Source organism: Dermochelys coriacea, chromosome 19 (assembly GCF_009764565.3).
Source record: "Dermochelys coriacea isolate rDerCor1 chromosome 19, rDerCor1.pri.v4, whole genome shotgun sequence".
NCBI classification, from domain to species: Eukaryota; Metazoa; Chordata; order Testudines; family Dermochelyidae; genus Dermochelys; species Dermochelys coriacea.
The window spans coordinates 14,645,893-14,717,981 of record NC_050086.2 but is presented as its reverse complement, the minus strand read 5'-3'; the positions used below and the strand labels follow the sequence as shown (position 1 = coordinate 14,717,981).

The 72,089-nt window shown below is 43.7% G+C and overlaps 1 protein-coding gene across 1 annotated transcript; it reads left to right on the top strand.

The window, feature by feature from the left end:
• The first annotated feature begins 15,200 nt into the window (after positions 1 to 15,200).
• On the top strand, positions 15,201 to 52,520 carry MATN1 (matrilin 1). The gene is given in 9 exon segments (XM_038377721.2): positions 15,201 to 17,122; positions 17,125 to 17,142; positions 21,751 to 22,097; positions 35,517 to 35,739; positions 39,965 to 40,090; positions 42,406 to 42,813; positions 48,028 to 48,180; positions 49,252 to 49,332; positions 51,172 to 52,520. Coding segments are annotated over 9 exon segments (1,473 nt in total). The 5' UTR covers positions 15,201 to 17,055; the 3' UTR covers positions 51,222 to 52,520.
• Positions 52,521 to 72,089: the final 19,569 nt, after the last annotated feature.

The window sequence follows — 72,089 nt, the reverse complement described above, 5'->3', positions numbered from 1 at the left end:
CTGGATGTCCCTTTCATTTCTTGCTGGGGAACAGCCTACTCGTTGCCTGTCACTGAGTATAACATATAATTGATCCTGTAATAATCGTCTACAGTATATGGGCTGCATCTTGAAATCCATGCACACATTTTATTCTGGCCTTGCACAGGCATAAACTCCCATTGTCTGCACTGGAGCTCTGCCAAAGTAAAAATGGAGTAAAGCTAGTAAGTTTTGGTCCTCTATGTTTTCACCAGTGCAATACTTATGAGGAAGGATGGGCTTACAGTTAAAACCCTGGCCTGGGCCAGAAGCTAGAAATTGGAGTACAATTCCCAGCGCTAGTATAGACTGAGGTGAAACTATCTCCCTATGCATCATTCCAATCTGTCCAATGGAGATAATAATACTTCTATGGCCAGTTTAGATTGTAAGTGCTTTAGGCCAGGAATTGTCTTCTACCATATGTTTGTACATCACTAAGCTCAATGGCGCCCTCGTCTGAGGTCGGGAATCTAGTGGTTAAAGTAAAACAAATAATAGAATTCCCCATCTAAATGTATGTTCCTCTCAATGCCAGCTAATCTTAGCCCTTTTGCGATTAGCAGGTCCTCTTACACTCACACCCTGTGGCTAAAGCCAGCAAGAAACATCAGGTTTCCCAGTTTAATCATTTGTTTTTCCTGCAATCTTAAAGACAAACCAGCACAATAACAGCAAAACTGGCAGCCACTCCCATGCCAGGAAGGTAAATAATCACCAAGAAGGTAAACAGTTCCCCAGTCTGGAGCCAACATCAGGGCAGCTGAGAAATAAAACACTATTCTGTAGCAGCCGGGGCTCAAGGGGTCTTTGTGCAATGGACTGATATGGAATCAGGGATGGGACATGCTCAAAATTTGTTAGTCTCTAAGGTGCCACAAGTACTCCTTTTCTTTTTGCTCAAAACACTGAGACTCAGTGAATACTTTGGGAAGGGGGCCCTGGTTGGGACTTCTGACTAGCTAAACGGAGGCTATTAGGAGTTGAAGGTCTTACAGTCTAGCTAATAATATGTCAAGCTAATCTCTAAGGGCTAGAGTATAACTTGGCATATATGCTAAGAACCTTCCCCCTTGTGGACCCCATGCATGTGCAATCTTTGTGCCTTAACTGTGCAATGTGCCTTCCTAACATGCTGAGCCAGTGTGGGGTGAGTAGTCGTTTACTGCTGATATAGGCCTCGGTGGAGGAGCTGTGACCAGAGCGGTGTCTCTGAAGCACAATGCCTCCAGGACTACTCTGAGGGTGATGCAGCTTATACGCTGTCCTGGGCTCCGTGCTGCACCTAAAGGCGCAATCTAGCCCTAAAGCAACCACCCATCACTGTACCCCAGCACTGAGTACAGGGTTAGAAGATGCATCACAGCAGTCCAAGCGTGGAGCATCTTCACCACTGGATGTTTTTCTAAAAGATGTGCCCTGCTAGGAATTATTCTGGAGGAGGTCTCTGGCCTGTGCTATTCAGGGGGGTCAGACCAGATGATCATGATAGTCCCTTCTGGCCTTGGAATCTATTAATCATCCTTCCATAGGAGCATATTCCCATGGATCCAAAATTTAAATGGTGCAATATCCTACCTTAAATTAAATCACCACTAACTGTGCTCCCGACTATTCATTTACTGAAAGAAGGTTCAGAGTTCCTAAACCTCTTGGCTTAATTATCTGCCACAAAAAAGCTGTTAAAATCTGTTGGCTATATCACACACGCAGAGATGGATGCATAGCCTAAGAGGATTCAAATGTTCCAACACAGACCAGAGCACCTGACTTTATAAATGGACCTGATGTTTGGTGGGTTTTAGGAAGCCAGACGGTGGCTCTGCTTTGAATAGTAATTTATATCCAGAACTGAAAATAGTCCCTCAGAAGAGCCATGAAATCTGATAAAATGCATAGATTTCTTGTGCATTTCCAGTCAGGGCAGAGGCTGGGTGCTAGACAGGAAATGATTTTGGTTTTGGTGAAATGTTAGATAATTTGGCCAACACAAACTAAATGTGAGCTGCCGTGAGGCTGTTAATGAGTCAAACTATGGTGCCCTCAGTGCTGTATGTGAGTCTGATCAAAGAGTCTTTTTAATGTGCTACTGTTGTTCTGTTGTTCACTACTGATCTATTTCTGAACTGAACATCTTCAACAGGCAGTGAGAATACAGCTCACAGAGAAAAGCACATAGCTCTTAACCTGGTACCTTCACACATTTTGCTTCTGAAAGAAAGAAGAATGCACCGCAGTTCTTCAGTGCAGAGGGTGGTTTAGCGGATGGGGCACTGAGATTCTTTTGTTAAACAAAGGAAAATCAATCAATTTCATAAGCAGGAGGATCTCCTGGCTAAGGCACTAGTTTGGAGCTCGGGAGATCTAAGTTCAGTGCCTGACTCTCCCATAGTCTCTTTGTATGACTTGCAGCAATGTAATCACCCTGGGTCTCAGTTCTCCACCTGCAAAATGGGGATTTTTGTAAAGAGATGGCTTAGTTCCAGAAAAGCAACACTTTGCTCACAGGACTGCAGGCTGGGAATCTGCTGCTTTATCAGAACGGAGTGTGTGTGTCAGGAGGAATTCCCACTTCCAAAACAGGAAAGAAGAAAGGTGTGGAGCTTGGCTCCATACCATAGGACTGTCTGTATAATAACCTCATTGGAGCAGAGGCTTTCTCTTATATAAAGAAAGAGAGATGAGAGAGATGAAGCCTGGGTAAAATGAAGTATCATTATCCCTCCCGAGCCAACAGGAGATGCTGATGACAGGAGTGCATGAGAAGCCTCTCGTCTCTCACAGAGTTCAGCACCAAAATCCAGGCTGCAGGCAAGCACCTATCTTTGTGTGAGAGCTGCAAATGGGAACCCCACTCTTAGAGAGTCAGGTGGCTTAGGCACCTAAGTCTTGCCAAATAGAGCTAGGCACTTGCCCATCTTCACACATAGTGATGAGGAAGCAGCCAAGGTAACTTTTAGCCCTGGGGTCAGGGCAATCACCTGGGGTGAGGAGGACCCCCCCCCCCAGTTCTAGCCCCCTGTCTGTTTGAGAGGGTTTGTAGGATTTGAAGAAATCTCTACTACCTCTCAGGTGAGCGTGCTAACCCCTGAGCTATGAGACATTCCGACCCAGCTCTCCCACAGTCTCTTGGATTGAAGCTATTACACTTTAATTGAATGCTAATTAGGCCAGAGAAAAAGTGAGAGACACTCTATGGCCCAGTGGCACTCTCTTGAGAAGGGGCAGATCTCCACTGAAATCCTTTCTTCCCCTCAGAAAGAGAGGTGACTTGCATACATGCTGGAGCAAGGGGTGCTGGGGGTGCTGCCTCACCCCCTGGCTTGAAGTGGATTCCATTATAAACAGGGTTTACAGTTTGGTTCAATGGCTCTCAGCACCCCCACTATAAAAACTGTTCCAGCACACCCGGACTGACTTGAACTAGGGGGGGGGGTCTTTCATAGCTTGCATGGGTACCCCAAGCGCTGGGCTAAAGATTGTAAGGCAAGCTACTGCATCCTTCCCTGCTGCTCAGTTTTGTGTGGAGTTAGGCATCCTCTGAGCACGCCTCCCAGATCAGGCCCGACACATGAGACGGGGCTCCTCTGCCCATCTTCCCCTGATTGCTGGATCATTCTGGGGCTGGGGTGAGAGACAGACCTCCAGGCGCCTAGAGGGCGGCACCAGTGCACATGCCCAGGAGCAGAAACGTGGGGAAATTTTACCCTGAAAATTGAGGGACCAAGTGAGTTGAGACACCTACATGGTTTAACAGCAGCTGAGTGGGAGTTTTGTGAATCACAGAGGTGTCTAAAACTGGGCCTTGGACATCAAAGCATCTTTGGGAACCCAGCGCTGAGTGTGGCAAGACCATGAGTGACTCTGGGAGGTGCAGTGCAGTCTCAGTTCCCAACAAGGAGCTCAGCACCTTACAGGATCAGGCTCCTAGACCTTTACCCTGTTCATCTTAAGCTACCCCCGCAGGCATGGAGGGCCCAGATGACAGTGGAAGTCTGTCGTTCATCTATAACAGATGGGGAGGAGAGGAGAAAACACGGGTTTGTAAATGCCACGGAGCACTGGCCTACCAGGATTTGAGGGATAGGATGCACGGCCAGTGGATTGAGAACTGCCTCACAATAGAATTGACATAACCATGGCAATAATAATAATAATAATAATAAATAACATAGGAAATCAAGAATTTTTTAAAATTCCTCGCAATAGCATCTGCTCTGTGATAAGGGCTGAGTTGTCATAAATCCATCTGTTCACCTGGCCTTCGAAGAAGGCTGATGGTGTGTTTCCTGGATGATGAAAGGGTGGTGTTTCTGGCTTCTGATTCCTGCTGACATAATGAGTTAATGCTGCTGGGGTTTTAGTGAGTTATTAATGATGTGTCAGGGCACTTAGAGCCTTTATTATTAGTTATACCAAAATCAATACAAATAAGGGTTCTACCTTCACCCTGCAACCAGCCCCAATAGTTAGGGTGACCATATTTCCCTATGCTGAACACGGGACACCGAGTAAAATTACTCATATTCAAGTGAGTCCAATGGCAATCAATCAGAACTATGCAGTACAAACATTCAAATTTACATCAAGTTGACTGAGCCCCTGTTAAAAAGAAAGACTGCGTAGTTGGATTATTTTAATTTATCTTCTTATCTTTAAGGCTTTAGGGTTCACACAGGGAGGAGTGACACACATACACCCCTACCCACCCACCTCCACCAGGAGAGGTGACACACACACACTCCCTTACACCTCTCTCTCAAAGGAGGAGTGTGTGACCGACTGACCGGACCCTCCCTGCCCGGCGCTCTCTTCCCTCTATGCCTGGCTGGGCCCCCAGGATGGACCCACCTCTCCTGGTACCTGGCATCATGTCTTTCCAAGGCAACACATGGCATGTGGGGGACAAAGGATCACATACCCTCCCTCCCGTATTTCTGCAAGGGTTCACACCGGAAGGTGGCCAGCAACATCCTTTCAGCACTGTGGGAGGGAAGGGACAGGAGCTGCTTCCAGTCTCAGGGGAGGAGGGGTGGGGAAAGGATGACCTGGCTCCTGTCTTTGCAGAGCTCATCTCTCCACCCCCTCCTCCTCTTGCCCCCCCCCACTCTCCCACCTCCTGCTGGAAGCAGCTTGTCCATTTCTGCCCACACAGTGTCCAAGTTGCTGCTGGCTGCCAACATAACCCAGCCTCTTCCGGCTACAGTATGGGCAGGAAGGGGTTAAGCCCTACGGATGTGTTGTGCACCAGGACCCAGGGAACCTGACTGTAGGGGCTTCAGCAAACATGGCCAGAGAGGTGTCTCAGCAGGGAGGGACAGGTTCCTACAGAAAGGAGCAGCCCTGCGCTTCCTGGGGGCAGGACCCAGGATAGGCGGGAGGGGCAGGTGAAGAGGGTGCTAAGCCCCTGCCCAGGGGCTGCTGTGGAGCCTGTAGGCTTGGGGCATGAACAGGCTGCAAATCACTTTCCCACCACCACTCCACGCTTAGTTGAGGGGCAGAGATTCTTCCCCATGCCAGCACTGTGCGGGGTCTTTGGCACACGGAGGGCTTGGCGCCTCCTGGCCAGCACCCCAGGCTGGAGGATCTTGGGCTTTCCTGGGGCGTCAGCCCAGCCAGAGGCAGTGGGGGAAGGAAGGAACCTGCCGGGCAGGCTGTTGGGGAGTTGAGTGCTCTGACCAGGGGCTGGTTCTCTGCACAGTGCTGGGAGCAGGATATCCTCCGCTGTGGTGGGGGGGGCGGTGGGATACGGAGGAGCAGCAGAGCTGGGGCTAGAGGTGAAGGGGCAAGGCAGGAAGAAGATTGCAAGAGGGGGAGCACATAAAGTGCCGATGGGTGGACAGTAGAGGTGACATGTAACCAGCCGCCACCTGGCGCCTGCCCACACTCACCAAACTCGCAGCGCACAGCTAGTGCTGGCCAGAAATAGGATGGGAGTGGGGTCCTGTTGGCCAACAGTTGGCATGTAGCGGGGGCTGCACTGGTGGACCAGGAGGAGGAGCAGCTGGCCCAACGTGCTGAATCTTTGCCCCACCACCAGCCTTACACACCCACCCCCATCGTTGGTCACTGGACCCCCCACTCACAGCTGGTGAGGGGTCGGCTGGCAAGCAGGGATCCAGCCAGCAGCAGGACCCACCAATAATAATGGGGGAGAGACAGAAAATATGGGACAATTTGCGCATTTTAAAGAAAAAATTGAGACATCTGCAGGAGAGCTTAAATACGAGACTGTCCCTTTAAAAACGGGATGTCTCGTCACCCTAGCAATATTACAGTGGCTGCCTGAAGAGTTGAGATACATTGATCCATGAAGTTAGAACTGCCGCAGCCTGCACTATGTCCGTTAATGCTAGAAATTGACAACTGCAATATTGCATCAAGCAAACCCCTTTTTATGTAACCATCTATGATATTTCTATGGTCCCCATTGCCAGAATGTGTCTGGACACAAATGTTGCAACCATTTCTGCTAGCATAAGTTGCTCCATAATGCTTCTTCTGTGCTTTTGTGACCCTGAGCCCATTTAGTATTGCATCTTCCTTCCAGAACATCATTCTTCTCATGATGCTCCCGTCCGCCTGGATTTAGCTGGTATGGTGTCTCATGCACCTTGCAGAAGTAGAAGGGCTGCTCGAATAGGGAGTATCGATTTTAAAAAGAAAGTTCTTTAATTGTTGTTGTATTAAAAATAAATTTAGAAAAATCCAAAGTGTGAGACTGTAACTCAGCCTTCTACATTTCTTTTCATAACCTCACTAAAAGATTACATGAAAATTCAAACTCTCTACGGCAGTATGAAGGGGTGGAACAAAGGCAAGATGGTCTCACAGAGAGAACTGGAGTACTCCTCAGCAAAAAGGCAACACAAGAGCTACAAGAATGGGAACCCATGCTAAAGTAAGTGTCATCAGATGTTCGGCTGCATGTGTGTGTTCTCCCCGTGTGCTGTCCCACCTCTGCACAGACAGCCGAAACAGCAGACCTCGAATGAACCGCCCAATGACTACAAGATCTGTTAAAGGTATGAAGACAGCCAGCCAGGTTTATTGTTAACAAAGCACAATCCTAACTCCCCGGATCAATGTCTACAGTTACACTAGCACATGGATGCCTGTGACAATGGACGCAACTCAGTGAATGGCGGGATTTTCCATTCCACCTATACATCTTCCAATGAACATGCAGAACAAGTAAAAGATGTTCTACAGCAAATTGCAAGATGTATTAAACCAGGCCTATGCTTGTGATATCATTCTGGTTATGGGTGAATTGAATTGCCAAGTTGGTAACAATAACCTTGGATATGAGCATTGCTTGGGTAAACGTGGAATTGAGGGGTACACAGATAACAGTGAAAGATTTACTAAGCTGTATAGTATGTATAACCTGTGCACTGAAGGAGACACTTTTCCCTCAACACGGGAAACACAAACTAACATGGAAGTCAGATGATGGAATTACTGAGAAACAACTGGGTCACATTGCCATCAGCAGATGATGGTGAAGATCACTGCTGATACATGATCGCTTACAAGGGCTGATGTAGGACATGACTGTCATTGGAACAGTTAGAATAAAGCTCAAAAGGCAAACTAATAAGAAAAGAGAGCTGGAATTTGATGTGACAAAACCATCTAACCCAGGAATCGAGAGGGACTTTAAAATCCAACTCTCAAATGGATTCCAAGTGCAGTGGATAATGAATGATGACATAGAGAAACAATGGACTCACTTTAGCAATGTCTGCTGAGAAACTGCCACATCTTCACTAGAACCAACAAGATCAAGGAAACAAGAGCGGATATAGCCACACACATGGACATTGATTGAAGAAAGAAAAGCCTTAAAAAGGAGGCAAACACAGGTGAGACAAGAAGAGCAATGCATTCTGCTACAGTAGTATACAGAGGAAGACAAAAAGATAAAGAAGTTGTGTTGGAAAAATAACAGCTCCTGGCTTGACAAAAAATGTGAGAGAAGCCAAAGAAGTGAGGAGTGACTCGAAGAAGCTGTTCCAGCGTGAGTAAGCATTTGTCATCGCAGTTCCAGAGTCAAGGTGATATCATAAAAGCTAAAGATGGAAGATTGTTAACAATGGAAGCAAAACAAAAGGAGAGAGGGCCTGAACATGTTAATGACATACACAACCAACCAGAGCCAACAGTTCCAGTCGATGGATGTGAAGAATAAGGTGAAGAGGGACATATCTCACTGATCGGCATTTCAGAAGCAGAAGTTGAGGAAGCAATTAAACAGTTAAAAATGGCAAAGTGCCTGATCAAGATAAGATCACTGCTGAAAGGCTTAATGCTGGGGAAGAGGTGGTAGTACATGAAATATGTAAACTTTATAATATAGTCTGGGAGAAATAATGCTGCCCAGAGGAGTGGGAGAAAGATGTGATCTGTAAATTACCAAAGTAAGGAAATCAGCTTGTGTGTGATAACATCAAGGCATAACTTCACTTCTCCATACCCAGACAAGTGTTCTGCGGTGTACTACTGAACAGAATCAAACTGGTTCTAGATGAAAAGCTACATACCAAGCAAGCAGCCTGTAGTTTGAAAAGACTGTGTATAGATGACCTCTTTACCCTGAGATGAATGACTGAGAAATAGCTTGCTTACCAGAGAAGATTTGTCTTGAACTTTATAGATTTTAACAAAACTTTCGACTGCATTTACAGAGAGGCTCTATGGAAGATCTTGTGACAACAAGGCCTTCCTAAAACCAAATTGTCACTAGCAAAGATGCTGTATGAAGATTCAAAATGCTGTGTAACAACAGAAAGTGGAGAGACTGACAGATCTGATATTGTCACTGGAGTGCGACAAGGGTGCATTTTATCACCTCTTCTTTTCAGAATTGTGATAGATTATATGATGCAAAATGCAACACCAAAGGAAGATAAAGGAGTTAGAAGAAAATATCAAGTGATCGACTGTGCAGATGACATTGTTCTGTTGGACACAGATGATCAAGCTATGAAAAAGACCATTATCAATGTCAAACATGAGGGCGCAAACTAGAGTTAAGAATCAGCCAGAAGAAAATGAAGGTCATGACTGTTGAAAGAGGAGTCAGCAATGAAGGTGCATATGTGATTGCCAGTGAAGAATATGGCATGGCTAAAGAGTTTGTGTATTATAGAAGCACAATTAGCGCCAATGACCAACTCAAAAGAAGGTGGAAGCAAGAATTGGGAGGCAAGTGGAATCTTCTTGAGACTGTCAAATATCTGAAAAACTAGGATGTTCACACAAGAACCAAGATAAAGTTAAACAATACCATTGTGATACTCACATTGTTATATGCTTCTGAGTCTCGGCAAATACTAGGAGCCCACTGAAGGAAACAATAGATTTCATAGGAGATGCTTGTGAAGAAAACTTTGTGTCCGCTGGTGGGATAAAGTACCCAGTGCTGATGTGTTACAAAGGACTGGTCAGCAGACTGTAGAGACAAAGATTTGATAAAGAAGGCTGGTGTGTTTGGACATGTTGTACAGATGTCAAAAAACTGTCTTTCTAGACAAGCCCTGGATGGGATACCAGCTGGTGGAAACAGAAGAGAGGGACAACAGATGACATATAAGAAAACCACTGAGACGAATGCTGCTGTCCTGGAAACAGACTCTAATGGAGCAAGAAATATGGCATATTAGACAGATAGAGGTGGACCTCGGCTGCCACATGTGTCATAAGGAATGAGAGCATATACTTAATTAATTAATTAAAATAATAATAATAATAATATCCCAATGCAGGTTAAAGGGCATAAATACAATGGGGCATTCTCCTGCACTCAGTTTAGAGGTGAGCTACCATGTCCGTGGCATCCTATTAATTCTTATGAATTATGTCAACTCCTTTGTCCTTATATAGCTCCTGTCTTCCAAGCTTCTTGGGAGCTAAGGAGGCAGCATCCTTAACACAGGCTACCCAGCAACACCAGAGCCTCTCTGTGGCAGTACCACATGCAGACCATCCCCTCCATTGGTGGGGGGGAGGTGACCTATGGATCTGTATAGTCATGGACCCACCCCAGAAGCCAGCCTTATTCCTCCCCAGACCCCGTCTGGGCCGTCGTGCTCCATAGTGCAGAGAGGATATGACTATCCAGCACAGCTGTCCTAAATCCTGCCTTCTCTGTGCAATGGACCTGTACCGAGTTCACAAAATCCAAGGTCGTCTGTGCACCTACAGAGCAGGTGGTGGCCTTAATTTACCTCTTAAGATAGACAGGCAAGTGTTGCCATTGCTAATTCACAGATGGGGAAATTGAGGCCCAAAGAGAGGCAGTGACCTCCCAAGGTCATACAGTAGGTCAATGGCACTGCCAGGAATAGAACCCAGGTGTCTTGTTGATTCCTAATCCCCTAGAGGGGATGTGGCTAAACTGAGTATATACGGCAATTTTGGTAATTAAAAATTGATCCCTTTGAAATGAACGTGACCTATAAAATACATAAACAGTGGTTAGTTGTAAAAAGCATTTCCCATTTCTAGCATCAGAGCTAAGTAATATTTACCAGCTATTTAAAGCATAAAGGATAAACATTCACTCGCTGTTTTGATCATAAAAGTTATTCAAAAGGTCTATATTTAAGGCCATACATTTCTCCCCAGCTTCCCACCTTTCCCGTTGTTTGTTTAAGCCTTACAGATCCCACCCTGCCAAAAACAGTATTAATTTCCTGAGGAAAGTGGTTTGACAATAAAAATTCTCCCTGATAAAAAACGGACTAAAAGTGGCTGCTCCACTCCCTTTAAACCAGCAGTGAAACAGAATCATTGTGGGAAGAAAACATTGGAATTTGACTTTGGGTAAATGGAAGCATCAGAAACAAAATTTCCCCATGTATTTTTGAGGCTGAGTCAAGCTCAGTAACACTGAAATGGGAACATCAAAGGAAGCCTTTTTTTAAATTTAACTGTTAAAAGAGTGCAAAGGTATTTTGCTAAAACCGTCACGTTTTTCTGGTGGCTTGAGGGGAAGAAAGTTATGTTTACCAGAGGAACCATATTTATTTTGACTAAAATAAAAATCAACAGTAAACTACTCAGTGTTTGGCTGGCTTTCCCAACCGGAGCCTTCTCCTTTACTCCACGACTTAGGTGGCCAATTAACATGACTTTAGCCACATCTCCCTATTCCTTCTAGAAAATATTTATGTTAGAGGACTCAGAACACAGGCAGCCATGTATAAAATCTAGCTCTGAGGGGACAGTTCCCTAAACATTGGGAAAGTTTGGATCCAAAAACCTACAGCTTAAGCCAGTGCTTCTCAACTTTTTCAGCTTGATGGTGACCCCTTATTTGAAGTAAAAAAAAATTCATGGTGCTTTTACATTTACTGCAAAAGAAAAATAACATAAATGATAACAGTGCTAAACCTACATCATGTATTTGTGTGCATTTCAAAAAGGTGACCGAGAAGTCTTAATCTTGAAGAGTCAGGGTCAGTGGAGAATGGGAAAGCAAGATTTTCTTTGCCTAAAGCTGGATGGAAATCAGAAATGTCCATTTTATGGAAAATTCCAGCTTTTTGAAAACAGATATTTGGTCTGAACCAGAATGAAAAACTAAATTTTCTTAATTTCCTGCTAAATAGAAATTGAAAAAATAAATTGATTCAAGACCATCAAAACATTGTCTTTCAGCAATGTCAAGATGTTTCACGTCAATGATGTCAAATCATGTTACTGCAGTAATGTCTAAATGTTTCATTTCAATAAGGTAAAAATGTTTTGTTTTGACTTTATCATCTTCAAATCAGCGGGGCCTGGTGCTATTCACCTGAGGGTACAGAAAGAATTCGCTGAAGAAATTTCAGAGCCACTGGCAATAGTATAGGCAAACTCATCGATGACGGGACAGGTCCTGGAAGACTGGAGAAGGGCTAACATAGTGCCCATCCTTAAAATGGATAAAAAGGAGGAACCAGGGAACTATATACTAGTCAGGCAGACTTTGATATCTGGGAAGCTACTAGATCAATGTATAAAATATTCCATTTGCAAATACCTGAAGGATGAGTGGGTGATCACTAGCAACCAGCATGGATTTACCAAGAACAAATCATGCCAAAACAGCTTGATTTCCTTCTTTGACAGGGTAACTGGTTTGATGGATGGGGGAATGCTGTGGACATAATATATCTGGACTTCAGCAATGCTTTTGACACAGTCTTACATGATATTCTGATAAGTAAACTGGAGAAATGCGGGCTCAGCAGAACTGCCATTAATGGATACACAATTGGTTAAACAACTACAAATGAAGAGTAACTATTAATAGAATGATGTCAAACTGGAGGGAGGTCTCAAGAGGGGTTCCACAGGAATTTGTAATGGGTCTGGTGTCATTTAACATCTTTATTAGTGACCTGGATGTAGGTCTAGAGAGCATACTGATCAAGTTTGCAGATGACACAAAGCTGTGTGGGAGTGGGGGTTGCCAACACTTTGGAGTATAGAGCTAAAATTCAGATGGATCTTGATAAATTGGAGAACTGGGCTATAGACAACAAAATGAAATTCAGCAAAGACAAATGTAAGGTGCTACACTTAGGGAAGAAAATCCAAATGCACAAATACAGAATGGGGCGGGGGGGAACTGGCTTGGCAGCAGCACCGCTGAGAAGGATTTGGGAGTTGTGGATTACAACCTCAGCATGAGTCAGCAATGCAATGCTGCTGCTACAAAAAAGCAAAGGCATTGCATGAAAATCAGAGGAAGTGATAGTACCACTCGGCGCTGGTTAGGCCTCAGCTGGAGTACTGTGTCCAGTTTTGGTCACCAATGTGTAGAAAGGATATAGAGAAACTGGAAAAGATCCAGAGGCAAGCGACAAAGATGATCAAAAAGGTGGAATGCAAGTCAGATATGAGCAAAGGCTGAAGGAACTGGGTATGTTTAATTTGGAATAGAGGAGATTGAAAGGGGACATGATAGCAGTCTTCAAATACTTGAAAGGCTTTCATAAAAAAGATGGAGAAAAGTTGTCCTCTCTTGCCACAGAGGGCAGGACAAGAGGCAGTTGGTTCAAACTACAGCCTGGCAGATTTAGATGACTGGAGAAACTGGATTCATTGGCACGTCTCAAGGGAACTTGATGACTGAAGGAAACGGGAGCAAATCAGAAAAAGAACTGTGTAAATGAACTAATAATGATCATACTTACAAAGCTCTTGTGCAGCGTTTTCCATCCACAAATCTCCATGTGCTTTACAAAGGAAGGGGAAGTATTGTTATTCCCATGGCACAGATGGGGAAACTGAGGCAATGAATGACTGAATAAAATCCAGGTTTCTCGACCTCTCCCTCCCCCCCCCCCCGCAGCTAATGCCCTATGCTTTAAGCCATGCTGCCCCTGTGAAGTTCATTCTAATTCAGTCTCCCATTCACTTGTGAGAAGAAATCATGACAATGATTATGCAGAGGGTGGGATTGCTAGCTATGGACATGCCTGGGTTCCACAGCCTTAGTAGGAACTTTTCATGATTATTATTATTTTTATTACCACAGCACCTAGGAGTCTTAGCCATGGACCAGGACCACTCTGCACTAGGCGCTGTTTAAGCACAGAACAAAAAGACAGTCCCTGCTCAAGAGAGCTGACTATCTAAGTATAAGGGAAGAAACAACAGATGGAAACAGGCAGTGAAGTAGAAGGAAACAATGAGAGTCCGCATGATAAGCTGTTGTTTCAGCACACCACAGGCCTAACCGTTGACAAGATTTTTACAGGCATCGCAGCATCGGAGAGTTTTAGGGAGGGACTGGAAGGTGGAGAATGAGGTGGCTTTGCAGATGTTTACAGGGAGCTCCCCCCCAAGCGTGAGGGACAGCAGGGGAGAAAGCACGAATATGCTTGTTGCAAAATTTAACAAGTGGACAATGGGGGCTGATGTCACAGGTAAATTGTGTGATGTGACCATGATTTCCCATGGGTCAGCTGCAACGTTAGTGTCTTTAGGCAAATACAGCTTGAGATCTCTTTGGAACAGAGATATTGGCCCCTCTGTAGACAACTTTATGCAGGAGATGTAAAGGGGCCATGTCACCATGTGCCCAGCTCATTGCTTCTGCTTTCGTTTCTTCTCCAAGGAGCCCAGGGTAGAGGTTAGAAACATGTATCAAAGTTGCTGATCCCCTCTTGCCTGGTTGCTTGAAGAACTTGACACTGAACTTTGCTCCTGAACTGAACTCTTGAGTAAGATCTACAGGGACCCCTAAGACTGAGACACTGGGCAATGTATTTCTCTTTGCCATTTCACACAACCTTCACACTCTGCTTTCCTTGGTAAAGAGGGGCTAACACATATGAACTTTGCCATTACCTCTAAACAGTTGACTTCAAAGAGGGTAGTGTTGGTCCTGATGTAGTACCTTGATTCAAAGCTTCTTGGACATAGAAGGAATGAGCCGAATCTAGTATTTGAAACAAGTGCTTCTTTAGTAAATAGGAGTGTTTGTGTGTATGTGTGGGAGAGAGAGAGAACAATCTTCTATGCTTCTGGAAACATGAAACCTACAATAGCTGCCCTACAGAATGGGACCAGCTTAATCCTTTAATGGTTTATCTATTTGTGTTGTGAGTGGCCTTGGGAAGAGCCCTAAATGCATATTTTCCTCTTGAAATATTGGATCCAGTGTTTTAGTTTTCTGAGGCCTGGGTAAAAAATATTGTTCATATTTTAAAAATAAACATTTCTTTTAAAGATCTATAAATGCAGACGCATGGTATCCAAAATGCCTCTGCCCTTACCCTGTTTTCAAAGCTTTAATGTTGTGTGTGTGCTCCCACCTCCATAGTGAAAAATTTCACCTGAAATGTATTTATCTTTCTTTGCTAATTAGCAGAAAAATGACACAGAGAAACCTTATATTTTCTTCGGCAAGAACGGCCATAGAGACTTCATTTATGGAGGGATCTGAATGATCCCCATTCATGGCCAGCAATACTGTCTGCACCAATAGTTCTTTGTGTGCCAAGCAGAGCGAAAGGAAAAAAAACATATTATATATATATATAAATGGGGGTGGAAGCAAAAACACATGTATTTTAATTCCATTTTGTTCCCTGATACTATCTGTAGTTCTGTGGGGGTGGGGGTATATGTGTGTGTCTACAAGTGTGTGTATATGTGTTTGTGTGTAGTGTGTGAATGTATATATGAGTGTATAAATGCATTTGTGTGGATGTATATTGTGTGTGTGTGCCAATGTAGATATTATAATAATACCTAGCTCTTATATATAGCTTTGTGTGTGCATGCATATGTATATGTGTGTGTGTTTTCCCATGGTAATCTGCAGCCAAATTCTCCCAATCTTGCTCACCTTAAATAGCAATTCCTCTGTGAGTCAGCCTCATTTATCTCAATGGAGCTACCTGTGAAATAAGATGCTACTCACCATGAGCAAGAGCAGTAGATTTGGGGCCCCAGGATATGGCTACACTGAAAATAAAAAGCCCACAGCAGCAAGTCTCGGAGCATGGGCCACTGACTCGGGCTCACGGGGATTTGTGCTATGTGGCTAAAAATAGCAGTGTAGATGTTCAGGGCGGGGGCTAAAACCTGTTGAGATGGAGGATCTCGGAGCCCGGGCTCCCGCCTGCAAAATTTTCTGGTGTAGTTATCCCTTTCTCATCAAGATGTTGATGGCTTTGAAATGTTCTGGAACAGCTCTTCTAAGGCCAGCTTGTGCTTTCCTTACTCACGACTCACTGAGTAGCGCCTTGTTTCTGTGTGATGTCCCATGATTTCAGTGTGTGGGGGGACTTTGGAGTAAAGTGTCTACTCAGCATAAGAATGGGGAATTGGCCTCTCTGGATCTGAAGTGGTTTGCGAGGCTCGGGGATCATACAGTGCAGGTGAAATGAATGAATGCTTAAGGTGGTGAATGGATGGCTGGATAGATGAGATTGGCAGATCACTTGCAGCCTAAAGGCATTTATCAACTAACATGGAAGTATTGTTATGTTACTTTGTGATGAATGCATCTACTTACTATTAATGTATTACGTAGCCTGCTAAATCTGTATAGTGCTTTATGGATATTGAAGACATCTGATTCCTCTTCACCCAGCGCATCATGGTTTTATTTGTCTATTTAGATTGCCAGATGCTTGTGGCAGTCACTGTATCTTCTTCTAGGTTTTGGGCAGAACCTGCTAAAACAATAAATCATACAATATTCTAATCTATTGATTTATCTGGGTTTACTAATCTATCTATTCTTATCTTTGCGGTTGATATCTCCTGGTTTACTTCTCTCACTCTCTCTTTTCAGTATCCTAAGAGTACAATTTTTTTAATGGATGCTAACAATTTACCCCTGAGTTAACTCATTCTGTTTCACATTACTTTGACTGTGTCTCACTATGATTCCAGTCCTTTCATTCCCCTCTGCTCCCTCACTCCTACCTTAGCAGATTTGATATTTTTGCCTGCAGATTAGTAAAAAGAAGTGGTTGGAAGGAGGGGCCTACCACAAGGCAGATGTTCCTAAATCCTGAGGTCTGCATTTCATGTGCGGAGCTGGATATCTAAGGGTTGTGTGACCTTGCTCTTGTCCCACTCTTCCACCCCCTCCAGTCTCAGGAAGGATGCTAGCCTCATACACCGCAGACCATTTACTTAGTGTAGCAACATCAGGCTGTGCAGATTAAAGCCGTGAATGACAGGTTAACCCCTTTCCCAACCTGTTTCACTGGCCCACTGTCACGGTCTCAGGTTCTCCACATTCCAGGCAGTAGCGGGTCCCCTTTATTACTTCCCATCCCTAGCCAAGCAATGAACCCCTTGTGGAAAGCCCCAGGGGCTGGGCAAAGCCAGGAGACCCTTCATGTAATTCAAGTTTTCTTTCTTCTTTTTCTCCCTCCCCACCTCCAACCTTGCCCTCCCCCCAGGTATTCACAAGTGTCAGAGGCTGCCTGCTGCCTCTCTGAGGAGTGGCATGTTAATACCTCTGGCCCAAGACTCTTGCCTGCCACTCTGCCTCCAGTCTTCTGAGCAATCATGGACAGGATTTTCTCTGGCTTCTTGCTCTCTGCATTTCTTCTCTTCCAGCATCACGGCATTTACGGGCTCCCCCTCAGCCCAGAGGTAAGTGAAGAGGTTCAGTTTGTTGTGGTACCTTCTCATCACCAAAGCCATTCAACCGGGCAGATGTGAGCACGGGGGGATAAAGGGAGAAAAACGACACCAAAAAGATTGCAGGGCTGTGCAAAGAATCTTTGCAAATAGTTGACCGAGGCAGCAAAATCCTGATGTCTGTGCTGCATTCTCCTGCTTGCTTCGTTACTTAGGAATAATAGCCGTGTGCATGGCACAGACACCGTTCACAAAAAGTTGCTTCAGTGTGTCTTCAGCATAGTATGAGGTCCAGTTCCTTTTAGCTGGAGGAGGCACTGCCATTAAAGGAGATGTCCTGTGCCTTTTTATCTCCTGAATAGACTTGCTTCTTCTCTCAAAGCGTTCCTCAAGAGCTGGTTTTGTTTGGGAAATTCAAGGAGCGAATTAGCCTGGATTGATAAGACATTCCTAGCTCTGGTTCACCTTTCCGAGTAAAGTGGAATGGATGGTTTTGAGGTTGGTCCTTATTAAGGGTTTTAACATAGACCTTTTCAAGCAATTTCCATGTGAATTCCCTTCAGTTTGTTGAAGTCAATGGTAGATTTTGCCTGAATTGGATGACAGGATTTGCCTTAGACACAAGCTGCCCAAGAGATAACCTGTGAGCATCCTTAAAGAAGGATGGTTAATTTTAATGTCTGCAAATCCCCATTTCCCAGCTACAAAATACTTGACAATGGTAGGCAGCCAGTGTGCTGAGTGGCTATCATGCTGAACAATACTGTCAGATTGTTTCCTTGTACTCCCAGTCTGTCTGTCTGCACCTTTTGTCTCTGGCCTTTGGGGAAGGGGCTGTCAGCTTGTTGGTGTTTTTTAAAGCACCTAGAACAGTGAGGTTCTGGTCCACGTTGGGGGCTCTTTGGAACTGTGGTATTACAATAATATATAATAAATAAACAGGTGTTGAATTCAAAAGGAAAAGCTAATAGTGAAAAATTGTACAATGGTAAATAAATCAGTCCATTAACTGATCCAGTAGGACTGGATGAAGTTACAGATAACAATTAATGTTCAGCCAACCTGTGGAACTCATGGCTGCAGGAGGGTGGTCAAGACAAATATTGGGGCTGGATTTGTAAAAGGGTTTGAGTGATTTTAGAACGTTTTTAAAACATTATACCTGTGCAGATCACAAAATGATCAGGGTAATGTGACAACATGCTGCAGAGCATAAGGTAGCCACGCAGAGAAAGGAAAAGTCTTCCAGACTGTCCAACTGATCAGCTTTGTGAAGAGATGGTATCTCTATACCTGAACCATCCAGTACTAGATATTACCAGAGTCAGGAAATGACAGATGGATCATTCGTCCAATCCACTATATTTCTAGTATGATTGAATGCTGCTTGCAATATAAACATGTTTTAATTCTGAGTTACCAACAGTTTTCTGTTTCTTCTAATTAATCCAGCACCATGGTGCTTCTGCAAACTCTGTTTCATTGCATAAGGGCTTGACTATTATAAAAGTTATTACAGAATAAGGTAGACAATGGATTTGAAGTGGAGTATCTACTCTAGAATAAGTCCACATGTGGCCATTCTTATTCCAGAATAAAAGTGTTGGTTTTGGTTTAATTTAATTCACTTTCAAAATCAATGAAGCTATTTTGGAAAAAAGGCATTTATGCCAGAATGAAAGTGTCCATATGTGGAGTTATTCAGGACTAATTGTTCTGGAATAGCTCTTCCTGAATAGCTCCATGTGTAGACAAGCCCTAAGACTAGGGAGCCTTCTGGGGCTGGACACAATTAGCTAGATTTGCTTTTGATTTTCCAATACTCTCTCTTTATTTCCCCATAAATACATTTTAATTTCATAAGAAGAGATACAAAAAAAAAAAAGGTTATTTGGGACAAAAATACAAAAGTGCTTTGTGAAAAGTTGATTCTAAATCTTTTATTGGCTCAGTCAGTCCTTATCCCACACTTCAATGCTTTCGTACCACACTTCTTTCTTGGCAGCAGTTAACAATTAAAAAAAAATGGTGGTTAGGGCCCTGGAGTGGGAATCAGGAGACTTATTGTCCATTCCTTGATCCACCAAGGATGGACTGCATGACCTTGGGCAAAGCTCCTGGCATCAGTTTCCCTACCTGTAAAATGGGTATAATGACACTTCATAAAGTTCTTTTTGGTCTAAGGATTAGAGCACTATGTAAACTTGATTATAAGCTAGTTTTCTATTTCCTGCAATGAATATGGCAGTGAAGTGAAACCAACCCCTGAAGGTAAATGATTACTTTTCAGTGGAATTGCCGGCCAAAAAGCTTGTCTGACAGAACTTTTCCCCTGTATCGCAGAATTTGTATCCTCCTCCTATGTGAAAATGAATATTAACAGAGCACATGAGAACAGAACTTCACAGAGGCAGGCTAAATGGGTAATTGGGAAAATGTTCATAAACATATCAACCCTTTTTATTTATTTTTTGGTCCCATTTTGAAATTTTGATGAAAAATGTCATCAAAATGGTCAATTTTGAGAAATTCCATCCAGCTGCAGTACAGGGCATCTTGACCACCAATAGTTTTCTCCACATTTTTATTATTGATCTTACCAAGGGAACGTAGAAGTTACATGGGGAATATGTCGTCTTAGGTCAATCTATTTTACATTTTCACACCGTTCTCTTGTCTAGTGCAGCCTTATTCTTTACAGTATGATCACCAGTGCTTTGTGATGTGATGCCAATAAGAAAAGTTCATAGATTCATAGATACTAACATCAGAAGGGACCATTATGATCATCTAGTCTGACCTCCTGCACAATGCAGGCCACAGAATCTCACCCACCCACTCCTGTGAAAAACCTCACCTATGTCTGAGCTATTGAAGTCCTCAAATCATGGTTTAAAGATTTCAAGGAGCAGAGAATCCTGCAGCAAGTGACCCGTGCCCCATGCTACAGAGGAAGGCGAAAAACCTCCAGGGCCTCTCCAATCTGCCCGGGAGGAAAATTCCTTCCCGACCCCAAATATGGCAATCAGCTAAACCCTGAGCATATGGGCAAGATTCACCAGCCAGATACCCAAGAAAGAATTCTCTGTAGTAACTCAGATCCCACCCCATCTAACATCCCATCACAGGTCATTGGGCCTCTTTACCATGAATATTTAAAGATCAATTAATTACCAAAATCATGTTATCCCATCTACCATCTCCTCCATAAACTTATCGAGTTTAATCTTAAAGCCAGATAGGTCTTTTGCCCCCACTGCTTCCTTTGGAAGGCTATTCCAAATCTTCACTCCTCTGATGGTTAGAAACCTTCATCTAATTTCAAGTCTAAACTTCCCAATGACCAGTTTATATCCATTTGTTCTTGTATCCACATTGGTACTGAGCTTAAATAATTCCTCTCCCTCTCCGGTATTTATCCCTCTGTTATATTTATAGAGAGCAAGCAGATCTCCCCTCAACCTTCTTTTAGTTAGGCTAAACAAGCCAAGCTCCTTGAGTCTCCTTTCATAAGACAAGTTTTCCATTGTGCTTTAATGCAGCGGCTCTCAACCTTTCCAGATTACTGTACCCTTTTCACGAGTCTGATTTGTCTTGCGTACCCCCCAAGTTACACCTCACTAAAAACTACTTACTTACACAATCAGACATAAACATACAAAAGTGTCACAGCACAATGTTATTGAAAAATTGCTGACTTTCTCATTTTTACAATATAATTATAAAATAAATCAACTGGACTATAAACATTGTACTTACATTTCTGTATATAGTATATAGAGCAGTAGAACCAAATCATTGGCTGTATGAAATTTTAGTTTGTACTGACTTTGATAGGGCTTTTACTGTAGCCTGTTGTAAAACTAGGCAAATCTCTAGATGAGTTGATCTCCCCCTTGGAAGACCTCAGTGTACCCCCAGGGATACAGGTACCCCTAGTTGAGAACCATTGCTTTAAGGGTTAAACCAGGGGGTTATATGAGTCAGGACTCATGGGTTCTATTTCCACCTCTACTGACCCCCTGGAGCTTTGAGGTAGTTATTTTATGGCTAGGTGTGCCACTGTTTATCTGTCTCTGAAGTGGCAATAACAATACCTATTGCACAGACTTGTTGTAGTAATTTATATATTAATTTTTGCAAAGCGTTGGAAGGGCATCTGATCAAGGTGCTTCAGACAGTTGGTTTGCCCCACTGCTGTTTTACTCCAGTGTGACTGCACTGAGTTTCATCAGCATAACAGCATAAACCTGGAGTGGTGAATCCAGCTCCACAAATGCCAAATATTATTATCTCATCACCTCTGTGCATTATAAGTACACATATTTGTACACAGTGTTATGTTTTTAACCAATACAAATACTTTTCTAAAAAGTATAAACTTTATAAACTTTGATTAATTAGTTCCCACTTTGCCCCTATGAGATAAGTAAGTATTTATCATCATCCCATTGGTTTTACAAATGACACCCAGTTCTCTGCCATAACCCAGTAGAACCCTATCTCCCCACAAGGACCAGGAAGTCTTGAGTCCCCAGCATCCTGCTCTGACCCCTGAACCTCGCTAGTTTTTCTGTAGCCTTATTTCTTCATCTTTCTCTTCCCACTTTTCTCGTGCAGGTGCTCTGTGTAGGACGAGACCCTCCGACCTGGTGTTCATCATAGACAGCTCCCGGAGCGTGCGCCCCAATGAATTTGAGCAGGTCAAAGTTTTCTTGTCCCAGGTCATCGAGTCCCTAGATGTGGGCCCCAATGCCACTCGGGTGGGGGTGATCAATTATGCCAGCACAGTCAAGAACGAGTTCTCCCTCAAAACCCACTGGACCAAAGCCAGCCTGCTGCAAGCAGTCCGCAAGATCAAGCCGCTCTCCACGGGCACCATGACGGGCTTGGCAATCCAGTTTGCCATCAATAGGGCATTCAGCGACTCAGAAGGGGCCCGTGTGAGGTCGCCTGAGATTAATAAGGTAAGTGAATTATCTGCTGAGTTGCTGCACTGGGAGAAGTCAGTGTTGCTCTCCCTGATGGTATCACCCATCCCACCCATTCCCCTTCCTTCTGTCTAATCAGAGACTGGAAACATTGAAGAAAATGGCCAAAGTCTCCCACAAAATATTAGGGATGGGGAAAAAGTGATTGTTATCTCTGTGGCAATGGCCGTCTTTACTATATCCCATCCAAGAAAAATACACTAAAGGACCTTTAATTTTGCAATGGCAAGGAGGTTGGTTTTCTAAGACAGACAGAGCAACTGGGGACTCAATTCTCACAGAAAGTCAGTGGGATCTTTGCCTCGGATCCTCAAAGGTATGTAGGTGCCTAATTCCCATTTATTTCAATGGGAGTTAGGTGCCTAATTCACTTTGATGATCTCGGCCTTGGTGCCTCACTCTTCTTTGTGCTTTTGAAACCCTCCACCTCGAACTCACAAGGTAGGAAATGTCAGAATTGTCTGGAAATGTCCTGGAAACCTTAATTCCCCCATACCTCCAACCCACTCTTTGTCTGTCTTGACTATTGAGATGGTGAGACCACCTCTTTCTATATGCATGTAGTGAGTGTGGGGCAGTGAGATCATGGTCTAGGTTGGTATTTAACATAAGAATGGCCACACTGGGTCAGACCAAAGGTCCCTTTAGCCCAGCATCCTGTCTTCTGACAGTGGCCAATGCCAGGTGCTTCAAAGGGAATGAACAGAACAGGTAATCATCAAGTGATCCATTCATCCCCAGTTGCCCATTTCCAGCTTCTGGCAAACAGAGGCTAGGGACACCATCCCATCCCCAGCTTGCATTTTAACTAAACATTAGTCATGACGCAACCTAGGCCCACATGCCTAAAGCTGGCTCCCCAGGCTCTCTGCTAGCAAGACAGGAGCAGAAAAATAAGCAAGGACTTAACATGGGCAACCAGAGCTTCCATCCCAACCAATCAGGAAACCAGCTGTTTGAAGAAGGTTTTTTTTCCCCCAACTCTAAAATTTCTGGAATGTCACTTTCTTTCCTTTCCCCTCTGCTGCTAGCAGAGGAATGGGGAAACCAGTAATGTGGAATTGTGTGCAAAACAGAGAGGGTAAAGAAACCAAAGGCAGCAAAAACCAACAACCAAAAAAACCAACAACCAACAAAGCCTAAATGCAAGAAATGCACTCTGGTAAAAATGTGACCACACCTGAAAAAACAAACAAACAACCCGACGTTAGTATTTTAAAGGCTGTGGTAGCCAGAAATTAATTAGACACTACTGAACAATGGTGCCAATGGATGGGGATCAGATCTCTTCATGTACCTGCCTTCTATGCCCCCTGTCACTCTAGCATCAGCGCACCTAACAAATATGATTGGATTTACCTCATGTCACTCTTTTATCCCCAAGTTCACAGAGGGGAAACTAAGGCTCAGACATTGAAGGCAGGATTTTCAAAAACACTCAGTATTTTGGTCTAAGTCTTACTGACTTAGTGGGAGCACATTTGGGCCAAAACTGAGCACTTTTGAAAATCTAACTTTCCCAAGGTCACACAGTAAATCTGTGGCTGAGAACCTATATCTTCTGAAGCTCAGTCCGGTGCCATAATCACAAAAACATCCTTCCTGTAGAAGTGAGTGCGGGGGCCTGGAAGGCAGGATTCCTGGCTTCTGTTTTCACTTTTGCCACTGACTGAGTGTGTGACTTTGGGTAAGGCACTTAAGGACGAAGTGTGGGCAGGTGTAAAATGGTGTAAAGTGTAATAACCTTTTCTCCCACACAGGGCTGTTGCGAAACCTAATTTTAATGATGCTTCATGCCTAACGTAATGACACTCAACTCACCAATGGATATAGGGCAGTGCATAATAGCTTGGCATTATTATTATTATTAATAATAATAATTAATAATAATTAATGTTTGTAAAGTGCTTTGAGATCCTTGGATGATCCTGGTTATAATTCTGGCCAAGTTAGTACAAATAGAATAAGAATGGATTCAACTTTAATCTTTTTTTGGAGATTCAAAATTGTTCATTCTGTCCCACAGGTATATTTTGTCTTTCACTGCTTTCAGGTGTTACTCATGGAAACAGAAATGGTAAAATTACCCAAGAGAGGCAGCCTGGGATGATGTATTTATCCCCGTTAGAAACAGGACAGCTATCTAAAGTATTGTGTTTATACCGTCCCGCTCACTGAAGCATGGTATCTAGGTGAAAAGAAAAGGAGTACTTGTGGCACCTTAGCTAATTCAATGGTATTTGCAAAAAAGAAAAGGAGTACTTGTGGCACCTTAGAGACTAACAATTTTATTTGAGCATAAGCTTTCGTGAGCTACAGCTCACTTCATCGGATGCATCCGATGAAGTGAGCTGTAGCTCACGAAAGCTTATGCTCAAATAAATTTGTTAGTCTCTAAGGTGCCACAAGTACTCCTTTTCTTTTTTGCGAATACAGACTAACACGGCTGCTACTCTGAAACCTGTTATTATCAATGGTATTTGCAGCCCAAGTCCCAAATAGCTTCAAACTCATCTGGGCTCATTCAGATCTAAACTGTCCTTCAGGCCTTTTGGAGTTTGTTCACCACTGGGGTAAAAGAGGAGATTTTAGAGTCTTCCTTCCTTGTCCCCAGGGCTGGATTAAAATGAAATAAGGCACAGATCCACCAGCAGTCTGGAGATGCACAAAACCCATCGCTTTCATCTCCCACCTCATCATCTCTGCTTTTCCTCCATGTATGGAATTTTCTACCCTATGAGCTTTTAGAAGCCCATCACTTCTTGAGTCTTCATCCCTGTGGACACTTTTGACAAAAATGATTTTTTTCCCGATTGGCCAACATTTTTCACATTTTCATCCAAACAATCGAAACCCCCAAATTCTTCAGTTTAAAAATGTAAAATTTGATTTTCAGTGATCAAAAATGGCCCTGTTTTGTCTAAGGAAATCCATGTAAAATGCTCAATCCACATTCCATGCCTGCGGCTGGGGCATGCGGGCCCTTATCATTGAATGCAGTGCTGTGCACACACATTGTCTGACTCGCCACTACATGTCTAGCATTGCCAGCTTCCAGGCCAACAGTGGTGATAAAGAAACTCCTGCATCGCAGAGAGCAGCTCCTTGGAGCACCACCGCTCCTTCATCCCACACTTGAAGGCTCCTTCTGAATGCAGATCCTGGGGCATCAAAATTCCTGCTTTAATCTGCTAGGGAACTCTCCTCCCCTCCTCCAGAGCTTTATTCCCTGAAGCCAAACAGCATGAATGAATTGGCAGTGGTCTTGTGGAACTGGGAATAGCTTCAGGGAACTTTTTCCCTCCTCTTTGAACCTGACTTATGGCTTACCTCCTAAAGAGCAGTTCCATGCTCGCATAAGAAACTTTATCCCCAGCAAGACCTTTCCAGGTAGAGACAGTAGTAGCAGCAGTGGTAGCAGGGGACAATGAAGGAAGGATATTAATGTTTCTAGAAAAGCCCTCCTGTCAGTTAGCTAGTAGCCCAGCGCAGCTTGGAGGTGGTAAATTAGATTGAAAACTCAATCAAATAGGGACAAAGACAGGGCCTCCTTACAGCTGGGTCTCCCAAGCTCTCTAGCAAACACAGTTGTTACTTCACTGAGAGATGGCTGGGCATGTTCCAAAATCTTAGGTAGCTTTGTGCTCAGTGTAATATGATTTTACTTTATTATGTGCTAAAGAACAGTGCACTCTATTGTCTGATACTGGCCTTTGGGAAGAGAATGCCAGACAGATACTCACATTCCTCCTAGCCTGTCTACAATGGATAATTCACAGTGTAAAAATAAAAAAAAACAAAAAACAAACCAAAAAAAACCCTGAAAATCCAGCAATCACATACTACAATATTTTTGTCTGGTCTTAGGAACGGCCATTGCAAAAACCCAAAGCAGAGCAGAAAACAATGGACTAGATTCCCTCCTGGTGTAACTCAATGGGAGATGCTCTGTGATCCTTTACACTAGGGATGGATTTGGTCCAATTTTTGTGATAAGGAAAAAAGTTAGCAACTACCTATTTGTTAAAAAGAAAAGGAGTTCTTGTGGCACCGTAGAGACTAACGAATGTATTTGAGCATAAGCTTTCGTGAGCTACAAATACTCCTTTTCTTTTTGCAGATATAGACTAACACTGCTGCTCCTCTGATATGTATTTATTGACTCTATCACAAATGATTTCCCCCCTTTTTTCTGAGATGCCATTCTGTAATAATGATGATGCAGGACTAAAATGGGGTCAAAATAGTTTTATCTAAATATGTTTTTAAAAAGACAAATTGTTTTGCTGTCCAAAGAAACATTTTTATGGAAAATTTTCATTTTAGCCAAAATGTGCCTCTTTAAAATGTGCCTCTTTATTCTTCAATGTGCCCACTAAAAGAGTAAGCAAATTTTTAACTGAAAAATTTTACATTTTTGGAAAATAAATGAATTTGTGTTTTTTTAAAAAAATATTAAATTTTCATTTGGTTGAAAGTTTTCAGTCTGGTCATCTTAAAGAGGGAATGTAAACCAAACATTTTTAAAATATTTTTTTGTCTTCTGGGAGAAAAAAAAATCAAATGTTCAGATTTCAAAGCTCCCACACAAAATTTCAGTTTTTGGATTTGGTTATTCATTGAAAAAGATATGAACAAAAAAGTTTGGGAAATATCTTTAGAAAAACCAACTGTTAAAGAACATCACACAAAACATTAGCATTTCTTTCTCTGCTGTATGGAGGACCAAGTCTCACTCAATGAATCCACATCACAAGTGCCCTGATTCAATACCAAAAACTCTACAAACCCCACTGAGTTGAACAATCCAGCTTGACTTGTCTTGCTTCTTACATCTCTATTGATAACCAGGAAGCTGCAGCTGGAACCGAATGTGCAGAGTGAGGTAGAACAGAACCCAGCTCCCAGAGCTTCCCAGAGCTGTATCAACTCCTGCTGGACTACTAGGAGTAACACTTGCTTTTGCAAATGAGACCAGCAGTTGTGACTCACAGGATGGAGAGCAGATTCATCTCTGGTTTCACTCTGCTGAAGTTAAAGGTGCTATACCAGAGATCAATTTGGTCCATGACATGCAAGAAGGTCCTGTTTTACAGTCACTTTTCCAACCATAATCAAAGTTCAGTTGAAGGATCTGAGTGTGTGTTGTATAAGTGTGTACACACACACACACACACACACACACACACACACACACACATAATATGGACTGATATCTAGGAGTCAGTGACTCATATTTTCTTCCCCAGTTCTTGTCTTTGAAACAGAAACCGGGACTTAGATTTGTGCTATTGTTGCATCATTGCTGGTGGGCAGAAACTTCAGCTGCCTTGCAATTCACGTGTGAGTGTCCTCTGCAAGTAAACCATTCAAGCCAACGTCAGTGCAAACCATCTCTTCCCCAGTACTGTCTTTCTGCAGACAATGTAGGACAGTACTAGCCAAAAGGAACTATTCCCACAGACCGATTTCAGTGGCACTGACTAAGCTGAACCCACTTTCAGTTTTCAAGTGCTACTGAATTAATTTAATCTCTGCTATGTTCTGAGGTCAGGTTCTGAGTTAGAGGGTGACAGAGGGAGTTGGCAATCTGCCACAAGGAATAGGGTGACAAAGGAACACAGTGGGATTTCATAGAATCATAGAAATGTTGGGTTGGAAGGGACCTTGAGAGGTCATCAAGTCCAGCACCCTGCGCTGAGGCAGGACCAAGTAAACCTAGGTCAGCTCCAACAGGTGTTTGTCCAACCTGGTCTTAAAAACCTTCAGTGATGGGGATTCCACAATCAGTAGCCTATTCCAGAGCTTAACTACCCTTCTAGTTAGAAAGTTTTTCCTAACACTAAATCTCTCTGGCTGCAGATTAAGCCCATTACTTCTTGTCCTGCCTTCAGTGGCTCACAGTTCAATTGCTTGTAACAGCCTTTAACGTATTTGAAGACTTAACAGGTCCCTCCTCAGTTTTATTTCTAAACACTAATCATGTCCAGTTTTTTAAATCTTTTCTCATAGGTCAGGTTGTCTAAACCATTGATGGTTTTTGTTGCTGTCTTCTGGACTCTCTCCAATTTATCACCATCTTGACTAAAGGGCGGCACCCAGAATTAGACACAGAACTCCAGCTGAGGCCACACCAGTGCTGAGAAGAGAGGAACAATTACCCTTGTGTCTTCCATATAACACTCCTGTTAATACACCCCAGAGTGATATTAGCCTTTTTTGCAACTGCATCACATTATAGGCTCACATTGAATTTGTGCTCCACTAACACTCCCAGATCCTTTTCAGCGGTGCTACCACCTCGCCAGTCATTCCCCATTTTGTAGTTGCATTTGATTTTTCCTTCCTAAGTCTGGCTGTTCTTACCACGAATGCCATGGAGAAAATGAATAAGGAAATATTTACTCCTTTACATAACATAAGAACCACGGGTCACCCAATAGGTGAAGTACTTTGCACTTGTCTTGGTTGAATTTCATCTTGAGGATTTCAGACCAATTCTCTAATTAGTCAAGATTGTTTTGAAATCTAATCTGGACTTTGTATTTCTCTGGCACCTTCCATCTAGGAATCCCTGCACCCTTTGCAAATATTTATAAATTCAGCCTCACAGCCAAAGTCAACCCTAGCACAACTCCACCAACCTCCACAGAGTTACCTCAGTGATTATTATGGACCATTTCCCTCATTTAAAAGATGAAGGGAGCTGAAAAACAGAATAAGTAAGGCCAACTCGTTCAAACTAGACTGCCTAAAATTAGACACCTAAAGTCATATTTAGGGACCTTGGAAAGTGACTGGATTTTCATTCCTCATGTTTCCAGAGCTAACCGAGAATCACAGCCACTGGGAGCTGCGGGCGGCCGTGCCTGTGGACGGTCAATGTAAACAAACTGTCTCACGGCCTGCCAGCGGATTACCCCGATGGGCCGCATGTGGCCCGCGGGACACAGGTTGCCCACCACTGATGTAGACCATCCCTGACATGTGTCTGTCTAACCTGCGTGACAGTGGAAATAACCATAGCAGGGGTGAGAACCCACTATTTGATAGACGCTGGCTCAGAAGTCACCACTATTTCTGAATCATATTTCCGAAACTACTTAAAAGAGAGAGATCTGACCAAGCATAAGATCTGATTTGTACAGCTAACCGCAGCGAATGGACTTGCGATCTCTGTCTTGGGGTGCCAGGTGCCTTGAAGCTGATGTAGGGTACATGGGTCAAACTGGGGGAGGGATAGCTCAGTGGTTTGAGCATTGGCCTGCTAAACCCAGGGTTGTGAGTTCAATCCTTGAGGGGGCCATTTAGGGATCTGGGGCAAAAATTGGGGATTGGTCCTGCTTTGAGCAGGGGGTTGGACTAGATGACCTCCTGAGGTCCTTTCCAACCCTGATATTCTATGATTCTATGATCCCTAGGGGAAAAAAAAGGAAGGGGACTGTTGTCCCTTCACTAACACTCAATGGGGGTGTTTTGGTTGCTCGTTCCCAGTATTAAAAGAAAGGGGAAGGGTGGATGGGAAATCAGGACCCTGAGACTGACAGTCCCCAGGAACAATGGGGAGAGGCCAACGCCTAAAAAATGTCACCCCATCAGCAAATCAGGCTAACACACAGTTCATCCCATTGAGCTACAGCAATTTACATCAACTGAGGACCCACCCCATAAAATCAACTACCCAATTCTTAGTCCTGATTCCTGAGCACACTGCTAGGTAGAGAACTGGCCATTTTCCCCTTGCTTTATCTTCCTATCTCTCAACCAGCTCTTTATTCACTGCAGGTCTTTCCATTTCTTTTTCATTCTCCATGGTTACTGAGTTTCCTAGCCTGTCATGGGAGGGACTTTATAGACAACAGACATTTTGCAGTTTTTACTTCCTTTTTTAAATGCTTTGTTCTTGTTAACATCATCTTTCAAGACTGAAGGTCTTGTTTTCCCATCTTGTGAGCCAAATTCCATCCTGGCTACATCCACTGTAGTCAGTGGGGCTGACCGGTTAGAATTCTAAACAATGCAGGCTCCTTCTGAATGCAGATCCTGGGGCATCAAAATGCCTGTTTTAATGCAAGTGCTGGGCTATTTCTGCTTCTGTTAAAGTCAACAGAAAAAACTGCTATTGACTGCAGCAGGAGCAGAGCAAGGCCAAAACCTCATGCTTTTGAAAATCCACACCACTGTTTCCAGATGTCTAGGACATGTGCTAGGAGGACCCCAAGAGCATTGGCCCAGCTGTGCTCCCAGAGGGAAGAGGCATAAAAGGACGATGGTAAATATATTTGTTTTACATCTCTCCTGTAGCCCAAAGCAAAGGTATGGCTACTCCACCACCAAAGGCTGCAGGGACTTTGGCCTATTACTGTCTTCCTTTAGGAACAGCAAGAACTGGATCATCATATTGCAAAGAACATTACAAAAGTGAGGAGGGTATTCACATATTCACTCACCTGACAAGGTGTGGGGTCTGCATTCATTGCTATAGTGAGAACTCTTGAAAACATCCAGTTATGCCTTCAGTAATTAGATATGCCTGCCTCAGAATCCACAGGATTGCCTCCATGTCCCTATACTAATGTGAGAAATACCTTGGATTTGCTGCAAATAGGGATTTATCCTAGTTCGCTAAGGGCTAGATCATGTCACTAAAGCACAGGCCTTGGTAAGGGGCAGTGGACTGCTGCCCACCCCTGGAGCAGTGAAGGGAGGAGTCTGGAGTTGGGAAAATCAGAGACTTGTAGAGAAAGTGAACCATAATGGTGAAAATTTTTGAACCTCAAAAAATGTAAGGTTCAGTTCTGAGTCAGTTGGGGGCTAGGGTGGCGATTCAGCTCAGCTATTTTATCAACCAGTTTATCCATCCCTAATACTTCTCTGACTATGAACCTCTGCACTTGTCATAGGCTCCCCCTACTACAGACCCTCTTCTCGGTCCACTTAGCAAGGCTGCCATGTTCACTATTAGCACTGCATCACCTAGTGGCCCTGGTGTGTCTTTGGCTCTTTACCCAAGAAAAACACTACAAAGAAACTACACAGGCTCTGTGTTTCATGTACCGCATGCTGGGCAAGAACATGAGCGACTCCCCATTTGTAAAACAAAACTGTCTCTTTATTAAGAGAACTAATGACAAAGACGCTGCAACTCCAGCCAGTGTCCCAGCCATGTGCACACAGACTGACTTCCTGGTGCCTCCTCCAAATGCTTCCTCCTTGCAACCTGTGCTCCTCCCTTCAAGTTCATGCAGGTTGCTAGACTCAGGTGGATCCCAAATATACACAAACTTGAGGGCCCAGTTACATATGAATTGCTGCTCTTGTTGGTTTCTGACCATTTTTCTACCACATTGAATACAGTGAGCACAGCTAGAGAACTCAGAAAATATATTCAAAGAGTTATTATCCTATTCCTATAAACTAGAGGCCCCAACTGAGGCCAGGGATCCATTGCACCAGGCACTGGAGATAAACAGAGTGAGGGGATACACCTGCACTTGGAGCTGGAGGTGTGATTCTCAGCTTGTGTAGACATACACACGCTGGCTCCTATTGAGTTAGTTCACCAAAAATAGCAGTGCAGCTGGGGCATGGGCTAGCTGTACAGAGTACAAACCCACTGGACCTCCACCGCTCACTGCTGCTTGTACTATCCTACCGATACTGTTTTTTAGCATGCTGGCTCCATAAGAGCTAGCATGGGTATGTCTACATGAGCTGGGGCTCACCCCTCTAGCTCCAGATGTAGATATAGCAACAGACAGTTCCACCATGCCAGAGAAACACTGGGGTGGGGGGGAAGGAGAAAGAGACACACTGATTGGCCCAAAGTCACAGAGCAGGTTAGTGGCAAAACTGGGACAAGAACACAGGTGTCCTGATGTCCAGCCTGAGTTTGAGCCACCATGCCCTGCTGCATCCCCAGCATGCAACGCTAAACACAGGCTCAAGCAGCAAAGCTCAGGAACTGATGCGAATTTTGGGTCCTCAGCTGCTCAGAGCTTGAGCCCTAATTTCCACTGGATCCAGGCTTCTGGTTGGATATCAGATATCCCCAGGGATCAGATCTGTGGTTTTGGTTCAGGCCCATATCCGATCTGTGCAGGGTGTCAATGGGCTTAAAGAATCATAAAATCACAGAACATCAGGGCTGGAAGAGACCTCAGGAGGTATCTAGTCCAACCCCCTGCTCAAAGCAGGATCAATCCCCAACTAATTCATCCCAGCCAGGACTTTGTCAAGCCTGACCTTAAAAACCTCTAAGGAAGGAGATTCCACCACCTCCCTAGGTAACGCTTTCCAGTGTTTCACCACCGTCCTAGTGAAAAAGTTTTTCCTAATATCCAACCTAAACCTCCCCCACTGCAACTTGAGACCATTACTCAGTAATGGAAGTGAAATTACTGATTAGCCTGGGAGATTCACTTCACTTATCTGCCTCAGACAAAGAAAATGCAAGGAGTGCATCCAACTGCTTGTGATAGATGTTGTTAGAGAGACACTTAACCACGGACAGAACCCTGTTCACTGGGTACTGTCCCTCACTAAAGCTAATTGATAATGCATCATGTTGATAAGCTGTAATCAGTAGCAGCGCATCTCAGAGCCACAGCGCATGAAAGCAAAGCTGTTTATGCTGCATTTGCTCAGTGGCATTTTTCACAGAGAGTTGCTGAATCAATAGCTCTCTCTTCTGGCAAAAAGAATGGATTGCATGGGTAGTTTCTGCAGAAACAGGAGGTAGGGGAGCCCTGCTTGACTTTGGCTGATATTTCTATTGAAGATGCAAGTCAGTAAAGGAAGAAAGACAGTTACATCTCAAAGGAATGTTATTTCTCTCCTGATAGAGACTAATCTTACAGGGTGCAGTGATGATTTTTACAGATTAATTGTTTTCACACCCACATTTCCAGAATCTGGCCAGAAGCAGAAGAGTTGAACCACGAGAGACTTTGCTTGCAATATTTCTGTTACCATTGGAAATAGCAAACGCCAGAGATCTTGTTCTCTTGTTAGGTTTCAAATAGAGCTGTCCGAAAGACAACAATACCATTTAGCAGCAATGTGGTGGAGCTACTTAGGTGTAGCTGTGCAAGTGCAGCATTGTAAATGTAGACCTGCCCTTAGAATGATCTGGGATGATAAACTCTACTCTGAATAAGGCAGAGCAGGGACTTGAAGGTCTTCTACATCCTTGCTTAATGCTATAACCACCAGGCTGTTGAGCGTGAGACATTCTATCTTTGATGAAAAAAGCAATATCTATGTCATTGCAAAGAGGAGTGACGAAATAATGTGCTTTTAGCGAAATTTCATTTCAATCAAAAATGTTCCAATCAACTGTAGTTTTAACTCCAATTTTTACAGCTCCCAAAAGGTTAAGGTCATTCCACTAAGCACATGAATTTATGGGCACTTATCAGAATAGAAGGCCCACATCTTTTGAGGTTTGTTCATCTTTGATATAATCCAAGGGCCAGATCCTGGCATCAGATGAGATTGCCCCCCACAGCAATGGAGAGCAGCCTATAAAGCTACCCCAATTAAGCAACTGGTGAGTTCTCCATTCAAGTTCTCTCTGATTAGCCCTGAGTGAATAATAGATTGCTTGGTTCAATGGCCGAACTGAAGATATGGATAAACATTGGTTGTTTTGAACTGAAACTGAGGGATTTTTGTTTTTTCTTGCCAAAAGGAAAAACTGAAAACATTTAATTTGGGTCAAAAGGAAACATTTTTCAAAATGACATGTCACCTCAAACATTTTTGACATTTTTCATTCTGAAAATGTCATTTGAATTCAACAAAACTGTCATTTAAAAATGATAGTTTCAAAATGGCTCTTTTTCATTTTTTAAAAATGAACCATTTCTGACATTTTTTTTCATTTTTTTTAGATTAATAGATTCATAGATACTAAGGTCAGAAGGGACCATTATGATCATCTAGTCCGACCTCCTGCACAACGCAGGCCACAGAATCTCACCCACCCACTTCTTCGAAAAACCTCACCTATGTCTGAGCTATTGAAGTCCTCAAATCGTGGTTTAAACACTTCAAGGAGCAGAGAATCCTCCCTCAAGTGACCCATGCCCCCCGCTACAGAGGAAATCGAAAAACCTCCAGGGCCTCTTCCAATCTGCCCTGGAGGAAAATTCCTTCCCGACCCCAAATATGGCGATCAGCTAAACCCTGAGCATATGGGCAAGATTCACCAGCCAGATACCCAGGAAAGAATTTTCTGTAGTAACTCAGATTCCACCTCATCTAACATCCCATCAGGCCTATTTACCATGAATTTTTAAAGATCAATTAATTATCAAAATCATGTTATCCCATCATACCATTTTGTCTGAAACGATTTGCTGGATTTTACCCAAATTCATGAATAGTTTTGGTATCCCCAAAATGCATTTCTTGGTGAATTTACTGTTTGCCAAAAACATTCCCCCTGCTCTACTTGTGATTTCTATTGTGTAAATGTGAAGGTGAATAATACACAAGCCATGGAGTATGGTAGTAAATGCTGATTCTCAGCGTAACCTTAATGACCTATGTGTTGATGGGTCACTGAAAATTCTACTGCTGCAGTTCAATTAGCTATTTCTTGCATTTTTCTTCTCACATTTCTTTATCTTCTCTATTACCAAGGGCATTTGCCTGTGAAACGGATTTGATTTGGTGCAGCAGTTCACTCAGCCTCATTGAAGCCAATGATAATTTTGCCATTGACTTAAATGTGCCCATATCTTATCCCTGCTGTTTATAGCGGGGACCTAGGAGTCAAAAATGTTGACTCTGTCACTAACCTTAAGCAAGCCATTTCTTCTCTCTATGCCTCAGTTTTCCCATCTGTAAAATGGAGATAAAGCTTAATCACCTAATGTTTGCCAAGTGCTTTGATATCCTCAGATGGAATTAAAGGCACTGTTATTGGGCCAATTCCCTCCTTCAGTCATTACTTAGTCAGAACTCCCATTGACTTCAGCAGGAGTTTCGGGTGAGCAATAACTGTTGAGTTTGCTCCAGTGTTAATGCTGTGTGTAAAAAAGGCTGTCTTTACTCTGTTTTCCTTAAATCTGGTATCATCCAGCCAACCCCTACTTAAGATGTTTAAGATAATGTCAATTTAACCCCTGCAGCCCAAAAATGAACAAACCATGGTGGCAGACAAAATAGCCATGGTGATTTTCTGATGTGTTGTGGGGAAAGGAAATAATGGTTCCACTTTTTGTATGGGGCTTTAACTCCACGGATATGAAGAAGTTAGTTACTGAGCCAGATTCCTCCCTAAGCAAACACTATGCTCACATCCATGTTGTAGAAAAACTACCGTGCTGGATTGCAGGGGGACAGTCCATCATCTCTTCTCTCTGTTTCCCTTCCTCTTCTCCTTAGGTGGCGATCATTGTGACAGACGGACGCCCCCAGGATGGTGTGAAGGATGTATCAGCAAAGGCAAGATCCCTTGGCATTGAGCTGTTTGCCATCGGCGTGGGTCGAGTGGACATGAACACTCTTCGGCAAATGGCCAGCGAGCCGCTAGACGAGCATGTGGACTATGTAGAGAGCTACAGCGTCATTGAGAAACTGGCCACGAAATTTCAAGAAGCCTTCTGTGGTAAGTCCTAAAGGAGCAACAAGAGGATCTGAGGTGGGGGGCAAACCTTCCTTGTTGAACAGACAGGAACAAAGGAACATAGCAATTACCAGACTGAATCCAAACAGGAGTCCATGTAGCCCAGTGTTGTGTCCAACTGTGGCCATTATTAACTGTTTCAGAGGAAGGTGGAGGACATTCTTGAGGGGAAAATGGAATAATCACCCCATAAGGGAAATCTCCTTCTAACCCCCAGCTGTGAGTTTTAGGAATCAGGAAGCTTCATATCCCTTACATTATTAATTAGTATCTAATATAATGGTGGGTGTTCTATTTCCTCTGTAATCATTTTAAAAAAATTCCTTCGGAGGTCTTGGTTTCAGTGGTGTCTATTGGCAGTTAGCTCCACAGGTTCGTTATGTGTCCTTTCAATAAAAGTATTCTGAGCTCACTAGCTCCTAGCTGACTGAAAAAAATGAAAAGGGAAACATTCACCTTTCCCCCCCTTTTTTTCCCCCCAAATTAGAAAAATTTCAAATTTGAAAAATCTCTGCCAATCAGGCAGTATCATAGAATCATAGAATATCAGGGTTGGAAGGGACCCCAGAAGGTCATCTAGTCCAACCCCCTGCTCAAAGCAGGACCAAGTCCCAGTTAAATCATCCCAGCCAGGGCTTTGTCAAGCCTGACCTTAAAAACCTCTAAGGAAGGAGATTCTACCACCTCCCTAGGTAACGCATTCCAGTGTTTCACCACCCTCTTAGTGAAAAAGTTTTTCCTAATATCCAATCTAAACCTCCCCCATTGCAACTTGAGACCATTACTCCTCGTTCTGTCATCTGCTACCATTGAGAACAGTCTAGAGCCATCCTCTTTGAAACCCCCTTTCAGGTAGTTGAAAGCAGCTATCAAATCCCCCCTCATTCTTCTCTTCTGCAGACTAAACAATCCCAGCTCCCTCAGCCTCTCCTCATAAGTCATGTGCTCTAGACCCCTAATCATTTTTGTTGCCCTTCGCTGTACTCTTTCCAATTTATCCACATCCTTCCTGTAGTGTGGGGCCCAAAACTGGACACAGTACTCCAGATGAGGCCTCACCAGTGTCGAATAGAGGGGAACGATCACGTCCCTCGATCTGCTCGCTATGCCCCTACTTATACATCCCAAAATGCCATTGGCCTTCTTGGCAACAAGGGCACACTGCTGACTCATATCCAGCTTCTCGTCCACTGTCACCCCTAGGTCCTTTTCCGCAGAACTGCTGCCGAGCCATTCGGTCCCTAGTCTGTAGCGGTGCATTGGATTCTTCCATCCTAAGTGCAGGACCCTGCATTTATCCTTATTGAACCTCATTAGATTTCTTTTGGCCCAATCCTCCAATTTGTCTAGGTCCTTCTGTATCCTATCCCTCCCCTCCAGCGTATCTACCACTCCTCCCAGTTTAGTATCAGTAGTACTTAGTAGAACCACTCCAAAAAAGGGGGGAAGATGGAAATGTCACAATGTCGTGAAAATGTATCCCCCATTTTTTTATTTTTTTTTTTTTCAAATTTCAACTGTTGGAGAAATTTCAAAAATCTCTAATCTTAGGGTGAAATCTTCAGTTACTTCAGAAACTTCCATTGACTTGACTTGGGCCAGGATTTCACCCTCAAGGTTTTATCTGGATGTCCATTCCCTTAGTATCTGAACACCTGCTTTTCAATACTGTATGCGCTACTGCATCTGATTAAAAGACACCTGGCTCACGTTAGATTCAACATTGACACCGCCCCACACAGCCTGGGCACCATGCTGCTCTTAGTTACCCTCACACATTTTCAGCAGAAAGACTGAATCATGACCTGTTCCCTATCAGTCTCAGAGCATCTCATAGTTCTGTCTCTATCCCTGTGTATCTTCTTTGGCTCTTATTGTGTCACACCTTTCCCAAACTGTGGCCACACATCCGTGTCTTGGCAGGAAGGGTATGTGAAATCCCAGGGCCTGTTCAGTTGACACGGGAAATGAATATTTTTGCAGCTGCCTTCTACAGTTTTGTTTGAAATAACAATGCCATCCTCAGTGTTGTGTTTGGTGATCACTTCGGACCAAATCCTTGAAGGTTCCTAACTTCCCGTGAAATCAATGGGATTTAGGAGCCTAAATACCTTTGAAGGTCTGGGCCTCAATGCTTGCCAGAGATCTCCTTTATTTTGTGTCCAGATGCAACACCTGTAAATGACAACAAGAGCTTCACAGCACCTTCCCCAGACTCTCGGCCTGGGAAGCTCAGCCCTTAAAGGCAAGTTCCCAACTATCAGAAGTGTTACTTGTAGGAGTTTGCAGGAGATTCATACTCTCATAATATGTATTACAGTAGCTCGAAGAGGCACCATCCAAACACAAGAAGACAATCCCTGGCCCAAAGAGCTTACAATCTAACTACACAAACAAAGTCTAGGAACAGACACAGAAACCAACTTACCCAAAGTCAAATGCCGTCTGACTTGTTATGGAGACCATGACTTCCTCAGTTTCCCCAGCTATAAAATGGAGCTAATGTGCTGCTGAGCCAGCAGAAGCTAGTACATAGAACAGAGGCTGGGTGGCAAAAGACCTGAGTTCTGTTCCCCAGGACCTTGGGAGAATCACTTCACCTCACTGTGCTTTATTTTCCCCAACACAGAGATGATGATATTTATTTCCCTTTATGAAGGTCTTAGAGATCCACAAGGGGGAGGTTTCAGAGTAGCAGCCGTGTTAGTCTGTATTCGCAAAAAGAAAAGGAGTACTTGTGGCACCTTAGAGACTAACAAATTTATTAGAGCATAAGCTTTCGTGAGCTGTAGCTCACGAAAGCTTATGCTCTAATAAATTTGTTAGTCTCTAAGGTGCCACAAGTACTCCTTTTCTTCCTACCTTGCTTGTCACCATGAAAGGTTTTCCTCCTTTCCCCCCCCTGCTGCTGGTGATGGCTTATCTTAAGTGATCACTCTCCTTACAGTGTGTATGATAAACCTATTGTTTCATGTTCTCTGTGTGTGTATATAAATCTCTCCTCTGTTTTTTCCACCAAATGCATCCGATGAAGTGAGCTGTAGCTCACGAAAGCTTATGCTCTAATAAATTTGTTAGTCTCTAAGGTGCCACAAGTACTCCTTTTCTTTTTGCGAATACAGACTAACAAGGCTGCTACTCTGAAACCTGAAATATTTCCCACAAATACTCACCTGATTTGTAAATGAACTGGCTTCCCCAGATTTGTTACAACTTTGTGTTTTGATGCATTCGGGCCTGATTTTCAGAGCGGAGCACTGGATGTGCCTACTGACTTCAATCCCAGTTCTGTTTGCTCAGGCCCAGGTCAAGTTCTACCGGCGCTTGTGTTCGCAGACAGAAAATTTAAAGCTGAATGTGCAAGTATTATTGTAAAATGAACTTTAAGTTTGCTTGTGTACTAATCTAAGCAGAGAACAGCAATGATCTCATGTGATTTATTGGACTAAGCACAATTAACCCATACTGCTGGAAGAGTGAATATTGGCTATTCACAGTTACTCGTGGTCAATTCAAAGAATAACAAAAATTGCAAAATTTTCATTGAACAATGTTGAATAGTGAAGTAAATTGTGATCTACTGCTGTGGGTGTTGGAGAAAGAGTTGTCCAGTAGATAGGGTATTGCACTCGAACTGTGGAGACATGGGCTCTATTCCTGGCTCTGCCACTGAGTTGCATGACATAAGAACATAAGAATGGCCAAATTGGATCAGATCAAAGGTCCATCTAGCCCAGTATCCTGTCTTCTGACAGTGGCCAATGCCAGGTACCCCAGAGAGATCCTGAGCAAGTCACTGTCTCTGTGTGCCTCAGTTTCCCCATCTGAAAAATCAAGAAAATAACTCTTATTTCCCTTGGTGCTTTGAGATCTGCAGCATAAAAGAACATTAAAACAGCCATACTGGGTAAGACCAATGATGCATCTAGCCCAGTATCCTGTCTTCTGACAGTGGCCAATGCCAGATGCTTCAGAAGGAATGAACAGAACAGGCAATCATTGAGTGATCCATCCTGCTATGAGCAATGTGTTATTAAAAGAGGACTTATTATTGGCTCAACTTGAGTTTGTAGAAGGGGAGAACCTTGAAGCACATGCTATGCAGGCAGATAGAGGAACACAAGTCTCATGCTGTCTTTGGTCAAAGCGGCCTTGACGCTTTCCCCTTCAGGGTCAATATGTTTTTATTCTGTATCTTTCCTTACAGATCTGTCAGACCTCTGTGCCACTGGAGACCATGACTGTCAGCAGATCTGTGTCAGCACACCTGGGTCATACACCTGTGCTTGCAAAGAGGGCTTCACATTGAACAATGATGGGAAAACCTGCAGTGGTAAATATCATTGTGCATCCCGATATGAATGCAGCAGTGTGGTGATATGTCAGGGGGTTGTTAAGATAAAAGCAGGGTAAAAGAATAGTACCTTCATCCCAATTCCATAGGTTGTTCACCACTGAGAATTTAACAAAGTAGCTCTCCCCTAGGAAGGATCCTTACAGACTCACGGCCTAACCAAAAGCTCACTGACGTCAATAGGGATCTTTCCATTGACTCAAACGTGTTTTGGATCAGGCTCTTGGACTGATTTACACTCTTAGCAGAAATATTTCCTGGAAGGCACCCCACACCGTCCAAGCGGGGGCAGATTAATCATAGGCCCCATAGATCTGTGGGTCTGAACCTCAGCACTCAGAGCCCCAAGACCCAAATGAAGCCATAGACCCATGTGGGACCCTCTCCCTGCTTGAAGAGTGGGGCGCTGGGAGGGGCAGTAAGTTGATGCTTCGGTAGGGGCTCAGTTGCCTCTTGCCTCTGAAGTTAGCCAGCAGCCACGCTGTGCACTGAGTGTGAGGCGTGATTGAAGGCAACAAAGGGGATTTACCATCACTCACTGTGTCAGAGTCCAGTGACTTCATGGCTCTGAGATTTCCGGCAGAGCAAAACCTTCTGGTATGTGCTCCATTCAATGCTCCCTTTTAATCCTCAAACAGTCACTGCCAGTTTGAAGAAGAGACCCACTGAGTCATGTGAAATAAGGAGTTTGTTAATGGCAGAGCTGAAACCCACCCTTGGAAACATTCACGCCATTCTCATTGGCTAACCTTTTCTGGACACACCCATGAGGAGACATAATGTGACTCCAGGAATTATGACTCCTCTGGACTCCTGTGTTCTAATCACTGCCTCACCAAGGATGCATTTTGGGAGTTGGGATTTGAGAGGGTCCCATGACGCCAATTCACAGAAAAGACCAATGCCCGTTGTTAAAATTCCCCAGTGCACACAGATTAAATGCTCCTACCTCATATATTCCCCCATGCCCAATACATCCCCCCTCATGGAAAGCCTGGGAGAACAAATAGACTGCAATGGGTTTTGAGGATCAGTCAATTGCATTCTGTAGCCTACTGCAGAGGCTCACCCAAATGCATCCGATGAAGTGAGCTGTAGCTCACGAAAGCTTATGCTCTAATAAATTTGTTAGTCTCTAAGGTGCCACAAGTACTCCTTTTCTTTTTGCGAATACAGACTAACACGGCTGCTATTCTGAAACCAATGATTATGTTCACTGTGTATGGAGATCCCAAGACAAAAGGCATTGTGTACCTGCCAGTGAAAAGCTTTATTATTATTGTTATTATTATTAATTATTAGAGTTGGTTTGAATGTTTTTTCAAACTTTTTTTAAAGGAAAAATTAATTTTGTCCAAAATGAACAAAAATTCTTTTTGATCAATTTTTGTTGTTAAAAACAGGAGTACTTGTGGCACGTTAGAGACTAACAAATTTATTAGAGCATAAGCTTTTGTGAGCTACAGCCCACTTCATCGAATGCATAGAATGGAACATATAGTAAGATATATATAGATATACATACAGATAAGTTGGAAGTTACCATACAAAGTGTGAGAGGCTAATTAGTTAAGATGAGCTATTATCAGCAGGAGAAAAAAACTTTTGTAGTGATGATAATTAGAGCTTATGCTCTAATAATTTTTTTAGTCTCTAACGTGCCACAAGTATTCCTGTTCTTTTTGAAGATACAGACTAACACGGCTGCTACTCTGAAATCTGTTGTTAAAAACGGAAACCAAAAAACCCAAAATTTTTCTGTACAAGTTTTTGGATTCCAGTAAAATAATTTGGATTTTGAGTTTTGAAAACTGATTTTTTTTTTAACTAAAACCCAAACTTTTAACTGAAAACAGTTTACAAAAACTGAACAAACAACAGTTGTTGGTTTTTAAATTAAAAAAATTTTCATGGGAAATGTTGAAATAATATTAAACAGTTGTGTCTAAAATAATTGTCCTTTTTCAAACAGCTATTATTAATTATATGATTACCAAGGATGCTAGACAACCAGATACCACATGGTCACCAAAAGCTTTGATGGTGTCATAAAATCACTGGCACTGGCATAAAATGAATATCTAGCCAGACCAACTTAAGGACCTAGGTTGAGATTTATCTGAGCGGTGCTATATCTGCAAGGAAGCTACGTGCTTTTGAGATTTACTATGATTATGAGTATGGCTTTATTATTAATAAAGCCATACTGGTTTTTGTTTTCTCTCTCTATCTGGTTAATTGGGAGCTGAACTTCTCACCTATTCCCTTTGCCCTGTTCTATTGTTTCTCCCTAGCCTGCAGTGGTGGATCTGCCACTGACCTTGTGTTCCTGATTGATGGCTCCAAGAGCGTGCGGCCGGAGAACTTTGAGCTTGTGAAGAAGTTCATCAACCAGATTGTGGATTCATTGGATGTCTCCGATAAAAATGCTCGTGTGAGCCTGGTTCAGTACTCCAGCTCTGTCAGGCAGGAGTTCCCACTGGGACGGTACAACAACAAGAAGGACATCAAGGCAGCAGTGAAAAGGATGTCCTACATGGAGAAAGGAACCATGACAGGCCTAGCGCTGAGGCACCTCACTGAAAAATCCTTTGATCCCTCCAGTGGAGCAAGACCTGGCGTACCCAAGGTGGGCATTGTCTTCACGGATGGACGGTCACAAGATTACATCAGCGATGCTGCCAAGAAAGCCAAGGATTCAGGTAGGCCTCCAGAATTCAGTGGCATTGGTTTTCCTTTGGGACAAGTATTGGTCTATGTATGATGCTGATTGGCAGTCCCGGAAATCAATGTTCTCCATTCACCATAGAACATGGGCATCAGTAGGGCAAAACTTCGGCCTATGTTGTCTCAACCCCTGTCCATGTCCTTCAGTGCTGACTTAGAAGGCCCCTGATGTGGGAAAGGGGGATTTTCAGAGGGGCTTTGACTTTCCATGGGACATGGGCAGCTAACTCCCATAGTCCCTTTAGAAGGCCCATCCTCTGTCTCTATTCTGTGTCAGTCATTGGCCTCTTTCTGAGTCTACCAGCAAAGGAACCAGTTAGCACCTGTATGACAGAGGTTATGTTCTTTTGAGCCTTTTTAAACAGTGAACTCTTCCCTCTCTGGCTATCAGTACTCAGTCCTAGTGCAAAGTTAAACTAAGTCTGCAGGCTACACCCTTCCTCAGTGTAAGACCAGAGTAACTGTGATAACTTCAGGAGACGTATTGGGGGCTTAGTGTAGAGCAGAGTGTAGCTTGGTGCATCTGTTGTGGAAGGAATTTGCTTCAGAAATTACTGATCCCCATTTCACAGGGAGAATGGAAGTTCTGTGGCTCAGCCTTTATTCCAGGGACACCACATCATAGAATCATAGAATCATAAAATATCAGGGTTGGAAGGGACCTCAGGAGGTCATCTAGTCAACCCCCTGCTCAAAGCAGGACCAATCCCAACTAAACCATCCCAGCCAGGACTTTGTCAAGCCTGATCTTAAAAAACTTCAAAGGAAGGACATTCCATCACCATCCTAGGTAAGCACCTTCCATTCCAGTGCTTCACCACCCTCCTAGTGAAAAAGTTTTTCCTAATATCCAACCTAAACCTCCCCCACTGCAATTTGAGACTATTACTCCTCATTCTGTCTCCTGCTACCACTGAGAACAGTCTAGATCCATCCTCTTTGGAACCCTCTTTCAGGTAGTTGAAAGCAGCTATCAAATCCCCCCACATTCTTCTCTTGCAGACTAAATAATCCCACTTCCCTCAGCCTCTCCTTATAAGTCATGTGTTCCCCTAATAATTGTTGTTGCCCTCCGCTGGACGCTTTCCAATTTTTCCACATCCTTCTTGTAGTGTGGGGCCCAAAACTGGACACAGTACTCCAGATGAGACCTCACCAATGTCGAATACAGGGGAATGAGCACGTCCCTCGATCTGCTGGCAATGCCCCTATTTATACATCCCAAAATGCCATTGGCCTTCTTGGCAACAGGGGCACACTGTTGACTCATATCCAGCTTCTCGTCCACTGTAACCCCTAGGTCTTTTTCTGCAGAACTGCTGCCTAGCCAGTTGGTCTCCAGGCTTTAGCAGTGCATGTAGCAGTGCATGTAGCAATCCATCCTAAGTACAGGACTCTGCACTTGTCCTTGTTGAACTTCATCAGATTTCTTTTGGCCCAATCCTCTAATTTGTTTAGGGCCCTCTGTATCCTATCCCTACCCTCCAGCATATCTACCTCTCCTCCCAGTTTACTGTCATCTGCAAACTTGCTGAGGGTGTAAACCATGCCATCCTCCAGATTATTAAGGAAGATATTGAACAAAACCTCCCCAGGACCGACCCTTGGGGCACTCCGCTTGATGGCTGACTAGACATGGAGCCATTGATCACTACCTGTTTGGCCCGACAATCTAGCCAGCTTTCTATCCACTTTATAGTCCATTCATCCAGGCCATACTTCTTTAACTAGACATGAGAGCAATCCTCTGCAGTGCTGGGCTTTGACTTCTGGGTTTGTTAGGTTGGTTGGGTTTCTTGCTGTCTTACATGACTATCGCACTTCCTCACATGTTCAGTTCCCACCCAGTGATGGATCTGGGGGGAAAACAGGCTGACTCTGCAGTTCTGCTTAGTGCTCTAAACCACCTTTCATTCCTGGGGATGCACAAAGACCAAACTGGCTCATGGCACAAACTGGAGCAGCCACAGGGCAGCTCTAACTTATGACAGCTAGAATGCTCCCCTAGGGTCATTCCACCCACCTAGGATGGGGAGAGTGCATCACGATCCAGGTCTGCACTATCTTGCCCTCAGCATTGCTCTTCACTGTACCCCCAACACTCCCTGTATGCCAGGGGGTGAAAGCAGGTGGTGTTAAAATGCATCCATTGCCTTTATATCTGCTGAAGATTCCCTCTGGCTGGGGAGGATTTTCAGCAGCCTATTTCATGCTGGGTTAGGGCCCCTTCACACCATGCACAATACAATTCTGTAGGCGACTGAGGATCTGACCTTATATTTATCGTAAAAGTCACTGTCAGCATCAGCTGCCTTCATGGTAGGGAAAAATAAGTTCATGGAGGATAGGACCATCAATGGCTATTAGCCAAGATGATCAGGGAATACATCCCCATGCTCCAGGTGTCCCTAACCCTCCAACTGCCAAAAGCTGGGACTGGGTGACAGTGGATCGGTCACTCAAAGTTGCCCTGTTCTGTCCATTCCCTCTGAAGCATTTGCACTGGCCTCTGTCAAAGATAGGATGCTGGGCTAGTATAGCCAATGGCCATTGAAAGGAAACCCACAGAGAACATATTTGATGACAGCCGCACTGAGAACTAGACAATTTTTAAAAAAGTATCAGGGGGATAAATAAACCAGCCTCACAGATTAAGTAGCAGATTGTACTGCTTCCTGCATGCACAAAGGAGGAGTAAGACCTAGGGAATATCTTTCTATCCCATGAAGTCCCCTCACAAGGTCCAGCTGTCCTATTGCGAACCAATGGGTAAAATTCATAACTGCACAAGGAACAAGCACCACTTTAATTCCACTTAAGCCCTCAAAATAGGCCTTAAATGGCACTGAAGGGATGCATGGGCCTTATGTTGACCCTTCACACGTGGATGAATTCTGTCAAAGTATGCACCATGCCAGCACTCATTGGGGACCATACACTAATAACCCGTTAGGCACATGTAAACGGTATCGGGACTGAGCAGGAGACACATTTCTGCTGCCAGCTTCCAGTGGGTTAAAAAAATTAGAAAAGAAAAAGATACTTTAAAGATTTTGAAACATAAATATCTCATGAGCCGCCCTCGTTTGCTGAAAAACTCCTGCCCAAGTTCCTTGTATCCTGTTTTTTACTGAGTTAAATGAACATGGCCCTTGGGGATATGCTCATGAGTTGCTAAATGCTTCACCTCTTTTAAACTTTGGTCTTGACCACTGGACCTGACTGAGGGATGGTGCCTAATAATGAAGATCAAACCTGAGTGTAAGGATAATTGACATTTGAGAAGCATGTTGACAGGGCACGTGGGATGCTGTGTACAAAGTGTGTTTGGCTGATATATAAAAATCCTGATGTAACTCACCAACACAATTTATCTTATATAATAGTAAGGGGCCTTGAATTCTGTTTTATTATCTTTGGTTGTTTTTGTTTTGTTTTGTTTTTTCTATTACCAATTGTTCAGTGATCATGTTTCTTACAGGGGAAAAAATAACAGCTGCTCGTTATTACACTCTGAAAATGTTCCAGGAGCTGGAATTTAGAAGCCACATTGAAAATTCAAGTATTGTGCTTGTTTTGATCCAAAGAACTAAGGCAATGCCGTTGGGAAAAAGTTAGCGATGCTTGAATCTAAATAGGGTCAGAGTTCACACAAGCATCCTGTAGTTCAGGGATAAATCTTAGCTCTATTGAAGTCAGTGGCAAAACTCCCATTAATTTCAATGGGGCCAGGATTTCACCCAAGATGTGGCTTCAGACAGTTTACATGAGACTCTGCAGACCACCCAAGTACCTACACAATTGCTCTCTCCTCACAACAGGGTTACAAACAAAACAAAAATAACACACTTGTTAGTGCCTCAAACTTAATTCTAACAAGTTATGTCTTTGCCTAAAACAGTTTCTTACTTATATCAAGCTACTAGCATCTCCAACACTCCAGGAAAAGGGAGCCAATTTTCACAAAAGGGGGCTGGCCCCTTTGTCCCTTCAGTGATAGATAACTAAGGGGTTTACTTCCCTTCTTTTTATAATCCAGTAAACCTTTGAAATGCATTCTTCTGAAGATAAAGTTCTTCTCCCCCACTGTTTGTCTCTTCCTCTTGATTTCCCAACCCCCCTGTTGATTCGTATGTAAACGTAACTTCCATTGTCTCTGGCATCACCTTGCTCAATTTACACTGGAGACCCAGGCACACAGGCAAACAACCTTCCTTTGTCTAGAACAAACGTTTATCTAGTCTGCTCCCCAAACATATTTTAGTAACATATTTCCAGCATGCACACATACCTCTTTACACACTAACTGTACACACGTGCAATAATATTAATGACCAGAGAGTCACCAGCTTTCATAAAAGACCTTACTCAATGCTCTTTTATAGTGCAATAAATATTGAATACAGTCAGTTGATTCAATTGTTCATTCTTTGGGATTCAGACCCTCCTGTCCTCCCCCTTGGGTGTCTGGACCCTGATTCTCACAGTTGCCTGGGACAAACATTTCAGAGTCATTTTGGGGTGATAACAGTTTTAAAGGGTTCTTGATTTCTTTCCTTATCTTTTCACCCACCCCATATATATAATCTCACTTTAGAACTTTTGCCACTGGATATTAAATACATCCACCTTGGGAGATGAAAGGCAAGTGTACTTACCCACTTAGCTCTGCCCTATGAACAGCCTAGAGGTGGGTCCAAAATAAAATTCAGATCTAGCTGCAGCCTTTCCCAGAGTTCAGCGAGGGTCCTGATCCACAGTTTTGGCATGGCCCCACTGTATTGAGAAGCTTGGATACAAATCCAGAACTGCGTTTTCCCAAGTTTACAGGGGATTTTGGTTTGAGTTTATTCCTATAATACATAAACATATAAATTCTTCCTTGGGGTTCTGAGATGGCTCAATATGTGCTCTTGTAGGTCAGGTGGTCTATTCTCAGGATGCATGCTTTGCATTAAATGGCCATAACCACACCACATAAGCACAGTGACTCCATGTGCAAATGATGTGGGTGTTCTCGAGTGGCCATCTTTAAGCATTTGGTCCATGGCCCCGTACAGTGGTGGCATCCTAGTTTGTACGCAACACATCACATGATAAATGCAAAAAAAGATTTACAAGCTGGCTGGGTTCTTTTGCTGTTCCAATGAGATGGTAGCAGTAGGACTGACACTCCTCATTGCTTGCAGGCTTTGAGATGTTTGCTGTGGGAGTGGGCAATGCTGTTGAAGATGAATTAAGGGAAATTGCTTCAGAGCCAGTGGCAGCACACTACTTCTATACTGCTGATTTCAGTACCATCAACAAGATTGCGAAGGAACTGCCGACGAAAATCTGTGTCGGTGAGTGGGGGTGAGGGCAGGAGGATGTTTACATGGGGAAAACACTGACTCCTGAAGCAAGGGGCAAAAATACACCTAGAGGTTTCTACTCACAGGTGTTGGGTTGTTGTTGTTTTTTTGTTTCTGTGTGGTTTTGTTGGGTTTTCTATCTCTCTCTCTCTCTCTTTTTTTTTTTGGTAGAAATTCTTTGATTGAAAAAGTGTTATTCTGCCCAAATTATAACGTTTTGCACTTCTGCCGTAGTGTTTTTCAGCCAAAGGTCTCAGCATGTTTCTAAAACAGTAATTCATTAAAACATCAAGCCTTCCTGAACTGCATCACTGCAATTCCTCTAGGGGACTCCATCACTGGCCAATTAAACTGGCCCTCTCACCCCTTTTGCAACCAGAGTGGCACAAAAAGACTGAACGACAGCCAAGTATCTGCAAAAAGAAAAGGAGTACTTGTGGCACTTCATCCGATGAAGTGAGCTGTAGCTCACGAAAGCTTATGCTCTAATAAATTTGTTAGTCTCTAAGGTGCCACAAGTACTCCTTTTCTTTTTGCGAATACAGACTAATACGGCTGCTACTCTGAAACCAGCCAAGTATCTGACTCAGAACTGTTAATTGGCTGAGAGAAGCAAGGTGCCACATTCAACTTGACGACCTTTCTGTTTGTCTGTAACACAATAATTTTTAACACTTCATCTGATCAATTCCAAAATTTCAGGAAATGGTGTAGTCATGAATAAGCAGAACCCTGCTGAAAATCAGAAAAGCCATATCTGGGTAATCAGAATTTTAAAAAGTATTAGGTAAATCATTAATGAAATACAAACATTTGGATAACATACAGAGCTCGGCCTACATAAGCAATGAAGTGTGCAACCTTCTAGTTAGTTTAAAGTTAAACACAGCAATAACCATTCAGAGAATCTGGCTGAATGATGTATTGATTTCCTCCAGACTTCTGGCTGGAGAAAAAGCTTTCGCTTTATTTTACTTGCCACCATGATTTAGGTTTTGATATATTCCTTTCTTGCTCTGTCTGATAGCTGATTCATCATCACCTTTGTTCTCTTATCCACAGAGGAGGACCCATGTGAATGTAAAGCCATTGTGAAGTTCCAGACAAAAGTAGAAGACCTCATAAAGTCATTGACACAAAAACATATCCTTTCGAAGCAGCTCATTTTCACAATGTCAGGTTCCATTTTCTAGAGAGAGCAAATTAGCTAGACCTTCCAGCCAGAGAGACAAATTAGTGCAGTGGTCAAGAAACTGGAGCAGGAGTCAGGAGACTTGACTTCAGTGTTGAGATTCATGGCATGCACACAGAGAAGTTAGATAAAAACATTAAATACTCTTGCCGGAAGGCTACAACATAAAACTGCTTTATTACTTAGAATTCAGCACAAGAGCATGCAAGAATGGCAAAACAGAGAGAGACAAAGCAGGCTGCTCCCTAAAAACAATGTGGCAAAATTCAACCCACCTTGCTCTAGCTCTCTGTAGACTGACTCTGATCTCATGCTTTCCTGCAAAGCCCCCTAGAGCACAAACTGCCCAAGAAACCCTTTACAAATTAAAGGGACAGCCTACAATTCCAACACTGTTTTCAGAAACACCACATTCTATACCTAGATTCTATGCAGACATTAACAAAGAAAGCAGTCCCTGCCATAGAGAGCTCACCTTCTCCAAGACAGGCAGGACACAACAGGAGGACAAGACGGACAACTAGATTGGCACTTGCCAAACCAATGCCAGCCAATAATGATGTACAAGCACCACAGCAGAGATAGGTTTAAGGAGGGATTTGAAAGAGGTGATGGGGGCAGCCTTAGGGAGATTGATGGGGAAGTTTTCCCATTCATGAGTGAGATGTTTTGTTGCACATGCCTCACATCAGCCCGAGAACAGGAGCAGGAGGCAGTGGAGTGGGAGTTAGCCTGGAAGGCTAGACAGTCAAAGGGAGTTTTGAGGAGGGATTTGAAGCAGGACTGAGGACTCTTGCCATGTCAGAGAAGGGAGGCTCTCTAAGAGTGGGTAAGTAAAGAAGCACACAAGAATGGTGGAAAGAGACAGAAGAGGCAAGAGGCAAGAGGCAGGGAGTGGGCAGAATAGAGAGGCCCTGCAAGGTACATGCTAAATACAAATCTACCAGCACTTCATCACAAGGAGACACTGCTTTAAGTATGCAATTGATGCCTGTTCCTACTGAGTCAATGGCAAAATTCCAGTTCACTTCAGTGAGAACAGGAGCATTGTACTGCATCATAGGGAGACCTTCAATTTAGCAGACAAGGGCAGAACAAGAGCCAGTGGCTGGATGTAGAAGTTGGAGAAATTCCAGCTGGAAATAAGTTACAACTTTTTAACAGTAAGGGTAATTGATAAATTACTGGGCGAACTCACTGAGGGATAAGGTAGATTCGCCACCACTTGGTGTCTGTCCACTGAGCTTGGATGTCTTTCTAAGTCCGATGCTATAGGTCAGCCCCCACAGTGTCACTTATGGAGTAAATTCCCTCCTCTGTAGGTAGCATTGGGTAAAATTCTAGGGCTGATGTTATGCAGGAGGTCAGACTATATCAATGTGTCTCAATCACTGGCTCATAACCCCAAGAGGGGACACAAAAAGCAATCAGAGGGTTGCGAGGCATTGAAAATGTTATGAGAATCTAAAATAAAGAAAATCTCACTCTGAGCTTCCCGCACAACCTTATCCTTCAAGGTCATCATCTCAAAACACACACACAGATCATTTTTATGTTTTTATTCTTGCTTTTTATAGTAAATGTAAGGCAGTTGTAAAAATGTTTGACTTCAAATACAGGGTCAGCAACCTGAAAAGGTGGCAAAACCATGGACTAGATTATCATAATTGGCCAGATCCTCAGCAGACATACATTGGGGTATCGCCATTGATTTTGAGTCAATCTAGTTGAGGATCTGGCATGGGAATCACTGAAATGCACTGCCATTTTTTTCCTTAACTCTTGCTCACTGGAAGCTGTGACAAAAAGGATCGCAGCCCTGGAAAACAAGATCATCTAAACACCCAGAGCACTATTATATTTCTCCTTCCTAACGTAACAGAATTGTTCCAGAAGACCTTCATGCATACACAGGAGCAACTCAGCCACAGCACTACATCCAGCTTTCTAAATTAAAAAAAAAAAAAGAAGGAAAAAAAAGTCTAGTCTAGCTGCATTCTTTTAAAAAGGAAACATTATAATGTTAGAGCAAACATCATATTAAAGGGCAAAGCACTGTGAATCACTGTGTGCCAAAATATGTTAATGTCCCTTGCATCCTATAGTATACATATATAAAAACCCAGAAATATATTTTTTAATCTAAAGCTTAATATATATATATATATATATATTGTTACCAAGTACTTGATTATGAGTTCTGTGAATCCTCGCTGTGTTCTTCTGCATCTTTTGTTTCTGTGCGTACTGTAATGTTATTTAAGAATCAAATTGGATTAAAAGCAACTTGGATCCTGAGCATGAAACCCTACCCCACAGACGACCGATGTATTATTATAAGCACAAAGCATTTATCAGTAAGTAGGTGAAACTAAGCAGTGATTGCTGAGTGTGGCATTGGAGATGTGCTAGGATGGGACACTCCTGCAGCCAGGTTCGACCCACAGCTACTGTAGAGTAGACAAAAGTAAGCTCAGTTCTCCTAGTCAACTAATACCCCTGCAATGTTTTGGCTAGCCAGCACCTGTCCTATGTTTGGCCTTCCATGGTGAAGTTCTGAATTGCACAATGAACCCACCCATACACGGCTTTATGTCACCGTAGGTAGTGCTACTAGCACCAATCCCATGGGATATGCCGCTACCTGACTGCTGGGCTCTGTGGTTCCTTCTGTCAATGTTCTCAAAAATGCAGTTATGGAGCCCTCTCTGCCTGCAAGGCACCAGCTCCCTCTCCAGCCCCATGTCTGGAGGCAGCTCTGCTTTTCATATGTTGATCATCTCATTTCAATGTGCCAGACGTTTAGACCCATTTCCCTTCCCAGCTGGTGGTGAGCCAGGCTATACAAACAACCATCATGGTCCAGAGGTGTCTGACGTTGTATGCCACACCCAGTTGTAGTCTCCATGGCCGATGATGTTAAGCAGGGAGTATCCGGTCTCAGTGACGCATGCCACGTTACACATCCCTCCAAATGTGAGCATGAGTGGTTAGGTTTGGGAATTATTTTTTTTCCTATAAGAATATTTATTCTTGAGAGTATGTAAAAACTTTTCAGAATAACACAAGCCAGTTCAGAAATGTCACCATAGACGATGTTTTTGGATGGAGGAAAAAATTAAAAGTTTGCTCAAATATTTGAAAGGCTGGTTGTTTTATGTTACTGGTTGTAATTATTTGGTTATTTATACTATTATGTATTTGTTCAGTGCCCAAAATGTGCAGTTAAATCATATAGACAGATTCGCCTCTCAGATTTCTTCGACTTCTTGGACTTTGGTGTCAATCCAGCACCAATGGGCATCAGTAGAAAGACTCCCAGGAAAGGCTCCAGTGTGAGAAAGTCTATAGATTAAGTCAGGTTCCTTTACTGAGGAGCTTGCAACCTAAAGGGCTAATTCTGCTCTCAGATATACAGATGTAAATCTGATGTAACTCCACTCATTTCATACTTTAGCATTATACTCATGTAACCCAGCCCTAATAATCCTGTAAACCCCCTAATCACATGAGTAATCCCTATCCATTGCTTTCAATGGGACTACTTGCTTGGGTAGTTTTCTATATAGTACTACAGACTGTCTTAAAAAAGAGTCATTTATTGCAGAAAACAGCTACAATTGCAGGCAATCAAACAGACTTTCACAGTATTTGAGTCCCGGCTTTGTCTCTTTTGTTTACCATGGACCCTACCCAGCTTTGGTCTCCATACAGCAAACAGTGGCATCTAGTAGTCAAAAATTATACTGCAACTAAATATATCAGCAGAGGTAGACACTACTTAGGGAAGTAGGGACATTCAGTAAGTTAGACGTCCAATCATCACCAACCTTCTTGTTGAAAACCAAAACAAAGAAGTCATTAAGCACCTCTGCCATTTCCACATTTTGTGTTATTGTTTTTTCCCCTTCATTGAGTAATGAGCCTACCCTGTCTTTGGTATTCCTCTTGCTTTTAATGTATTTGTAGAAAGTTTTCTTGTTACCCTTTATGTCTCTAGCTAGTTTGGTCTCCTTTTGTGCCTTGGCCTTTCTAATTTTGTCCCTACATACTTGTGTTATTTGTTTTTATTTATCCTTTGTAATTTGACCTAGTTTCCACTTTTTGTAGGACTCTTTTTTGATTTTTAGATCATTGAAGATCCCCTGGTTAAGCCAGGGTGGTCTCTTGCCAGACTTCCTATCTTTCCTACGCAGTGGGATAGTTTGCTCTTGTGCCCTTAATAATGTCTCTTGAAAAACTGCCAACTGTCTTCAATTGTTTCCCCCCTTAGACTTTCTTCCTATGGGATTTTACCTACCAACTCCCTGAGTTTGCAAAAGTCTGCCTTCTTGAAATCTATTGTCTTTATTTTGCTGTTCTCCCTCCTACCTACCATTCCTTAGAATCATGAACTCTACCATTTCATGATCACTTTCACCCAAACTGCCTTCCACTTTCAAATTCTCAACCTGTTCCCCATTATTTGTCAAAATCAAAACTAGAACAGCCTCTCCACTAGTAGCTTTCTCCATCTTCTGAAATAAAAATTTGTCTCCAATACAGTCCAAGAACTTTTTGGATAATCTGTGCCCTGCTGTGTTATTTTCCCAACAAATGTCTGAGTAGTTGAAGTCCCCAATTACCACCAAGTCCTGCACTTTGGATGATTTTGTTAGTTGTTTAAAAAAAGCCTCACCCACCTCTTCTTCCTGGTTAGTTGGTCTGTAGTAGACCCCGACCATGACATCATCCTTGTTTTTTACCCCTTTTATCTTTACCCAGAGACTTTCAACAAGTCTGTCTCCTATTTCCATCTCAACCTCAATCCAAGTATGTACATTTTTAATATATAAGGCAACACCTCCTCCCTTTTTTCCCTGCCTGTCCTTCCTGAGCAAGTTGTAGCCTTCTATACCAATATTCCCGTAATAAGTGATGCCAACTATGTCATAGTTATATTTATTTACTAGCATTTTGAGTTCTTCCTGCTTATTCCCCATACTTCTCGCATTAGTATACAGACATCTAAGATACTGATTCCCCCTCCACCATCCAGTTCTGTCTTGTCTCTCTCTTGTCCCTGCTATAACAGCCCATGCTCTCCCCAAATTCTGACCCTTCTCCCAGGTCTCCATGTTTTTGACTAACTTGTGGGCTTTGGTCACCTGTCTCCTTCAAACTTAGTTTAAAGCCCTCCTCACTAGGTTAGCCAGTCTGTATTCAGATATTCTCTTCCCCTTCCTCTATAGGTGGACCCCCATCTCTTCCCACGGTCAAGGAAGCCGAAGCCCTCCTGGAGACACCATCTTTGCAGCCAGGCATTCACCTCTAGGATGCATCTGTCTCTGCCTGGACCCCTACCCTTGACCAGAGGATCAAAGAGAACACCATCTGTGCTCCAACTCCTGCACCCTCACTCCCAAAGCCCTGTAGTCACTTCTGGTCTGCTAAGGGTCATATCATTAGTGCCCACATGGATGAGTAGCATGGGATAGTAGTCAGAGGGCCAGATGATCCTTGACAATCCCTCCGTAACATCTCAGATACGGGCCCTGGCAGGCAGCATACCTCCCAGGATGCCATGTCAGGGCGTCAGATGGGTGCCTCCATCCCACTCAGAAGAGAGTCACCAACTACCACTACCCTACATTTCCTTCTGAAAGTGGTGGCTGCAATCCTCCCAGCCTTGGAGGTACATGGCTTCTCCTTCTCCTCCTCTGGGAGTGATTCCTTATTGCTCGTTGCCGGGCAGCATATCGGTTTTCCATCAACATGGTGGGTGGGTTGGAAGTAGGGGTGGAGCACTGCCTGCTGCCAGAAGTAACCAGCTGCCAGTGTCCTCCCTGTGACAGAGCCATATCCTCCTCCCCCAGTGTGTGACAGTAATCCTCTGCAGCTGGATAGGTTCCTCAGCCTTGGATGTCTCCATATGAATACTCTCGAGGAATTCCTCGTGGGCACGGATGCTCCTCAGCCCAGTCACCTCCTCCTATAGCTCTCCCACCTGCTTCCTGAGAGATTCCATCAGCAGGCACATTTCACATTGGATGGTCCCCCAGCCTGGCTTTCTGTGAGTTGGAAATGCAGGCCACATTCTCAGCAAATCCATACCAGGATCTGGATAGAGATATCCAGGGTCAGGTTCTCTGTCTGGATACAGGAGCAGGTGGAGGAGACAGGAGCAGCATTGACACTGGTGATGAGGCCCTTCCTAATCATAGCAATTATATTACGTCTCCCTCCCACAAACTTCCTCTCAAACTCCCTTGTTTGGGGTCCCTGTTCGCTAGCTCCCCTTGGTTGCTTAGCCTCTGGCTTTTAAGGCCTTCTCTCCTAGGTCAACCCTACCCCCTCATTAATCACACAGGATGAGGGTGATCAGAAGGCTGATTGAGGCTGATCAAAGATGATCAAGGATGATCCAGGGAACAAAGGCTCAAACAGTCCCCAGACACACAATCCCAACTGACCCTTTAACTGAAATAACCCGAAAGAAAAGAAAAACACAAAAAGCCAAACAAACTCATTCACCCCAAGATTGGTACTCGATCCTTGTTCATTCAGCGGTGGGATCTCCTTCTCGCCCTCTCAAACTTCCCTGTTTGCAGTCCCCTGTTTGCTAGCTCCCCTTGGTCACGTAGCCTCTGGATTGCAAGGGAAATTTTGCAGGTAAAAACACTTGCAATGCATATTTATGTGGTTCTATTTTGGAAGCCTGAGTTTAAATTTAGCCCAAAAGATGTCAAAGATGCAGGAAATATTTGACAGTGCTCATCAAGATGGCCATTGTCTTCACTGGGAGTTGGATTGGACCCTAAGAGTTCAATTATTCCCCATGGCACGATATGCATAGTGATGAATCAGAGTTTTGCTGGCTGTCACAAGGCCATCTGGAGAGATGCTAGTTAGTTTCCTGGCTAGATAAAAATGCCAGGTGAGAACAGGGCTTTTAGAGATTGAGAGCAAGCAGATTGCATAAACACTGGGGGGGGGGGGACAAAGAAAAAAAATGGAAAGAAAATCTAGAAATCACACAACTATGAATGTTCTGAGCCCAGAGAATGCAAGGGGAGTCTGACAGGTTGGTGTGACAAGAAGTGGGGACATGTTCTCAGCTATAAGAACGAGGAATACTTGTGGCACCTTAGAGACTAACAAATTTAGTTGAGCATAAGCTTTTGTGGGCTAAAACCCACTTCACTGGATGCATGCAGTGGAAAATATAATAGAAAGATATATATATATACACACACAGAGAACATGAAAAAATGGGTGTTGCCATACCCACTATAATGAGAGTGATCAGTTAAGATGAGCTATTATCAGCAGGAGAAAAAAAAAACCCTTTTGTAGTGATAATCAGGAGGCCCATTTCCAACAGTTGACAAGAAGGTGTGAGTAACAATAGGGGGAAAAATAAGCATGGGAAAATAGTTTTTAGTTTGTGTAATGACCCATCCACTCCCAGTCTTTATTCAAGCCTAATTTAGTGGTGTCCAGTTTGCAAATTAATTCCAGTTCTGCAGTTTCTCGTTGGAGTCTGTTTTTGAAGTTTTTTTTGTTGTAGTATTGGCACTTTTAGGTTGTAATCGAGGGACCAGGGAGATTGAAGTGTTCTCCGACTGGCTTTTGAATGCTATAATTCTTGACGTCTGATTTGTGTCCATTTATTCTTTTACGTAGAGACTGTCCGGTTTGGCCAGTGTACATGGCAGAGGGGCATTGCAATGGACAAAATCAGACGTCAGGAATTATAACATTCAAAAACCAGTCGGAGAACACTTCAATCTCCCTGGTCACTTGATTACAGACCTAAAAGTGCCAATACTATAGAACTGGACACAGGATTCCAGCAGCAGTCGCACCAGTGCCAAATACAGAGGAAAAATAAGCTCTCTACTCCTACTGGAGATTCCCCTGTTTATGCATCCCAGAATCACATTAGTTCTTTTAGCCACAGCATCACACTAGGAACACACATCCAGATGATTTGTCCACCACGACCCCCAAATCTTTTTCACAGTCACTGCTTCCCAGGATAGAGTACACCAGCCTGTAAGTCTGGCCTGAGGTCTGAGGTCCTAGATGAATATATTTACATTTCTCTGTATTCAAAGGACTGAAGCCAGCTGTGACAGACAGTGCGGGGAGTGGGGGGGGGGAAGGGGAGACTGTGAGACCAAGGTCACGGCCTCACCCTACCTCCTTTCAGACACCTAGCAATCCAGAGGGACTATGATACAGTGTCTGTACTGACTGTATGTCCAGCCACATGGACCGGGCCAGAATCTGCCCCATGATCCATGATCAGTGAGATGCAACTCCTCAGCTAGTCTGCACAGTCAGTGCAATTCATTGTTTTATAGTTTTGTGGACATAGGGCCAGATCTCACTTCCACTGAATTCCTGAATATGTGGGCAAGTCCATCCAGGGTGCAAAAACCTCCCTTGTTCATCTCGTTCTCCTCAAGCGGGATTATTGCTGGTTTTATAATCTTTGCTCAAATTTTAATGGAATAAGATGACTCCCGATAAAGCATTTCCCCTAATGGCCCTACGTTTTAACAAAGGTTGGTCCTGAGTTCCAAATTTCCTTCCACATCTTACATGGTATCTCTCTCCCCACACCTATCTCTGGTTTAATCATAAAATTACCTTTTCCCTTATGCCTGTTGGTATCAGGACCTACTAAATATATATTTGAAGTTAATCTTTTATTTCCCAAAATAGCCCTGGCTATCATTCCATACTATGTGGTAACTCAAGTAATTACTTTCTTCCTGTTAGCTGATGTAACTAATTTATAGGTACGCTGATGAAAACAGAAGTGTCAAGTGATTAAATTGAAGTTTGACCTCTGGAAAGTTCAGAAAGTCATTTCCCTTGTGTGGCTGGTTTATTAATTTTATGCCTGCCTAAACACTCTAGCAACTGAATCTGTGAATTTCCAAAGGGCGCCGGCACTCTTTCAGCATGTGTAAGTCCCTAGCGCACATTCACTTTTTTATATTTCCAGACTGCAGTGCTTGACATGTGCAAATTCCCCACCTACCCTTCTGCGGCACATATTGTGCAGGTGTGTACCACACTTGTATAATGTGTCACACGTCCCTCTAGCAGCCTGTGTGTATGGAGTGCAAAAGCCAGCTATTTATATTATGGTAGCATGCAAAGACCCCAGTGGGGACCACAGCCTCATTGTGCTGGGTGCTGTACAAATGCAAAGTAAAAGACGATTTCTGCCCCAAATAAATAAAGGTTGAGGGGAAGTGACTTTCCCAAAGTCACACAGCAAAACAGTAGCAGAACTCGGAATAGACCCTCTCCTCTTTTGCTTTCTAGTGCAAATACCTAAGCACCAGGTCACTATTACCAGCTAACATAAGGCTGCTGGAGCTACCTGCATAGGTGCTGGAACTAGGGGTGTTCCCACATCCCTGCCTTGAAGGGGTTTCCATGATACACAGGGTTCACAGTTTGGTTCAATGGCTCTCAGCACCCCATTATACAATTTCTTCCAGCAGCTCTGCCTATCTGTCTTCTTCGGAAACCTGCCTGGTTTCCTGCCAGCTTACCCGCCCAGCTACTTGGCAGCCTACCTGGCATGCTGATAGAGAGCCTGGAGCCTGGAAGCCCTGGGAATCCCATCTCAAGAGCTTCCAGATCCAGCTTCACATCTTCTTTGCATCCTAGGGTTTCTAGGGTCCCTGGCTCAGGTGCAGCCCAACAGGCAGACTGACCCACAGCTGGGGCTCCATTCCCTTTTACAAAGAATTTCAGAATTTTTGGTTTCATTCCATTTCAAAATAACTAAAGCCTTTGTGGAAATGCGATTACCTCTCTCGGTCCAGCTGTATTATCTCTGCCTCGGGTCTAAAATACAGAATAAACTGTAATAGAGCCACAGAAAACTATAATATCAGAACTGCTAAAAACATACACAAGTTCCCAGCATTAGCACTGATTTAAAAAAAAATCCAAATGATAAAGTCATTCTAAATGTATTGCCAGAGCTCTGACCCTTAGAAAGTTCACCATTCAAATAATTGCATATGGCAACAGAGGGAAATGCAGAATAACTTTCATTATCATTTTCAGGTTGTTGAGTTATCTTTCCAGATAACCAATCGGATATAAAATGACAAATGGTCATTTGCACAACATAAATTTATTAGCAACTTAAAAGGTGAATTACTGCTGAGGATAGGGATAGGTGAAAGATTCTGCTTCTTATAAAGAGACAGTTAATTAATGGCAGTTCTGAGACAAGGCTCAGATCATACCACTCATTTGAGAAAAATAATAATATTGCTGCCAATAGCTCACCATTCGTTAGCAGCAATTAGAAAGTGTTAGTGTCACAAAGTGCTATTGAAAGATGTTACCAAGCCAGAAGCCTTTGCTTTTAATTTTAAGTGGGTTTGATTTGATTGCTGACGGCCTTGTGTTGTCATATAAAAGCTTTGCCTGGGAAAAGCACCTTCAGGTGAGGCATCTTATTGGTGTTGGTAACACTAGTGAGATCTTTTACTTAACCTCCTGGGGACAGTGGACATTTCTGTCTATCAGCCCGTATTGCAGGTGGAAATGCGAAGGGATCAGTTAAGACCAAAGAGATTTTTTTTTCTAAACATGTAGTTCCAGTGTTGCCAACTCCCATGAGTTTATCACCAATCTATAGATATCTTATAGATATGTTTTATTTCAAGGCCCAGCTGCAAGCATGAAGGACCTTGGCCATTTGACTTACTGTAGAGTGGTTCAGGCAGGTTGGCATAGGAACTTTGGGCAGCTTTTCAGAAGTGACGAGTTATGTTAGATGCCTGTTTTTCAGGGTCCAACTTGAGACACTACCGGGGATGCTTGCCCAGCATGGGCCTCATGTTGCACCGATAGGATGTCAGAAGTCAGGCACCCAACAGCTGAGACACCCCCAAATCCAGTGCTGCCTTTGAAACCCTTGGCCTTTGCTTTACATCCCTTTAATGAAGGGACGGATCCGTCTGAACAGGTGGCAGGTTAAAATCATGCTGGAACAGTACGAACGACTTTATGGGGTCACTCTTCTGAACATCACGCAGGGTAAATTCCCTGGCCTAGCCACTCATGCAAGACAAATGAAACTTTCCCAATCATCAGAGGCTGGTTAAGCTAATGGGTGGCTTAAAAAAAGGCAGGGGAATATCTGCTGCTTGTGAAAGATTAACATCCCTGGCCATTGAACTCTCCTATTTATCCACAGTGTGGGCAACCTTCCCCCTCACACAGCCACCCATCAGTGGGCCGTTCTGTGCTGTGCTGCTGGTACGTGCTGGCCCTAAAGCCAGCACTCAGAGGATTCACTAGTGTAGAGAGCATCCCATGCCATTCCTCTCCCTGCTGCCAGGGTAGCAGGGCCTTCCCTGTGTTCCACTGCTCCCCACCCACTGCAGCAGCCCAGTGTCGCCAGCCTCAAATGGGAAACAATTATGAATCCAGCCCCCACATCCCCCAGATTGGTTTAGATATCATGGTTTTTTCTAAAGCAATAAATGTGTGGGTTCTTTTTCTTTGCCCTCTGGCTTTTGAGTCTTTAGGACGCACCCACTTTATGGTTTCAAGCTTTTCTCTGTAACTATGTCATGCTAGAATGCGAGGAGTCTCACCAGGAGTCGGGAGTCAGGCCAGGTCCAATAACAGCAGGTCAGAGTCTGAGACAGGCCAGAGGAGAAACCAAGAGTCAGGTGGCAGGATGCAGGCAGAGTCAGGTTACCAGATCAGCAGCAGGCAGTAAGAGCAGGTATCACAGGAGAAGCAGCCAAAAGCAGGGAGAATCCAGTTGCATGGACAACATCCTGTTCCTGCGAGTGGGTTAAATAGAGGCTGGGGATCAAGAGGTCTTCTGGGGCTCCACCAATCAGATCCCAGGACTAGAGTCTTCTGTTAGAGTCCAGCTGCTATTCTACTAGATGTTGGCAGGTTACTAGGTGGCAGGTTGGGACTCTCTAGCACTTCAGAGCCCTGTGGACCAGCATTTGAGATGCATGGTCTGAGAAATCATGAGGACTATAAACTTGCTTCTTTTTAAAATGAGCACTGAGATTCTTCTATGATAGATGATGATTCAAGAAGCTGGGACTTTAAGGAAGATTCAAAAACCTATGAGATTCGCTATAAAATCACAGGAGTTGACAACACTAGAAACCCTTTGGGTTGTTTGCAGCTGGCACAACTGATAGCAGCTAGTAATAAATTTGATCAACGCACAACTTGGCAGGTTTGCATCAATGTCCCAGCGATGGGAGTTTCTACAGATGTGTAGAGCCCTGCCCAGATACAAAATTTGTATCTGCCTCCAATCCACAATCCACAAAAATGGTCGGTGGATATGAAGCAGACATCCACAGATTTGCAGAGCTCTGCAGATGTGCTCTGCACCACTTACAAAGCCTGTGGCCATGGGCTGATGGCATTGCACCACTGGCTACAAGGCGGAGCAGTTCAACAGAGTGTCAAGTGACACTGTCTAGTAGACTAAGCATGGTTCTTATAGTATGGGACTTTTAATACCGTCTCTGACACTGATTCTGTATGTAGACTTGGGCATGTTAGCATTCTACCTTACTTCCTTCTTCTTTATAATGGCTGTGGGGTCAGGTGGGGTTGTTTGTTGGGATAGGGTTTTCTGATCATTAAGCAGATTATGTTAGGGGTGTCAGGCTATAGATATTCAGGCCTGTCTGTAAAGGCCTAAACTCTAAGAATTTAGGTGCATTCTTATCACTTAGCTAGTTATAGAGGTATAAAAGAAAGAAAGAATCAAAATCACTATCTGCCGGTGTAAGGGCCTTCTCTTACTGTGACAGTCTGAGGCCCAGTGCTTAGGCTAAGGCCTTCGGCTAAGCAGCAGAAGCAGCCATAAGCTGGGAAGCGAACGGTCACATCCTCACATCCCAAACTAGTCACATTGAAGTAAGGTGCTGTTAGGATACAATCCTGTCCTGATAATGCCCATCGCCTCCAGAGAAAGGGAAGTGCCTAGAGGATGTAAAAGGAAACTTAGTTTGGTAGCATCCTGTCTGGCAAGAACTCACTTATCAATAGCTGGGATGTGAAATCCTCATTTCTGTGGTTGTTCTATCACTGTCGTCCCCATTTCCCTATTGTTTGTCTGTATAATCTCTGTCTGGTTCTGTGATTGTTTCTGTCTGCTGTATAATTAATTTTGCTGGGTGTAAACTAATTAAGGTGGTGGGATATAACTGGTTAAATAATCGTGTTACAATATCTTAGGATTGGTTAGTTAAATTTCAGTAAAATGATTGGTTAAGATGTAGCTAAGCAGAACTCAAGTTTTACTACATAGTTTGCAGTCAATCAGGAAGTGTATGTGGGTGGGTGGGTGGCTGGGTGGGGGGGAAACAGGAACAGGGAATGGGGGTGGGGAAATTGGAATCATGTTTTGCTATGGGGGGGAATGGGAACAGGGACACAGGTAAGGCTCTGTGGTATCAGAGCTGGGAAGGGGGACACTAAGGAAGGAAACTGGAATCATGCTTGCTGGAAGTTCACCCCAATAAACATTGAATTGTTTGCACCTTTGGACTTCAGGTATTGTTGCTCTCTGTTCATGCAAGAAGGACCAGGGAAGTAAGTGGGTGAAGAAATAAGCCCCTAATAAGGGGTTTACTACAGGAGTGGGTGGGTGAGATTCTGTGGCTTGTGTTGTGCAGGAGGTCAGACTAGAAGATCATAACACTCCCTTCTGACCTTAAAGTCTTTGGAAATCTATGAGATAATCTTGCACAGGATTATATATTGAATCAATGTGCACCCAGACCCCACCAACTGCTGGGGAGTCCAGTGGCCTTCAGAGTCTTATTTTATCTGGATAATTGTCCGTTGCAAAACTCTTTAAAAAACTGGGCAATCAGCACAAGCAGCTGGACTGTAATTCTCCAGTAGGAGAAACCTAAGTAACCCCTCCCCCATACTACTATTCATACATGCAGACACCTCCCACATATCATGAGTCAGCTCCTCAGCTGCTGTAAATCAGCATTGATACATTGATTTTCATTTGTGCCAGCTGAGGACCTGGCCCATAACAAGACCATTATGTTTGGGATGTATCCCGAAAAATCATGTCATAGACCTGCCCACGAAAACCTCTGCATGACCCTGGACAGAGATAATCTGTGATGAGTGGATATGGGGGATGAGAACTTGCTGGCATTATTGTGGAGGAGCTGGTGATGTTTAGCATGTGGGATGGGGACGGTAGAGAAAATTAGTTCCATAGGCCAGGCTGAAAATTCCAAGGCCACCTTGGAAGCCTTGCAACGCCTGATGTTTTATGAGACCAAACTCTGCCAAAGCAGTGCCATTTTATAATCCGCATCACTCGCTCCATAAATTGGCTTCACAGCTGGAGCATCTGGGGGAGGTTTTCCATAGGGCACAGCACCTTTATTTCCAAGATAAACAGGTCATTAAATGAGGGGAAATGAAAACAAGGCTTGACTATGAGGTTCCCATTTTTCCACCATTGGAGATCCATTAACGAAGTCTAATTACAACGACAAAGCCCATACTGGCAACTAATTCACTCTGGAGACACAAGAGCCCTTTTGTTGTTTTGGACCAGAGGAAAAGGGAAGGGAGGGGAAACACTGATAATTAGTTTAGTTGTTTATCTACAAAATCAAAACCAAAGTATTAGGCTATGATTACACTGCAATCGATGCAGTGGTGTCCATTTAGCGGGTCTGGTGAAGACACAACAAGTCCATGGGAAAGCACTCTCCCCTCAATGTCTGTACATAACAGAAGTAGTGTAACTTAGGTCAACTTACAGCATTGTAGACCAGCGGTTAGTTACAGAAGCAATTCTGTTCCTGCTAATATGTTCAAGCTATTCTTCTGGGCTTGTGTGGTAAGTGCGAGCACTGCACTCAACCTGCAGCAGAGTTGTACTTGCAAATTGTTTAGAGACTGCCTCTGCAGCTCTTACTTCGAGTAGGAATTGACTTTATGAGTCAGGCCCAGTGAAACCAGTGGGATCACTCTTGGAGTGAGATCCTGCTCAATATGAGTAACGGTGAACATAAAAGCACACAAGCTTTTTAAAGTGTGGGCTGGGGAAAAGCAAAGCTAGTGGGCAAGCCTCGGAAGCATCAGCAGTATTTGGATTTTATCTAAACAATCTGAAGCTCACAGCTTTGCAGGACCCGACTGGAACTCTCTGGAGAACCTTCTTTGGGGTTTTTTGTGAGATTTTGGGTAAATGGTTTCCTGGTTTGTTGCACAATGAGCAGCCTGATGATTTCAGTCTGGAATGAATTTCATCTTAGCTGACAGAAAAACCAGCAGCAAGAAAGAACAAAAATAAAGTCTCCATAAGAGATGGCTGTGTATAATATGTATAAGCTCGATGATACTATGGTGATGAGCATGAGATAGACAGACAGACAGACAGACGTGAAAGATACGGTTTCCTGTGCTCTTTGGTGCTGCCTTCAGCATGTTGCTAATAAAATAACAAAGTTTTTTTTATTTCTCAACAAACAAACCAACAAACACTTTTTTCTGTGAGAAGGCATTGGGGACATCTAGGCAGAGCTGGTAGTGACAACGCGCATTCCTCAGCCACCCCCACCTGAGCAATTAATGGGATCAAAGGCATGGTTGGTTGTATCTGTGCAGCCTGACTGTTAGATGCCCATCTGACAATGAGATGCTTCGAAGTGGGAGACCTGGCAGACAGCATCCTCAGAAATACTAGACCGTGGGCTGAATGAACAGGAGCCCTGCTCCAGATCTGTGGACCCTAAGAGCTGGTCTGCTGAGGAGCCAGGTGGGTGAGTGGCAGGAAATCAGAAAGGTAGGTTTCCCTCGTGCGGGGCGGGGTGGGGGGATCTGTGTGTAGGGCAGGGGCGCTAGCACCCCAGCAATGGAAATATTGTGGGGCTCCATCCCTACATAAATGCACACATGCTGGGGGCAGAGGGGGTGCGGAGGTGAGAGCAGGACCCCAAGGGGGCTGGTGTGGCCACCGCAGGGCCCAGGACTGGGCCTGGGAGCTGGGAGCGGGACGTGAACCTGGACAGGTTGGGAGCACATAGGAACCGCAAGGACCCTCCTTCCCAGCCTGGAGCCAGATGCCCCCCCTCCTTAGCTGAGTCTCAATACCTCCCCTTGCACCCCCTCCTATGCCTCCATCCCCCAACCCCCCTTCGCAGGGAGCTTCCAGCCCCTCCGTTCTTCAGATCCCTGCCTGGTTTCCAGAGGAGCTTCATCAAAATCAGACCATCTCTGTGGAACATTTTGACTTCAATGAATCAGCAAATTCCAACAAAAACCCTGTTCCATCCCCATTTTTTTTGACTAGCCCTGGTACTGGCCTCCTTTGTAAAGTACCATTACTGAGGGAAAGCTATCGAAGAGCTAGGCCTTATTAGCACATCCCCCCTGGCTGGCCAACTCCTCATCATTTGGGTACCTAGCAGCTCCTAGGGGCTGAATCTCGGTCCGGCCCTTGCCTGTCAGAGGACTCCTCTCCACCCCCATCCCTGGTGGTCCAGGACAAGGACCAGCCATCATGAGGATTTCCATGTTGAGCGCACTCTGGAGCTCCGCAACCTGGGCCCTGCTGGTCTCTGTGGCGTGGCCTTTGTGATCCATGGAGCGAACTGGCAGGGGGCTAGGGCTGAGCTGGCTCATCTCAGCTGGAAGCAACTCTTCTGCTGTGCTGTCCTCTGAAGAATAATATGCTGGAGGAGAGAGTTACAGCAAACGTGAGAGAGAGAGAGAGAGAGAGAGAGAGCACGCACGTCAAAGCACGGTTCCCAGGCACTGTCAGCAGCCCTTTAAAAAACGACTCTTCTAATTCTTGTTGTGACAGTACCTTGTCTTTGCAGCTGCATCCGATTACCTGGGTCTGGCACAGTGTGCAGCCGTGGACGCTAGATGTCCCCATTTGCATGTGAATGAGAGGTGAGGCTACCTCTGCTGGAGATGGCAGCAAGCCCGGATTCCCCCAACTTGCTCCAGCATTTGCCTTGACACTGACAGTAATTAACAAGAACTCTATTTAGCCTTCTGTCATTTGCATGGGATCAGTAATGTTTGATTTGTTTAACCTTTGCATCAAAAAAACAACAGCAAAACCTCCTCAGTGTGTGCAGTGCTTTTTCTTGTGGCCACCAAACAAGAAATCCACAGCAGCTGTGGATAATATGAAGCTACAGGAGGGTCAGGCCAAGGCCATGAGTATGAATGTTTACTTCTTGTTTCCAATTTGATGTGCCCTGTTCAGTTTCTCTGAACATCTCTGGGCCTTTGAAAACCAGCCCCTTCTCTTTTAACTCTTTGAGAGCTAAGCGTTGCCGCTGACAGCTCTCTGGGAGTGTACAAAGCTTGCTCTTTACAGCTCTGCACTGGTGTGTGAGTACAAAATAATAACAATAATACTGGAATTGAACTTTTCATGCTCAGAGCATTATTTAATCCTTGGATTAATTAGGAATTTCTTATTTACTTTTGGAGGAATCCCATGACGTAGGGAAACTGATAGGGAAATGGTCAGATAGGGAAATTGAGGCAAGGAAGTTAAGTGATTTCCCTAAGGCAACAGAAGGAGGCGATGTCAGAGCCAGGAACACAACTGAGCAGTCAGTAGCACTGCCACTGCAGTTCTGATCATTATGCTACTCTTTTATCTAGCTGTCATCCTTGTGAAATTTTGCCTAAAGGGTCTTGCAAGAGGATTAATGGTTTTACAGTGTTCTCTGTACTCCCCTTGAGATGGTGATGACATCAATTACTTGCCTAATGATCATTGTCATGGGCCATCAGCAGGAAATAGACACGGGGTTTTCAGTACCAAAGAACAGGCCTTCACCAATTGAACTAAAGGAACAATGCTATTAACAAACAGTAGCTGGAGACTCTTATCTGCTTGGTGGGCCAGCCACTAGATGAGCACACAATCAACACATGCAACTGGTGTTCTACCTGCACAGGCAAAACTGCAGAGATGTTGATTGTGACAGCTCTAAATTATGTCTCACCCTGTGTCTAGCGAATGGATGTTTGCCTGTCTGTCATAAGAACATAAGACCAGTCATACTGGTCCATCTAGCCCAGTATCCTGTCTTTCGTGACCAATGCCAGGTGCCCCAGAGGGAATGAACAGAACAGGGAATCATCAAGTGATCCATTCCCTGTCGCCCATTCCCAGCTTCTGGCAAACAGAGGCTCGGGACACCAACCCTGCCCATCCTGGCTAATGGCCATTGATGGACCTATCCTCCATGAATTTATCTAGGTCTTGTTTTGAACCCTGTTATAGTCTTGGCCTTCACAATATCCTCTGGCAAGGAGTTCCACAGGTTGACTGTGCATTGTGTGAAGAAATACTTCCTTTTGTTTGTTTTAAACTCCGTTGCCTATTAATTTCATTTGGTGGCCCCTAGTTCTTGAGTTATGAGGAGTAAATAGCACTTTCTGATTCACTTTCTCCACATCAGTCACGATTTTATAAACTTCTATCATATCCCCCTTAGTCATCTCTTTTCCAAGCTGAAAAGTCCCAGTTTTTTAATCTCTCCTCATATGGCAGCCATTCTATACCCCAGTCTTTTTTTTGCGCTTTTCTGAACCTTTTCCAATTCCAATTTATCTTTTTTGAGATGGGGCGACCACATCTGCACACAGTATTCAAGATGTGGGCGCACCATGGATTTACATAGAGGCACTATGATATTTTCTGCCTTATTATCTACCCCTTTTCTAATGATTCCCAACATTCTGTTTGTTTTTTGACTGCTGCAGCACACTGAGTGGATGTTTTCAGAGAACTATCCACAATGACTCCAACCTGGTGGCTGAATTTTGTGACTTTGTCCTCACCCTTAACTATTTCAGATTTGGGGACAATGTATATCTTCAAATCAGCGGCACTGCTATGGGTACCCTCATGGCCCCACAGTATGCCAACATTTTTATGGCTGACTTAGAACAACGCTTCCTCAGCTCTCGTGCCCTAATGCCCCTGCTCTACTTGCGCTACATTGATGACATCTTCAACATCTGGACCCATGGGAAAGAAGCCCTTGAGGAATTCCACCATGATTTCAACAATTTCCATCCCACCATCAACCTCAGCCTGGACCAGTCCACCCAAGAGATCCACTTCCTGGACACTATGGTGCTAATAAGAGATGAACACATAAACACCACCCCTATACCGGAAACCTATTGACCGCTATTCCTACCTACATGCCTCCAGCTTTCATCCAGATCATACCACACGATTCATTGTCTACAGCCAAGCTCTACGATATAACCGCATTTCCTCCAACCACTCAGACAGAGACAAACACCTAAAAGATCTCTATCAAGCATTCTTACAACTACAATACCCACCTGCTGAAGTGAAAAAACAGATTGACAGAGCCAGAAGAGTACCCAGAAGTCACCTACTACAGGACAGGCCCAACAAAGAAAATAACAGAACGCCACTAGCCATCACCTTCAGCCCCCAACTAAAACCTCTCCAACGCATCATCAGGGATCTACAACCTATCCTGAAGGACGACCCATCACTCTCACAGATCTTGGGAGACAGGCCTTGCTTACAGACAGCCCCCCAACCTAAAGCAAATACTCACCAGCAACCACATACCATACAACAGAACCACTAACCCAGGAACCTCTCCTTGCAACAAAGCCCATTGACAATTGTGTCCACATATTTATTCAAGGGATACCATCATAGGGCCTAATCACATCAGCCACACTATCAGAGGCTCGTTCACCTGCACATCTACCAATGTGATATATGCTATCATGTGCCAGCAATGCCCCTCTACCATGTACATTGGTCAAACTGGACAGTCTCTACGTAAAAGAATAAATGGACACAAATCAGATATCAAGAATTATAACATTCAAAAACCAGTCAGAGAACACTTCAATCTCTCTGGTCACTCGATTACAGACCTAAGAGTGGCTATTCTTCAACAAAAAAACTTCAAAAACAGACTCCAACGAGAGACTGCTGAATTGGAATTAATTTGCAAACTGGATACAATTAACTTAGGCTTGAATAAAGACTGGGAGTGGATGGGTCATTACATAAAGTAAAACTATTTCCTCATGTTATTTCCCCACCCCCCAACCCCCACTGTTCCTCAGATGTTCTTGTCAACTGCTGGAAATGGCCCACCTTGATTATCACCACAAAATGTTTTCTTCCGCCCCCCCCCACTGGTAATAGCTCATCTTAAGTGAGCACTCTCCTTACAGTGTGTATGATAAAAAAACATTGTTTCATGTTCTCTGTGTGTGTATATAAATCTCCCCACTGTATTTTCCACTGAATGCATCCAATGAAGTGAGCTGTAGTTCATGAAAGCTTATGCTTAAATAAATTTGTTAGTCTCTAAGGTGCCACAAGTACTCCTTTTCTTTCTGCGAATGACTCCAAGGTTTCTTTCTTGAGTGGTAACAGCTACTTTCAACCCCATCATTGTATATGTATAGTTGGGGTTATCTCAACCTTTCAGTATTTCCCAGTCATCTAAGATGTTTTTCCCCCTAGAGGCGGTCATCTGAGCCCACATCCAGAGGTGACACATCAGGGGGGCATGAGGGCCACATGCCCTCCTCATTTACTGCTTGGCTTGTACTGAGCATGCTCAGTAACACTGCTGAAGTCAGCTGCCCACTGTCAGCAGGCCTGGGTCTTCTCTACTCACACCCTGAGATAATGAGCTTTTTGGACTTTGACCAAATTATACCACTTTTGAGCCTCTACATCTCAAAATGCTTTACAAAGGAGAACAAGTAACATTGTCTCCAATCTCAAAGATAGTAACTTGCCCACAAAGCAGATTAGTGGCAAAGGTGGAAACAGTCCCAACATCTCCTGATTCCTAGCTTGGTGCCCTATCCTCTGGACAAAACTTTTTTAAAGATGCTGACTTTCTGCTCCAGAGTTTATTCAGCCTCAGTTCTGTTGTTCCCTCTTAAACATCCTCAATTTACCACGATAAAGTCACCCCTTAGTGACTTTTTTTCACCTTGTCTCCCAGGAGGGATAGATTCATAGATACTAAGTTCAGAAGGGACCATTATGATCATCTAGTCTGACCTCCTGCACAACGCAGGCCACAGAATCTCACCCACCCACTCCTGCAGAAAACCTCTCACCTATGTCTGAGCTATTGAAGTCCTCAAATTGTGGTTTAAAGACTTCAAGGAGCAGAGAATCCTCCATCAAGTGACCTGTGCCCCATGCTACAGAGGAAGGCGAAAAACCTCCAGGGCCTCTTCCAATCTGCCCTGGAGGAAAATTCCTTCCCGACCCCAAATATGGCCATCAGCTAAACCCTGAGCATATGGGTAAGATTCACCAGCCAGATACTACAGAAAATTCTTTCCTGGGTAACTCAGATCTCATCCATCTAATATCCCATCTCAGGGGATTTGGCCTATTTACCCTGAATATTTAAAGATCAATTAATTACCAAAATCAGGTTATCCCATCATACCATCTCCTCCATAAACTTATCAAGTTTAATCTTAAAGCTAGATAGATCTTTTGCCCACACTGCTTCCCTTGGAAGGCTATTCGAAAACTTCACTCCTCTGATGGTTAAAAACCTTCATCTAATTTCAAGTCTAAACTTCCTGATGGCCAGTTTATATACATTTGTTCTTGTGTCCACATTGGTACTGAGCTTAAATAATTCCTCTCCCTCTCCGGTATTTATCCCTCTGATATATTTATAAAGAGCAATCATATCTCCCCTCAACCTTCTTTTAGTTAGGCTAAACAAGACAAGCTCCTTGAGTCTCCTTTCATAAGACAAGTTTTCCATTCCTTGGATCATCCTAGTAGCCCTTCTCTGTACCTATTCCAGTTTGAATTCATCCTTTTTAAACATGGGACACCAGAACTGCACACAGTATTCTAGGTGAGGTCTCACTAGTCCCTTGTATAATGGTACTAAAACCTCCTTATCCCTATTGGAAATACCTCTCCTAATGCATCCCAAGACCACATTAGCTTTTTTCACAGCCATATTACATTGGCAGCTCATAGTCATCCTATGATCAACCAATACTCCAAGGTCCTTCTCCTCCTCCGTTACGTCTTGTTATTAATCCCTAAATGCATAACCTTATACTTCTCACTATTAAATATCGTCCTATTACTATTACTCCAGTTTACAAGGTCATCCAGATCCTCCTCTATGATTTCCTGGTCCTTCTCTAAATTGGCAATACCTCCCAGCTTTGTATCATCTGCAAACTTTATTAGCACACTCCCACTTTTCGTGCCGAGGTCAGTAATAAAAAGATTAAATAAGATTGGTCCCAAAACTGATCCCTGAGGAGCTCCACTGGTAACCTCCCTCCAGCCTGACAGTTCACCTTTCAGTAGGACCCGTTGTAGTCTCCCCTTTAACCAATTCCTTATCCACCTTTAAATGTTCATATTGATCCCCACCTTTTCCAATTTAACTAATAATTCCCCATGTGGCACAGTATCAAATGCCTTACTGAAATCTAGGTAAATTAGATCCACTGCGTTTCCTTTGTCTAAAAAATCTGTTACTTTCTCAAAGAAGGAGATCAGGTTGGTTTGGCATGATCTACCTTTTGTAAAACCATGTTGTATTTTGTCCCATTTACCATTGACTTCAATGTCCTTAACTACTTTCTCCTTCAAAATTTT